General features: G+C 39.0%; 1 protein-coding gene, 1 non-coding gene and 1 pseudogene across 2 annotated transcripts; all 3 read right to left on the minus strand.

The window, feature by feature from the left end:
* Positions 1 to 30,813: 30,813 nt before the first annotated feature.
* On the minus strand, positions 30,814 to 32,363 carry LOC118624116 (mortality factor 4-like protein 2). Its single transcript, XM_036252122.1, is given in 2 exon segments — positions 30,814 to 31,942; positions 31,944 to 32,363. Coding segments are annotated over 2 exon segments (867 nt in total). The 5' UTR covers positions 32,121 to 32,363; the 3' UTR covers positions 30,814 to 31,252.
* Positions 32,364 to 57,756: 25,393 nt separating this feature from the next.
* LOC118624832 lies at positions 57,757 to 57,860 on the minus strand. Its single transcript, XR_004958497.1, has one exon. It is a non-coding gene; the product is annotated as a U6 spliceosomal RNA (small nuclear RNA).
* An 11,893-nt stretch (positions 57,861 to 69,753) lies between these two features.
* LOC118623371 lies at positions 69,754 to 70,268 on the minus strand (annotated as a pseudogene).
* Between the last annotated feature and the right edge of the window lie 1,821 nt (positions 70,269 to 72,089).

Raw genomic sequence — 72,089 nt, forward strand, 5'->3', positions numbered from 1 at the left:
TTTAACCTCAGAAATGCATACCAAAAGAAATCTCTTCTGAAATTATAATTAAAAACATTATCATCACCTGACAGTTATTTGGGTGAATGTTTTTAAATGGATGTTTTTTTAATTTACACTTTAGTTATTAGTTTCTACTTTTATTGTATTAGAAAACAAACGTGGCCTGTTTTTGAATTTGCACTTTATGAGGCTTTTAAAAAAATTTCATTACTTTATAGTTGAATTTTATAAGTCCTTCTATTTTGTAAGTCCTTCTTGATGACTTGAAAAATGGAATATTATATCTTTTTAGTAAATATAGTTATATTTGCTGTGTATTTGTGTGGAATACTGTATGTGTATATTTCTAGGAATCTCTCCATATATTTCCAGAAGTTGTTGCTTTATTTATTTACATGCTTGGTAAATCTGGATGTAAATAGTGACTTTGATAAAAATAAAAAGATCCTTTATTTGAAAAAATATTTTCTTTATTGATTTGTGTGTGTGTGTGTGTGTGTGTGTGAGAGAGAGAGAGAGAGAGAGAGAGAGAGAGAGAAACATCAATTTGTTGGTCCACTTATTTATGCATTCATTGGTTGCTTCTTGTATGTGCTTTGACTAGAGAGTGAACTGGCAACCTGGGTGCCTCTTGCACACCCCCTACTGGGGATTGAGCTGGAAACCCAGGCATATGCCCTGACCAGAAATCACCAGATGATGCCTAACCAACTGAGCCACACTGGCTGGGTTTCTATAAATACTTGCTAATTTTTTTCTTCTAATAAAACACATTTTTGATACATACTGGCCACTGTGGTCAATATTTAGGAAAGTGATTTCATATTAGAGCCTCTCAGTGTTAACATTTTCCTGTGATTTCTAAGAGGGCTTCCTCGGACAAATAAAATATGAAGTCTCCTTAAAATAAAATCACTTTTTGCCCTGGCCGGTTTGGCTCAACGGTGAGAGCATCAGCCCACAGACCAAGGAGTCTTGGGTTTGATTCCAGTCAAGGGCACATACCCTGGTTGTGGTTCGGTCCCCAGCCCTGGTCGGTGTCGTGTAGGAGGCAACCAATTGATATGTCTCTCTCACATCGATGTTTTGCTTTCTTGTTTCTCCCTCTCACTCTGCCTGAAGATAAATGGAAAAATATCCTTGGGTGAAGATTTAAAATAAAATCACTTTTGCCTCTTTGACAGACTAGCCATTCTGTTCTTGATTTTTTTTTTTTTTTTTTGTAGCACTGACATTTTTCTTGTCTTTGAAGTCCGAACGTCTCTTTGTACCTTTAAAGTGTAAAATGGCATATCTGTCATCTAAAGAATTCCACCTGTGGACTTACTCACTGCATTTAAAATTTAGGGCTCTCAGATTAATCCAGCTTTATTTAAGCCTGACCACATAAGTATTGAAATCTTAATGAATGAAAGCTTTATGTTATTGGCTTATTTCCTACCTTATTGAATTTCTATCACAGTTGCCCGAACAGTGTTCGATGACTTAATTTACTTCCTTTCTGGGGGACAGGTGGCAAATAAATATACATAGATATAGGAAGACCTGGCAGCTAAACAGACGTATATAGAAAATGAGAATGTCGAATGGGAAATTTAAAATAATTATGTGGAAATACTGATTAGACACCATGAAAGGTTTGAATCCTCTGATAAACTTACTTAAAATTATAAATACTTTAAAAAATTAGGTTGAAGAAAAGGTGATTTTGCAATCATGGTCTTTTATATAAGAAGATAATGTCAGCCAAGAACTAGAAGAACTAGTTTGCATTAGATTTTTTTTTTTTAAATTTATTTTTAGAGAGAGAGGAAAGGAGAGGGAGAGAGAGATAGAAGGATTGATGAGAGAGAACATCGATTGGCCACCTTTTGCATGCCCCCTACCGAGGGTTTGACCCAGAACCTGGGCATGTGCCCTGACCTGGAATTGAACCAGCGACCTCTTGATGCATGGGTTGATGCTCAACCACTGAGCCACACCAGCTGGGCATGGTTTTCATTTTTAAATGTCACTCCACCCACCCACTGCTCACTAATTTCACCTGTAATGTAGTGGTTAACTGCATGGTCTCTTAAGACAAGCTACTTAGATTCCAACCTTAAAGTGACCACTTCCCATCTGTGTGACCTTAAGGCAGGTTGCAGAATCTTTTTACAAAATGGTATGCTGATGGTAATCTACCAGATAGATTTGTTGTGAAGATGAAATGAGTAAATATACGTGAAATGCTGAGAAGAATGTCTGTAACATAGTAAATGCTCAGTAAATGTTAGAAATTATAATTTTCAAGTAATTTAATTTCTCTAGAGCTCAGATTTCTCGTTTGTATAAGATTACATTTTTTTCTGAACTTCTTGCTATGGATAGTAATAGGATCACACGCCCGAAGGAATTTTATTTCCACGAGGAGAGGTATATACTCAAATGGCAAAGACCTAAGGCAAAATAAACGACCATCAGACTTCACTTTGGGTCTGGGAGGATAAGGGAACACTTCCTGGCAAAGTTGTTATGCGTTAAAGTAGCGGTTGCCAGATTTGGGAATATTAAAAAGTGACAACATCTCGAAAACAACTTTGGAAGCAAAATACATATGTCAAAGTTAATCATTGCCAAACAGTGGGAGGAGGAAGAGGAACTCCTTCTGCCATCGAATACCACTATTATTTTATAAAGGAAGGTACTTGAAGAGGAAAGGAGTCATCTCGGCCTAAGGACAGTGCTTTAAATTCACATATTTGCTTTCATAGAATCTTACGACGTTATCATTTGCCTCCCCTCCCCCGATGTAAGTATAATTTCATCACCAACCAGGCAATTTGCATGGCGGTGTTTGAGAAGTACTACCTTTAAGAAAGAAAAGATTTCAATAGCAAAGGATTTTAGTAAAGGCCCCCTGTATCGGGAAAGGCACAGGTAGAGCATCCAGATAATGAGTGCTGGCTGTCTCATTAGGCAAATCCCAAATCCTAATGGCATAACAAATTGTATTTATTTCTCACTCACATAACATCTGATATGGCTCAGGCAGTCTTCCGTCACCTTGTAACTATGCCATTTGGAACATGTCTCCTCCAAGATGACTGGCAGGGGAGGGAAGAGAGAGGGGAGGCACTTGGCTTTCGACTACCTCAGTCTAGAAGCGATGGTACATTTCACGGGCAGGATCGGTCATTTGGCCCTGGTCTTACTGAAGCGGGGCTGGGGACCGTAGATGCTCCCTTATATATCGGAAAGGGTCTGAGTGTCACCACTGGAAGACAGTAGGAGGAGGCAGTACTCAGTTTGGTATCATATACGACCATGGGAGGAGTGAGGGAGCAGTAAGACCTGGAAAAATCTGTGACGAACTGAATATGAATTCTGGGCTTTGTTAGGGATACATTTAAGTTTTGAGCAGGGACTAAGATTAGACCCTCCTTAAAGAAAATAATAGTTACTGTAGAAAATAGATTTAAGAAGAAACAACAGCCTAAATAAGGGCAGCGATTCTGAAGTTCAGTTCGAAAGACAGTAAGAAAGTAGAATCGATAGACATTCTTGGCAATTGCTTAGATAGAGGGGAGCCAAGAAAACGAAGAAGAGAAAGGCACTGAATGTAACTCTACCTCCTGCCTTGGAGATTAGGTGGACAACAGTGAACGAAATAGAACATTTTATGACGCGCAGGCTGGAGGAGCTGCAGGCAACTCACTGTTGAGCTTGCCGAGCTGTAGGAGGCGGCGGAAGATCGAGGGGGAGATGCCCAAGAGACAAACCTTTCGGGCTGCAGAGAAGGTGGATCTGAGGGAAGACAGCCGAAGTCAGGGAATGAATGCTATCCCTGAGAGGGGTGTGCCTGCTGTAAGAGAAGGTGGCAGAGAACGAGCCTTGAAACACTGCATTTTGACCATCGTGTTAGTGGGGAGGAGAGAGAAAGGAGAGGAAGTGAAGAAGCCAGGGGAGTGGTAAGAGACCTGGGGAGAACGGTGGGGGCTTCCTGCTCCATCTTCATGTGAGCAGAGTTAAAACCCAAACATGCTGACAGGTAGCATTTGCAATCTGTGACCTTCAACCTCAGGTAAACTTATGGAACTTCCCAGAAACCCTATTGTATTCTCCCGAATGCATTCACCTTCCCATTCCAAAGAGGAATGTTTTACACTTTCTCCTCATTAAAACCTTCAACACTCCCTGCCCCTCCTTTCTTGGATCACTTTGTTACTTGTTTCATTGAGAAAATGAAGACCATCTGAAGACGACCTCATCTCCCACCACCAATCTGTGCGGAGTCCAGCCTCTGTTCTGTGGACTGTGCTTCTCTCTGAGGCCCTTCCCTCCCCCCGTGCAGTGGCTTTCTTCCTCACTTGGTTCTGCTCCTGCAATTATTCTTCCTGTTCCTCCAGCATCATCTTTCCTTCTCTCTCCTGGATCGACTCTATCAGCACATACATGTGCTGAAATGTCTCCCATCTTTAAAAGCTCTTCCTAGAACCCCTGTCTTCCTCTAGTTTCTGCCTCATGTCTCTGTTCCTCTTTATAGCAAACTCCTCAACAGGATTTCTCTGTGTTCTTCGCATAGTATCCTCTCTTGCAGTCTAATCAGTCTTTTCCAGCATTTGCTGAGAGTGAGTGCCCTTGTCAGCATCGGCAGTGACTTTCATTGTGCTAAATGCAGTGGTCAGTTCTTGATATTCATTTGCTTGGACTCTCTGAAGCTTTGGACAAAGTTGATCACTTCTTCCCTATTGAAATAACAACCCCCGGAACACCTAATTGCTGTGATTTTCTTCCTAGTTTACTGGTCCCTCCAAATGTTGGAGTGCCCCAGGACTCAGCCCCTAGATCTTTATCCACACTTGTTTTCCATGTTATCTTATTCAGCGAATTGGTTACAAATACAACCTACATGCCTAGGACCCCCACGTTTTCTCCAGTTCTGACCTTTCCTTTGAGCGTTAGGTTTGTATATCCATTTGCCTATTTAACATCTGCGATAGAACAACTGAAACCTAACTGCCCAGAGCCAAACTATTGGCCCCTCCTGGCCACACCCCTTCCTAGTCTAGCAGCAAACAAACCCTCCCTCAGTCTTCTGCTCTCCGTCCCGTCTTCCGCCTCCTGACTGACCTCTCTGCTTCCACTACTGTGTCCCCTAACTCCAAACCCAGGATGTACTCTATACAGCAGTCAGAGTGATTCCTTTAAAATTGAAATTAGACCATATTACTATTCTGTTCAAAACCTTTACAATAGAACCTGGCACCTTTCCAATGGCCTAGAAGACCCTGTAAGGCCCCATCTTTTTGGCTACTTCTTGCTTCGCTTACCCTGTTCCAGCCACACCAGCTTCTTCCTTTTCATCAAACAAGCCAAGACTGTGAGAGTATGATGGCCTTTGCCTTACTTTCCCCAGATATTTGAATAACTCTCTTGCTTTTTTCATTAGGTCTTTGCTCAAATGTCACCTCTAGGAGAAACCTTCCATGACAATCCTGTCTCAAATGGCCGCTCCTTATACCTCTTCTGATCCCTTTACCCTGTATTATTTTTCCTTATAGTCCTTATCACTACCTAAATTTATATTGTATACTTGTTTATGTTTTTATTGAGGTATGATTGACATATAACTTTATATTAGTTTCAGGTATATAAAATAATGATTCACTATTTGCATTTATTGTGAAACAATCATCACAATAAGTCTAGTTAATATTTGTCACCATACCTACAGTTACATACCTATAGTAACAGAAATTATTTTCTTGTTTATTTTTTGTCTGTCTCCTACACTAGAATATAAGATCAATGAGGGCAGAATAAGTAAATGAGAATGACACGTTTAAAAAAAAAATTTTTTTTCTTCATTGATTTTTAGAGAGAGAGGAAGGGAGAAGAAGAGATGGAAACATCGATTGGCCGCCTCCTGCATGCCCCCAACTGGGGATAGGATCCATAACCACGGCATGTGCCCTGACCAGGAATTGAACCAGTGACCTCTTGGTACATGGGTGGATGCTCAACCACTGAGCCACACCAGCCGGGCTATTTTTTTTTTTTTTTTCATCCTCACCTGAGGACATTCTTGCATTTATCTTCAGATAGAGTGGGAGGGAGAGAGGGAGGAAGAGAGAGAGAGAAACATCGATGTGAGAGAGACACATCGACTGGTTGCCACCCACACAACCCCAACCAGGGCTGGGGACAAACTGAAACCAAGGTACGTGCCCTTAGTGAGAACTGAACCCGGACTCTCTGGTCCACAGGCCGATGCTCCAACTGCTGAGCCAAATTGGCCAGGGCTGTTTTTTTTTTTTAAAACTCTGTATCCCATTATCTATTGTCTGTTACACTACTGCTGGGCAGTACTCCTGTCTAGTACTGTCTACTACCCTGTGGTATCTGACACACAGTAGGAAGTCTATACATATGTTTTGAATGGATAATTAATGAATAAACACACTTTGTTTAGAATCTTGCAAGTAACAGTTAATGGGATTTGGCAACTCTAACCTACATGTATACTGTCTTTGGAATAGATGTTGTAGCTGGAAACATTCTGATTCCACAGACAACTTCTAGCTTCTCCATCACCTCATCTTTACCACAGCCCTCCCCTCTCAGCTTCTCCAAGTTTTCAGCACTCCCTCAGATAATTCAACCTTCAACTTATTTTTGATCGTGAGAATTATAGAAACATGGGAAAAGGCAGTAAAGTGCTAGAGGTCATGCTGCCATCTAAAGGACAAAAATGGTAGGGAGCCTTTCTTGTTAGCAAAAGTGCGGGACCAGACTGGAAATTTCATTAGCAGTGGGGCAGGTGAAACCCACTCAGCCTTCTCAGAAAACCTCTTGTTCTCTTTGGTGACTTAAGGACATGGAGGTGGTTGGGTATTAGCACGAATGTCTGCAAAAGATTTAATGTCAGAAAGTCACATTTGGATCTTTCTCTTCCCTCCTACTGTGTGTGTGTGTGTGTGTGTGTGTAATGGGGGGAGGGGGGAATAGAATTTTTTTTTCTTAGAGGAAAGATCCAAAAATATTAACAATGGTTGTCTCTGGGTGATGGAAAGGTGGTATTTTTTTCTCCCTTTCCCCATTTCTCTGAAGTGTCTTCAAAGTGCATTATTACTTAACTAAATTTTACAAAATGATTTAATCTTAACATTTTAATGGGAAACAAGCAAGGTTGATCAGGAAAATCTACACCTGTTGAAGGTCAAATTGAAAAAAAAAACTTAGATCAAATAAAAATGTATTATGCTGAAGGAGTGCTATATTTTGTGTTTTCTTTCTTTGAAGAGGCCTATTTTCTAAGCTCCTGTTGACAAAAATGCAAAAGCTTAAATTTGGAGACATATTTTTATGTGATTAAAGGTGTCCATTGGGATGAATAAGCAAAATTCCAGAAAATAGTTGGATAGTTGGATAATTTCCGAGTTTTACAGGTAGGAGGCTTGAGAGAGACCATCTGGCCTGTGGGGGAGAAGCAGCCCAGGCAGCCGACAGAACTGCACGTAGGCCGATGAAGTGGAGAGTGTGGAAAAGAACATCACTCATGTTAAAGGCCAGGAAAATCCTCCAAAATACATGCCCAGCCTGCAAGGATTACAGTGGGCATGGAGTGATGGTTAGCCTCACATTGCCTCAAAGCATTAACAGCTCCTGTAGACAAACAAAATCATTTGACCTAGAAAAAAATGTTTTAAACTGTAAAAGCTATCTCATAATTGGGCAGAGCAGCAAAGGGACTTTGAGATCACTAGGGATCTATTAAGGAACAAAAGCAACCATTAGGAAGAAGCCTGGCGGGGACACGTGTCCAGTACAAGAGAGAAAACTCATATCCGATGTATGCTTAAGAAATGTGAGATTCTAGTGCTAGAGCACCAAACACTATGAGCTGAGGTTGGGATGAAGAACCAGTCCGTCAGTGTCTACCCATCGAACGCTGGGCACCGACCCGGAAGGAGGAGTAGAGAAAGGTGAGTCTGGCAAATGAGACTTGTTGAATGATAATAATGATGATAGCATTTGTCAAGTTACTCTTTGTCAGGAACCATGCTAAGTGCTTTGCTAATATTATCTCAGTTAATCTTCTCTCAAACCGGATGAAGTAAGTATGACTAATAGGACATTCAAACAACAACCCCTGGTGGGAAAATTTCCTGAGGTATACTGGAATCAATCTCCAAAGAAGGATGGGTGAGACATCACAGAAAGAGGCTGACGACTCAGAATTAAACAAAAAGTGTAAGGGAATTTACAGACAGAAACAGAGTCTTGGGTGGTAGCAAGACACTGGATCTCTGTGTCCAAAAGGTAATGAGGGCTAAATCTGAAAATAGGTTTACAGTTGATTGTATGGAAAATAATACAATAATGAATCAATAATAATACAACAATCAGCTGAATACACTCTGTTTGCATACGCACAACTGTCCTCTCACCTTTGCCCCACCCTGCGTATGGTTTGTGGAAACACAGTGCTTACGGACAGCTGTAGATTCCACAGCAGTAAACAACCGAATGGGCCCACTTACCTGTGTAAGAACATTTCCTTTCAGGTGACATGGACCTATCCCTCCCCAGTTCACTGACAGCAACGTGCTTCTTCACATCAAACACTAGAAACCATGTTGCCTCACACCCCCAACACAAGGCAATCCATTTAAGTAACTGTCCTAAATTCACATAGACAATGTATGTGTTTAATAAGTCTGACTGACTTCATAATTTTAGTAGCTACACTCTATTGCCCTAGAGTTTGTCTTCAACATTTTAGCTGCCATGACCCCTACAGGAATATTGATACTCAATACTTATACAAGTTTGTATACCTTTATGTTGACATCTAATTTTTTCAATGTGTTAAACATTTTAGCCTATATAATATATTTAAAAATATTCTTTTAAAAAGATTTGATGTTAAAAATGGCACTATTTCTTTAATTTTTTGACATTGTGTTTTCATTCCACTCCTCTTAGAGAATTGTATCCCAATGTAACATATTTTTGCATTCTGTCATTCACTGTGATGGTTAGTTTACCATCAACTCAGCTAGGCTATAGTACCCACTTAATTAAACACTGATCTTGATGTTGGTGTGAAGGATTTTTACAGATGTGGTTAACATCTTTAAAGGAGATTACTCTTGATAATGTTGCGAGTCATCCAATCAGTTGAAGGCCCTAAAAGTGATAATTGAGGTTTGCTGAAGACGGAATTCTGCCTCAAGACTGCAGCATTTCTCCTACCTGAGTTTCTAGCCATCAGACGGCCCTACAATCACACAGCCAGTTCCTCAGAACAAATCTATCTCCTACTGGCCCCGTTTCTCTCAAGAACCCTGAGTGATACATTCACCCCAGTAAAACCTTAACTGAAATAGCAATAAAAAATGCGTACATTGAAGTTAAACATTACATTTATTTTTCTGTGACATTAAGGCTATTATCTTAAAATATTTCTTTGATAATTGAATCATCACCATGATTATTAATAGTCTGCTTTTGCTTAAAATAGTATAGATATATTAAAACATTAGATAATTATTTTTAAAAAGTAAAAATATACAGGAAATGCATCTCTGAATTAGATCCATTGAGAAGTATATATGTGAAACCGTTCATGAGGCCTTGACTAAAGAAATGATCAGATTGCCTCTTTGGTCTTGGACCATTTTAAGGATCGAGGTGGGTGAAAGGTAGATCATTCTTTTGTAATTGAGAGAAAAATTTCTAGAGAAGAATGCATTATCAGTCATACCAGCTATAGGAAAAAGTACCTCTAAAAGTAATGGATCTGGTCCGGCCAGTGTGGCTCAGTGGTTGAGTGCCGACCCATGCAAGAGGTTCATCAGTTCGATTCCCGGTCAGAACACATGCCCGGGTTGTGGGCCAGGTCTTCAGTGGGGAGCATGCAGGAGGCAGCCAATCAATGTTCTCTTTCATCGATGTTTCTATCTCTCTCTTCCTCTCACTTCCTCTCTCTCTAAAATCAATAAAGGGAAAAAAAAGTTGTGGATCTAAAAATTGCTTTAAAACCTTCTGTGACTTTGTACCCATTCTAAAATCTTTACACACCTCTAGGTCAGTGTACCTACCTTGGAAGACTGCTGCTTATTTGTCTGGGTTTCAAAGTTATCTTGGAGGCTGATCTGTTTGGACTTAGTGAATCTGACAAATTTCTGATTTCTGCTTGTTTCTGGCTTCTGTTAATGTAGCCCCATTACTTCACTGCGATCTTTGCATTCAAGGTCCATTGTGCGTCTGACTACCTTTCTGATGTTTTTCGAGGCTCCCGTCCCAGCAGTTTCTTTGGCTTTCTAGCTTTTTAACTTGAGAGCTGGATTTTCCTTACACACAGTCCAGAAAGGCACAAGCTTCTGGTCGCCTCAGTGGTGCTGGGTAGATGCCGGAGGCAGTGACGTGGTCCACCTGCCAGCCGGCTTGCTTTCATTGGCTTTATCATGAGGAATCAATTAAGTAAAAGAATTCTGGGTTGTCCTTCTTGGAAATCTGGCCCCTTTGTCTGCTTCAATCTGTTTCCATTTATCCTGTTTTATTCCTCTTTACCTTGTGGTCTTCTTTGTCTTGTTAGGCTTAATTGCTTTTTATATTTCCGTTGTAGGTTTTTAATTTACCCAATTTTTATGAGTTTCTAAATGTTAGTAAAGATCAATACATAGAAGATAATGGTCAAAATTTACCAAATGTTAGAGATTGAAGGAACATTATAAATTGTAGTTTCTCTGTGTGTGCATGTGTGCACATGTGAAATAGATTTTGGGCTTGTGCAGAAGCCATTTAAGCATGGGGCAGGGGCTGAAATTATGAGAGAAAGTTTGGGGACCAACATTCCTTTAGGACTTTCCAGTCCCTCTGTGGTGCACATCACCCGTGTGCGTCCTTCACTCTTCTCATCTTGACCATCAGTGTTGCTGACCCTGGCAGCGGAAAGGGGAAGAAGGGAAGCGGGCAGGGGAAGGCGATGGGGACGTTTCTTGCTTGACATCTGCTCTTGCAGAAAGGGATTTGCCAGTGTTCAGAGTGAACTGCTTCTCTCCTGGAATGCTCTCTCTCGTTCTGTGGACACGCTTTTCCTTTCATGGTCGAGGTTCTTCATCTGCAGGTCTCGTGTTCCAGTTGACCGATGCGGCTCATGCCGTGTGCAGCTGCAGGCTGGTGGTCCGCCTCTGGCTTCTGTTTGCGGAGGAGCCACGGTCTTCTCCAGGAAGCCACAGGAAATGGGATTAAGAGCATCTCTGTGCTCACGAAGCCCACACCGTGCCACTGCTTGCCCACGTGGCGCTTTTGGGTTTCCAGAAAGAAGCGCACATTCACGAAGACACGTTGTTTCGGCCTGTTGGGAAAGTGTAATCGTTTATACTAGTTCTGTTAGAACAGGACCCTCTACTGCCGTGTGCCTTGAGAATAACTTATGATGGACGGAATTCATCTTCACTGGAAAGTCAAAATTTACTAATGAATCATCTTGATGGTTTTGGTGTAGGAACAACAGGGTACATTTCTTTTAGAACAATTTATTAGGAAAGAGTGTCATGAGCGGCTTTTATTTTTGTCCCTTCTGGACAAAGAATCGTGTGAAAGAGATAGATCCCTGAGGACATTTTAGGAGGAGATGGGTTAGAGCTGCAAATAACAAGATTTAAGGTTAAGTATGGAGAATTTCCTGACGTGGAGACCTCTTTAATACTGAGATGATCTATAAAAGGACCCTCTCTCCAGTGCTGGTCGCCAAACCAACTTTGTGGGGTTACTTAAACTGCGGTGTTTTTTGTAAGTGTTCAATGGTCTCTGCAAGTTGATGATCGTTGATTAAATCTTAGTCCCTGATTAAACAAGGAAACTTCTGCTAAAAAGATCTAGTTATTTCAGTTTCCACAGGGACGTGGAATTCTCTAGCATTTTAACCCTATAAGTCAATGTGATTCTGTCAGGGGTCTTATTTAAGAGCAAAATAAAACAGACACAACAGTAGGAGAGAAAATATATAATTTAAAGCAATTGAAAGTCTTTACTCAGTTTTATGCAAATATATAAGGGTAGGAGGTTGTGATAGGTGTTGGGGGACAATTGTCCACGGGGGTCTCATATTCCCGCCTGTCTTGTGAAGGAAAGCATGGACTGCCCCTTGTTCTGGAACATCTTCTCAAGGACGTTTGCATGGCTACAGCCTTGGAAGGTAGATTGTCTCCCTCGAGCCAAGAATAGGTTTTCCATCAGTTTGGTGAGGAAGGCAGAATAATGGCCACTATACAGATGTACATGTCTTAATTCCAGGAATCTTTGAATATGCTACCTCAGGGTAAGTGGGAATTAATGCAGATGGAATGAAGAATGCTAAAGGACCTTAAAATAAGGAAGTTATCCTGGATTATCTGGTCGGATCTAATGCAATCACAGGAGTCTTTTAAAGTGGAAGAGAGAGGCAGGAAAAGAGATCATAGTGAACTGATGTGAGGACTCAGCTTGATCTTGATAGTTTTTTTTAAAATTTTATTTCTTTTTCCTTTATTGATTTTAGAGAGAGAGGAAGAGAGAGATAGAAACACTGATGAGAGAGAACATCGATTGGCTGCCTCCTGCATGTCCCCCACTGGGGATTTGGCCCAAAACCTGGGCATGTGCCCTGACTGGGAATTGAACTGGTGACCTCTTGGTGCATGGGTTGATGCTCAACCCCTGAGCCACATGGGCTGGACTGATCTTGATAGTTTTATTTATTTATTTTTTTTAATTTTTTTTTTTTTTTATCCTCACCCGAGGACATTTTTCCATTTTTTGTTCAGGTAGAGTGGGAGGGAGAGAGAGGAACAGAGAGAGAGAGAGAAACATCGACGTGAAAGGAACACATCGAGTGGCTGCCACCCGCACAACCGACCAGGGTCGGGGACAAACTGCAGCCGAGGCACGCGCCCTTAGTGGGAACCGAACCCGGGTCTCTCAGGACCTCAGGTGGACGCTCTAACCGCTGAGCCAAACAGGCCAGAGCTGATCTTGATAGTTTTTTTTTTTTTTGAAGATTATTTGAATGCTATTCTTTTTTTTTGAATTTTTTTTATTTATTTATTTTTTTGTTACAGATATTTTACCTTTTTACCCCATTGGCACCCCCCACCCCACCCCCCTCCACCCTGTCCCCGGCTTAGTTGTCCATGTCCATTGGTCATGCATACATGCATATATGATCTTGATAGTTTTAAAGGTGGAAGGAAGGGGTAATGAATCCAGGAATTCTGGTGGCCCCTAGAAGCCGGAAAACGGAAGGAAATGGATTGTCCTAGAAGGAAAGCAGCTAACACCTTGATTTTAGTCCATTTGAACTTCTGACCTCCAGAACTGTACGATAATAAACTTGTGTTGGTTAAGCCACTGATTTTGTGGTAATTTGTTTCATCAGCAATAGGGACCTAATAATATTCCCTGGCAGACAAGGCTATTGTTACCCTCTGGAGCAAAGAGTAAATATGCTTACTATACAATATATTAAGGATAATGTCTCTTTCCAGGGCAAAGGCAAGCATGCTTATTTCCCGTTATAAAATATGCAAGTTTCCTAAATTCAAGTTTTCTCTGCTGAAACGCTACCCAGTATGGATGCAGGTATCATCTGGCTTTCTTTGCATTGTTCTGTGGGTATTGGGGCTTGGAGGAGCTGGCTCAAATGTGGGTACTCTGGCTCCTGCTGGCTATTGTAGTGAGTAATAACTTGTCCTTTTTCTCTGACTCAGGAAGCTCATGTCTTCTGCCAGCATCTATAAAACTTGTGCAGGCTAACTTGTTAGTTTGTAAGTAAGTAGGCTTTTCCCTCTGTGTTCACTGATAATGGGCTTTTGCAAAATTTCTTTAAAAATCCTCTAGACCAGGGTCCAGAAACTAATGTTTCATACAAGAAACATTTTACTTTCTTCCAATACTGTAGGAATGACATGTCATAATGTCTCTCTTTACCTTTGCAAAGACCAGAGATCAGTGAGCAACAGATGGGAAATAAAATAAAAAATAAACCTGACTGCTTACCACAGACAGTTTGAGAAACATTTCTGTCTTCTGAAAATTTACTGCTATGGCAACAACTAAAAAGCCCCTTGTCTTTTTTTTTCACCTACAGAATTCCCTTACTGCCACACTTCTCTGCTTAACTCTCTTCCTCCGTGCCATGCTGCAGAGGGAAAATCCTCGGGAATTAGTCTCTGAGTTCCCTTCCCATGAGAAGCGTTCCCACGCTGAATGTTTGGTGAGTTAGATTTCCGTGGTTATACTGTAAATCTTCCTGGCTTCCACGACCACTTGTTTCTATCCTATTCTTGGTGGAAAAGTCATGTCAGTGTTTTAGAAGTCATCGAGACCGAGGGTTTTGTTTCATGGTTGTGAAAACAAAGGCCTCTTATGACCAGGCAAGATATTGCTTTGTTTAATTCTTTTCTGATTTAACGAGGTAGTGTCTTAGGAGAAAGTGTCATAATTACTCTCATTTCCCTTTTCTCTGACCTGAGGCCTGGCTCAGTTGTTAGTTTGGTTAAACAGTATTGCTTCTCTCCACATCTCCAGAAACAGAACAGTGAAATGAAAGTACTTTATTTACAGGCTGACTGTGGCTCGAGACATTGACCTGTGAAAGAAACTTACAATTCTGCTTAAAATCAATTAACTCAAGAAACATTTATTGAAGGCCTACTATATGCAGGACAGTCTTTTTAAAAAAAATCCTGATTTGAGGATATGTTTTTGTAAAATTGATATTTAGAGAGAGAGAGGAAGGGAGAGAAAGAGAGAGAAGCATTAGTGTGAGAAAGAAACATTGACCAGTTGCCTCCCATATGCACCCTGACGTGGGACTGAACTGGCGACCTTTTGGTGTACAGAATGCTACTCCAACCAACTGAGCCAGCTGGACAGGGCGAGACACTCTTTCAGATACTACTGGAATAACGCTTGAAGGCTGGGAGATGGAGCTTTTAGAGGAAGGGTGAAGAGAACCTTATTTGGGAAGAAATTGAGAGATATATTCCAGGGTCTGGAATTGTGAAGAAGTTTGGGGAATCTAGGGAGGGGGATTTTTGTAAGGTTCATCATGGATTTTTTTTATTTTTTTTATTTTGCCAGGAGTGTGCCATTTTTTTCCAATCAGAAGCTTAACTGAAACATTTATTTTTTTTAAAAAAATTTATTTATTTTTTATCCTCACCCAAGTACATTTTTGCATTTATCTTCGGATAGAGCCGGAGGGAGAGAGGGAGGAAGAGAGAGAGAGAAACACTGACATGAGACACATCGAGTGGCCACCAACCACACAACCCCATCCAGGGCCGGGGACAGACTGCAACTGAGGTACGTGCTCCTAGCGGGAACTGAACCCGAGCCTCTCTGGTCCATGGGCTGACGCTCTAACCACTGAGCAACCGGCCAGGGCGGAAACATTTCTTTTTAACAGGTCTACAAGAGAAGCTACTAATACCCCTTTTCTCTCCCAGTTCTTCTTCTTTGAGAGAAATAATTAAAGAATCGTCCTGTTCATGCACTCAGAAGTCACTAATAAACAATATGAGTCAGAGCTTTGTCTATTCAGCAGTGAACCCATTGAACTCTCCATGCTGCTTCTGTGTTATATGTCTAAAATATGTGCTCCTTTCTTCTAAGGACCACCAAGTGACCAGCTTCTTGGAGAGATTTGCAAGGAGCTGGGGATTACCTGGTTGGTTAATGGATGGTTTTAACATATTCTGTGAAAAATACATTATGCATAAAATACTCAGTGTTTAAGGAAAGGCAATTGGGTCATGTAGCATTTTGACTCCTAAAAGAATCTTTTCTTGATTGGAAAAATATCAGCAAGGGTTTTGTGCATTTTGGTAAAGTTATGTAATCTATGTTTTTCAGTTCTAACCACTACAAAAAAGAGATAAAGCTTTCACATGTGGCAAAGATACATTAAAAAACCAGGGGCCCTGGCCGGTTTGGCTCAGCGGTTAGAGCCTTGGCCTGCGGTCCAGAGAGACCCAGGTTCGGTTCCCGCTGGGGGCACGTACCTCGGTTGCGGTTTGTCCCCGGCCCTGGTTGGTCGTGCGGGTGGCAGCCACTCGATGTGTCCCTTTCACCTCGATGTTTCTCTCTCTCTCTCTCTCTCTCTCTCTCTCTCTCTTTCTCTTCCTCTCTCCCCCTCCCACTCTATCTGTACAAAAAATGGAAAAATGTCCTCGGGTGAGGATAAAAACAAAAAACAAAAAACAAAACAAAACAAAAAACCCAGGGGACCAGTCCTGGCCAGTTTGGCTCAGCGGTTAGAGCGTCGGCTCGCGGACCAGAGAGACCAGGATTCAGTTCCCTCTAGGGGCGCGTACTTCGGTTGCAGTTTGTTCCTGGCCCTCGTCTCTCCCTCCCGCTCTATCTGAAGATAAATGCAAAAATGTTCTTGGGTGAGGATAAAAAAAAACCCCAAAAAACAAACAAAAAAACCCCAGGGAACCAGTCATGGCCAATTGATATCTATACAGCCTTTTGGTGTGAGAATGGTATACATAACTACAAAGATGCTTCAGAACAAATTATGAGTCCTTAAGAGATAAATTAATGTTTTTTTTTTATTTGTTGCAAAGTAATGGTTACTACCAAAAAAAAATATCCTGTAATGAGCTTATATCCTGAAGCTGTCTCTCAAATTGAATTTATGTATAGGCTAGAGACCACATGTAATTCATTGACTGATAAAACTCTAGGGAGGACAAATATAATACCTACTATTTTTATGAGAAATAAAACTGCATTTGGATTTAGGAACAGTTTATATTTGTTGGATGATATTTAGCTAGTTAAGGTGATTAACACATATTTCAAAAATTTCCCTTTAGTAGGCAAAATAGAACATTGCCTACAGTCGAATTTTCATATGAAGACATTTTGTTGTAGAATAAACATTTATTGTCAATCATATATGCATTCTTGACATTGGCTTGGCTCTTTGCCCACAAAGCCAAGTACTTACCAATCATCTGGCAAATGTTTCTAGAATTGGAGGACTGATGTTTGGGAAGAGATAAACTTTTTTGGGACTATACCTTTAAGCCTATAAAGTACTGGTAAAAATTCAGTGATGGAATTAAGAAGTTTGGAAAAAATACTTTCCACAGATGAGCAAGATAAGAAAGCAAAGAAGGAAAAGAAAGAATAAAAAATAAATAAAAACACTGCATTTCCTCTCATGGGATAGATTTTTCAGCAACTCCTGAGGACCAAAATATAAACTTTGACGTCTCAAGTTTTTCTGTGATTTTCTTCTAGGAAGTAATTAAATTCATTTAGCATTCTTGTCTTTGAACAACATTAATTTATTCTTACTTTGACCTTAAGGATTCAAACAGAATTTATGGTTTATTCATTTGCGTCAATGTTGTAGACTGTGTAAAGAAATCTTTAAATGAGTTAATATATATGAGGCACTTAGAAGAGAGTCTGGTACATGTTTGTAGTACATACTTGTTTATTATTATTTTTCACAAGAGGAAAAAAAAATCTTATGAGGAGTCTAAAAGCATTTAAGCTGTTTATGGTTAATCTTTGGAATGCCTTTTGGTCAAACTCCGCAGCTCAGCACATTAGATTGAATGCACTGAGCTCATTTCCCAGATGACTAGATGACATTTTCGGCTTTTCAGGATGACTTTTGAGGCTGCCTTTGTCTCATGGTTTATGTCAAAGTCTCTTTTCTAGTCCCTTGAGAGCAACTGGATTTGTTTTGAAGTAACTAACCATTAGATGTCGCTTTCTTCTCATTACTTTTGGTTTAGGAAATATGTCCTGGGTTTAAGCTTTTTAATTTTCTTTTCTTCTTCTTCTTTTTTTTTTTGTTAAAAAAATGCCTATAAATAGTCTTTATGTCAAAGTTAAACAGGGAATTCAATTTCAGATTAGTAGATAAGAGACACAATACTCAACTCCTTGGAATGATGAAACTTGGTGCCTGTTTAAAGTGGCCTGACTCAATGTCCCTGGCTGACTAAATTTGGAAATGTAGTTTTTGTGTTTTTGTTTCTTGCTGAAGTTAGCATAGCACAATTTTTACACCAGCTACGTTGCTTGGCTATACCTTTTTGAGGTCAAAGTTCATGGGTTTTATCTATTGATCACTGGGTGCAAAGTCTGTTCTTCAGATCTTTATTTAGAGGTGCCTCCAGAAAACCTCCGTGATCCCTTCCCTTCCACCAAAATTGCTTAGGAAAAACCCTGTGCTTACCTCTGTCTCAGAATTTATAACAATATATTACATTTATTTTCTCATTTTTTTTAAGCTGCATTGAACCTTAAGTAACCTTGGGAATGTGGACTCTCTCTCTCTTTTTAAGAAAAAAAGTGTTTATATTGAGTTTTTAGAGAGAGAGGAAGAAAGAAAGAAATAGAAACAACGATGTGAGAGAAACATCGCTTGGCTGCCTCCTGCACACCCCTACTAGAGACTGAGCCTACAACCTGGGCATGTGCCTTGTCCAGGAATTGAACCAGGACCTCTCAGTCCATGGGATGATGTCAATCCATTGAGCCACACTGGCCTGGCTCTCTCTCTCTCTCTCTCTTTTAAAACTCTTATTACATGCCCAATTGTTGGAGGAGGTCGTTGAGTGGATGTGACTGCTGGTTGACCCTTGAGCTGAGTCTGGGCAATCAGAGGCTCCTCACGCCCTCCCCTGACCTTGGAATATACATTCTACCCACTGTTCCCACAGTAGGAGCACTTTTCAAGATCATAGCTTTGAGAGAGTGATATGTTGTTGAGACCGCCTAGACTGTATGACTGAACCCCGTTAAGTCCTCTATATGCATTTTTTAAGTGCAGAGATCTACTCATCTTGCGGCCACCCAGAACACAAGGCACATAAGTAAATTCCTTCACTTACTTGCTGCTACTGATCTGGAGTGATCTGCCCCTTTCTTCCATTTCTCCTTGCCTGCTGGGTAGGGCAATTTCGAATTTTACTGGGGGATCTTCTGAAGTTTTCAACCAATACCTTTCTTATATCAGGTACATCATCAATAAGTATTTTTAAAAAATGAAGGAGTAAATAATTAAGTGGGGGCAGAAAACGATTTGGGAATGCTTTGATCTTGTTGCTGGCTACATATCTAGTAGTTCTTTCTCTTTCCCTAATTCTGGATCTAATCATGCACAGCTTTGTTTTGAAGTATTAAGTCATGGTTTAGATGGCATGAAGCTAATAGGAGCTTTCTACAGCGAGAGGCAGGCTGGGCACGGCCGGCTGCCCGCGGCGTAGGCTTTCGTCTGGGCATTTCCTTTTATGCACAGTACTAGCTTCTAGATGTTTTATTTTTTCAGGAATTGCTCACAAACATAGTGCTTTGCAACTTTGAAAAACAGAACCTTAACAGACAGAAAGATGAAGGTAATTATAAATTAAAGTGATTTTTTACTTGCAGTTTAAATAATTGTTTTGTTGCTCCAATTGGCTGTGACGGGGAGGCCTGGCCTGATGCCTCTGCTGGCTTTATTTCCTGGAAGGGAAGAGTTAAACTTGAAAAGCTCATAAAAAATATGGAGATTATTTTCCAACATTTAAAAGAACATGTCCCAAACCTTTCTGTAAACCTTGAGTTTAGAAATACTGCTAGATAATATAATTTCCCTCATGGACTTTAATAAATGAAAACAAAATATATCCCAGCTGGTGTGGCTCAGTGGTTGAGCATCAACCCATGCAGCAAGAGGTCACTAGTTCGATTCCCAGTCAGGGCACATGCCCAGGTTGTGGGTCAAATCCCCAGTAGGGGCATGCAGGAGGCGGCCAATCTATGTTTGGTGTCATCAATGTTTCTATCTCTCTCTCCCTCTCCCTTCCTCTCTCTCTCTCAAAAAAACAAAAAACAAAAAAAAACAAAACAAAAAACAAAAAACAATAAAGAAAAAAATTAAAAAAAGAAAACTTTATTAAAAAACCAAAAATAACAAAAGAAAATGTAAGTGAACTTAGATCTCCAATGCTGGTTTAAATAGCAAACTACAGTCATTTATAAAGCTATCAAAATAAACTCTGCCACATTGAATAAAGGCCATGGCATGGGCATGTTATAGGACCTTGTTGCTGTGACACCTTAACTGTGCTCTATTACCTGACTCTTTAGTCCTAAAGTGAATCGTGCTTATTTCTCTGGTATATTTTACATTGAGAGCAAATCCGGTTAAAGTAGTTAAAACAATGACCTCCTGACCTGGAGCTTTCTCAGGATCATGCTTCCGCAGGGGCAATTTCAATAGCAAAGCTGGAGATGAGGAGGGAGACAGTTAGCAAGCAGCAGGGGTATGATGGGAGAGAAAATGTTTTTGAATCAGATTCTTTCTTGAAATCATAATTGACATTGTTTTTTCTCTTTTGCAAATTTTTGTGTTTCTGATATGGAGTTCTTTGAGACTTCTTTCTTTGATGGTCACGAGGCTTTGCTCCATTGAAAAATTTGTAACTAGTCAAGATTGTTAGCAATTTTGGGTATGAGGATGTGTCCCAAAGTTTTGAAAAACTCAGTCACTATGACAGGATTAAAATTTACACAGATGTCCAAAACAAAAAAGTAACTTTTTTGGTAAGTGACCTCATACTGCTTTGGCTCCGACTGGGAAAAAAAAGTAAACCAAGTTTTTTTTGGTGTGTTTTGTTTTAAGACAATCTCTTTCTATTATGATATTCATTAAAAGGTTGACATTTCCAGCTTTTTCTCCCTCTTAGGGGGTCATTCCTCATTCCTTCTTCCCAAGATGGTGTCTGGATTCAAGCTGATGCTTAATATCTTGATAAGCTTGGTGCTCCTCGTGGTGGGCTGGTTGGGTCCTGTTCATGGGCATCTTTTAGACTTCCCCTGCTAATGACCTCTGGAGCTGAGGTCTCTGCAGGCTCTTGCCTCCTCCTCCAGATCTCGGGCCTCTTCCAGTCATTGCGAAAGACTTTAAGTTGAACCAAAAGATTATTGGGTTTCTTTAATGAAAAACAAGGCATAGTCTAGTATACTCTAATGGTTATCTGATTCCATGGGGGCTCTGTCTCTTTCATTGTCTGTGAGTTATTTTACAGTTCTCTAAATTATAGGAAACTAATAATGATGCAAATGATCCTTGCCTATAGAAATGCAAATTAATTGAAATAAGTGGAATGCAATACTTTATTGGCCTCTGGACAGATCGATTTTACATCTGTTTCTTAATTTATTGTAGCATCCTCCTTTGAATGAGTTGTATAATTTTTTTGGTTTCCTCATTAATTAGTGCATTAAGTACAATCTTTGAGTGTTCACTTGTTATTTGTAGAAGAGTCATTATTATATATATAAAAAAATTATCTTTTAGTCCATTGTTCTTCTCAGAATTTCTATGCTTTCCCACCAAAACATATGCAACTTTTAGGCTTCCCTGCATGCCATGCACAGCTCACCGTGGGCCACCAGAAGTGCTGTCTTTTCTTCATCAGGCACTGGGGCAAGAGAGCTGTCGTCTGGATGTTCTTGGATTTTTCTTTACTATTTGGGTCCTGTCCCTTCAGGATTTCTATCAAGGTGTGGCCCAGGAGGGTGGTATGTGGGCCCTGATTTCTTTCTTGGGTTCCCAACCAACACAGTTTCCTAGTCCTTAACTTTCCAATTATTTCTACCTTCTTCTGGTTCCTGGAACTTTTATTACCTTCTCTTTGTACAGGAAAGCTGCTTTGATATCACAACCTGCATCCTTTCTATCTTTTTTTTTTTTTTTTTAAGTTCCCACCAGAGGATAGGTTTTTCCATTTTTATCTTCAGATAGAGAGGGAGAGAGAGAGAGAAACATCGATGTGAGAGAGACATGTTAATTGGTTGCCTCCCACATGACCCCGACCAGGGTTAGGACCTAACTGCAACCGAGGTAAGTGCACTTGATCGGAATCGAACCTGTGACTCTTCAGTCCGTGGGCCGACTCTCTACTGCTGAGCCAAACTGGCCAGGGCTCTATCTTATGTGTTATAGTAATATTTTATACTCTTATCTTTTTAAAAAAATGTTTTCATTGAATTTTTAGAGAGAGAGGAAAGGAGAGAGAGAGATAGAAACATAGATGTGAAAGAGAAACATTAATTGGCTGCCTCCTGCACACCCCCTACTGGGGATTGGGCATGTGCTCTGACCAAGAATTGAACTGGGACGTCTCAGTCCATAGGACTGACACTCAATCCATGAGCCACACGGGCTGGGCTACACTCATATCTTAAATTCTATGTTACTAGGAAAAAGAAATATTTTAGAATTAAAAAAATTTACTTCCCTGAAAGTAAAACTGATTATCTTAATTGTATTCATATATAATCTAAAACTTAAAAGTGACTCCTTTAAAGTAATTAATACCATTGATTCAATATGAGGGAGAGCTTTGGGGAAACTGGGAACTAGATAATGATACGAAAATATATTGTTTTTTGTCTTCCTCTCTTTTTCTGCCTTTTGTGATTATAATTGAACATTTTATATGATTCCATTTTCTATCATTTCTTAGTATTACAGTTATATTTCTTTTCTTACTTAAAAAAAAAGTGGTTGCCCTAGAATTTGCAGTATATATTTATAACTAATCAAAGTTCACTTTCAGATAACTATACCAATTCAAGTGTAGTGTGATTACCTAATAATAAGAAAAGAATCCTAATTTCTTCCTACACCCCCTGTATCATTGCTGTTATTCATTTCACTTATATATAATCATACATAAACATATATATTATAATATATATATACCTATATAATTGAATACCTCATTGCAATTATTAGTTTGAACAAATGATTTTAGATCAATTAAGAATAAGAAAAATAAGTTTTTAAAACTATGTTTTTATTGATTTTTTAGAGAGAGAAGAAGGAAGAAAGAGAAACACTGATGTGAGAGAGAAACTTCCATCAGCTGCCTCCTGCATGGCCCCCTACTGGGGATTAAGCCAGAAACCTGGGCTTGTGACCTGGCCAGGAATCGAACCAGGACCTCTCAGTCCATGGGATGAGATTGAATCCACTGAGTCACACTGGCCAGGCAAAAAATAAGTTTTTATTTTACTTTCATTTATTCCTTCTTCAGTGTTCTTCCTTTATGTAGATCTGAACTTTGAACTTAAATTATTTTTCTTCTTCCCAAAGAACTTGTTTTAACATTTCTTGCAAGGCAAGTCTACTGGCAAAAAATTCCCTCAATATTTGTTTGTCTGAAAAGTCTTTATTTCTCCTTCACTTTTGAGGCATAATTTCACAGGTTATAAAATTGGAGGTTGTCTTCTCTCTCTCTCTCTCTCTCTCTCTCTCAACACTGTAAATATTTCACTTGACTCTTCTTGCTTGCATGTTTTTTGAGGAGAAGGCGAATGTAATACTTATATTTGTTCCTCTATAAGCAAGATGTTTCCTCCCCCAGGCTTCTTTTAAAATTTTTTTATTTATTGATTTTCTGTAATTTGAAAATGATATGCCTATGTATAGTTTTTATGTTTTTGATTTTGTTTTTGGCATTTATCCTGTTCTTGGTGTGTTCTGTGCTTCCTACTATGTGCTTGGTGACTGACATTGATTTTGGGAAATTCTCATTCATTATTATTTCAAGTATTTCTTCTGTTCCTTGTTTTCTTTCTGGTATAACCATTATGTGCATGGTAAAACTTTTGTAGCTGCCCCACAGACCTTGGATAGTCTGTTCTGTTTTTGTTTCAGTTTTCTCTCTCTTTGCTTTTTGGTTTTCCAGGGTTCTATTAATATATCCTCTAGCACAGATTCTTTCCTCAACTGAGTGAAGTCTAGTAATAAGCCCATCAAAGGCATTCTTCATTTCTGTTACAGTGTTCTTGTTGTTGTTTTAACATTTTATTTATTTTTTGTAAGATTTCCATTTTTCCCCATACATTGCCCATCTGTTCTTGCATGCTGTCTACTTTATCCATGAGGACACTTAGAATATTAATCATAGTTGTTTTAAGTTCCCAGTCTGATATTTCCAACACCCCTGCCATGTATGGTTCTGATGATGGTTCTGTTTCTTCAAATTGTGTTTTTTGTTTTTTGGCATGTCTTCTAATTTTTTTTTTTTTTTTGGATAGGGGTACATGATGTACCGGGTAAAAAAAACTGTTATACATAGGCCTTTAGTAATGTGGTGGTGAAGTGGGGGGCAGGGATCTCAGTTTTTTAGTGCCTGTGCCTCTGGACTGTGAATCTCACAGGTGTTTCTCAGTCCCTCACCCCTTTTAGGTGAGACAGAATGGCTAGCATGGGCTGTAATTGGGTATTTTCCTTCTCCTATGTGGAAGCTAGAACCAGCCTCAGTTGAGTGGTATCTCCCTTCCCCAGGTCAGTTAGGTTCTGGTCATTCCCCATCAGGTTAGGCTCTGGTTAACTATTCCCCTGAGGACAGGCCTTATTAAGAAGAAAAGAATGCTCTCATGTATTTAAAAATGGTTCTTCTTCCTCTCCACCATGAAGGAAGCAGGAGGCTTTTCTCCTATATTTATTGTGGGATTCCAGTTGAGTTTACAGTTCCAGTTTTTCTACCCTGCACCCATTCCCACAGCGATTTCTTTGCATGGGTCTCTGCTCTGGTGGGACATGACCCCTGCATTTGCCTAATCTTGGAACACAGGTTTGCCCTGAATCCTCCCCTCTCTTATGGATCTAAGAAGAGTGGTTGATTCTTCAGTTTGTTTAGCTTTTACTTGATATTAAAATCAAGTGATGACTTCAAGCTCTTTAAACATGGAATTAGAAACCCACTATCATTATTTTACTTTATTTTTTATTTTTGGTTAATCCTCACCTGAGGATACTTTTTCATTTATTTTTAGATAGAGAAGAAGGAAGGGAGGAAGGAAGAGGGAGAGAGAGAGAAGAGAGAAAGAGAGAGAGAGCGACAGAGAGAGCGACAGAGAGAGAGAGAGAGAGAGAGAGAGAGAGAGAGAGAGAGAGAAACATTGATGTGAGAGAGACACATTGATTGTTTGCCTCCTGCAAACCCTGACTGAGGCTGGGGATCAAACCTGCATACCAGGCATGTGCCCTCGACTGGGAATTCAACCTGAGACCCTTCGATCCGCAGACTACTGCTGTAACTGTTGAGCCAAACCAGCCAGGAATCATTCTTATTTCATGATTACATATATGTTTTTGTCTGCCATGAGTAAATGTAAGTTAATGTGTTCTTTGCTTCTGGAGAAAATGCTTCCATAGCAACATGTTCAATTAATGCTGTATCTCATGTTTACTTCATATTCTGGGGAAAATACTTTGTTAACACTTTAAATCTACCTTTATTCATAGCAAAGGTCAGTCTGGTTTTCTTGACCTTTATTGCTTTATTGAACACTCTCTCTCTCTCTCCTCTTTTATAAGCATCTGGCTCTTTTCTTTAATCTCATGTATTCCAAGGTCACCTGTTTTTGTGCATCGCTTTATTTTATAAATTGACTCCTCTTTATTTTCAGCACAGATTTCTCATATATGAACAGTTTTTGTTTTTTTGCTCTTGTATTGGTTGGAAAGCTTCTCGGAATGGTCTAAAGAACTGCTTTTTCTTGTTTTTGTTTGGAGCATATGGTGAACTTTACATCATATATTCTGGCTTTTGCTGAATTCAACTTTTTTACCATTTATTTTATCCAAAACTTACATTTTCTGGCTTCCAACCATCTTTATTTTCTAGAGTTGTTTATCTTATCTTACATGATCAGTCAACTTTGTTGGGAGGGAGGGCATTTTCCACACAGAATCAAAGTTTTATTATTTAACAAGAATAACTACAGAGATCAGACTATAGAGAGCCACGTAGAACTATAGATTTTGGGCCATTGCCCAGGGCCAATCAATAAAATCATACTCACCTTGCACTCACTTTAATTTCTTCCTTTGCAAATTTAGACATTACTAAGATGCTATGAAATTTCAGCGTTTTTCACATGTAGTTAAACCCACGATGCTAAGTTCTTGAATGTTAAAACTAAAAGTAATCTAGAGTTTAGAAAATATACTGGTTTAGAATGCTACTTTTAGAATCAATCATTTTCATCACTTAGCATTCATCACAGTAATAATAGCTAACAACCATTAAATGGAGTACTGGTCTCAGTGTTTTATATGTATTAATACTCAAATATTGTAACAGTTTTTTGAGGCAGGTAGTATTACTTTTATTGTAAACACGAGGAGCCTGAGTCATGAGGAGGTTTAGAAACTCCCCGAAGCTCACAGTTTTAAAATGTACCCGGGATTTGTTTTAATCAGGTGTGCAGACATGGAAATGACTATCATGAAAAGAAAGATTTTACTTACGGTTCCCTAGAAACAGGAGACTCTTCACATCACACAGGGCCATGTGGGGAGGCAGAAAGAGCAGAGGAAACACGGACAAGAGCCTCTATCGCAGTGTCTGTGGGAAGAAATGGGAGAGGCGGGGCAAGCAGGTTTGGGAATGGGGAGTTTGAATAATTTCAGTGGGCTGTTGGGCACAGGGACTGCCCCCCATTTTCTGGTACCTGGTTCTGGGATGATTAGGGCAGAGGATTATTGCCTCCTGGAGAGAAAGAGCCTGATAAGCACTCTGGATTAGTTGGTTTACTTAGGAAAGGTGCACTTGAACTGGCTAGCCCTGGGAGGGGAGGCCTCTCTCTGTTCAGTGGGGCCTTACATGCTGGAGCATCAGGAATGCAGAAAATAAGAAAATAAAGTTAATACAGTCACACAGTTAGTAAATAGTGGAGCAAGGATTCCTCAGCAGTATTTTAATCTAGGACCTGAGGCCCTCCTGCTGATACTAATGGATTTTAGATAATTCTCAAATATGACAAGTGGATGAAAATGCCTTCCAGTGTCATTACTGTGCTCCCACATAATTGGATGATGAGCTTCGAAAGAGATGTAATAATGCCGCTCTAACACTATTATTTGACATTTACTCGTCCCAGCAGTGCACTCAGTACATCCTCATCCACTGAGGTGGAAAGTCAGGACGGCCATACCAACCGTCCAAAGTAACCAACAAGACTTCAGATCTACAACAACTCAGAATAGCTACTGTCTAGGTAGGTAAGTCCTGACTTTCTCTCTTGTCAAGAGAGGACCTTCAAAGTCAAGTATCACTGCATTAGGGCAGGTCTAACCCTAAACAAACTTGGGATAAAGTAAACTTGCCTTTGTCTCTGTGTTTGGGTCTACAGTCGTCCTTCACTACTTCACGCTTCGACTTTTGCGGCCTCACTCTATCGCGATTTTTTCAAATATATTCATTAAAAAGTTGATAGAGACAGTGCAAATGATACAGCATGCACTCGTTTGTCTGAGTCAAATATACACCCCTGTATTACAATTAAAATTAAAATTACTGTACGTATGGACTGTAGGCCTATGTATTTGAGCACCCCAGGAATCCTTCAACACCAGGTGCAACCACTTGACCACTCCTTGTGTGTGGGCAATAACTTTTTCCCAAAAAATTGGGTGTGGTGAAACCAAGCCAATCAGAGCGTGCTGTTCACTGATTGGCTATCCTATCCTTTTCCTATCCTGGCCACTGATTGGCTCAGCCTCATGCAAGTTCGTTCCTCTCATACATGCTTCTACATCACTACCCATCAGAAGCATCTTTGCTCTTGTAAGTGTTTGTAATTTTTGAGAACTTTTATCTAAGCCCCATGATGGCTCCTAAATGTGCTGCTTCTATGCCTTCTGATGATGAATCTAAGCACCAGAGGAAGATGCTTACCATCCAGAAGGTGAAACTCTTGGATATGATAAAAAATGGCAAGAAAATTGTGGAGGTTGCCCGCCATTACGACTTGGATGAGTCTACTGTTCGCTCCATCCATAAAGATGAAAAGAACATCTGTGCAACGGCTACTGTCTCTTTCAACAAGGAAGCAAAGTGAATCGTGACAAGTCATAAGTTCACAGTGAAAATGGAGTCTGCCCTAGCCATTTGGATCAGCGACAGTTGCAAGTAAAACAATCTGTTGGATTTGCTGGTCATCCTGGGGAAGGTGAGGCAGCTCTATCAGTGCTTTACGGCGGGTGAACCTCAACCAGGACCCTCTTCTGCAACATTCATGGGTTTCACGGCGAGCAAGGGTTGGTTCAAGAAGTTCCAGAAGAGGCCATCTGAAGTGTCATTCTCCACGGAGAAGCTGCTTCTGCTGACCAGCCTGCAGCAGAGGATACGTGAACAACACCTTCCAGAAGATTCTTGAGGAGGATGAGTATCATCCAGGTCTGGTGGAGATGACTAAGTCTGTGAGTGAGGAAGAGGAAGAGCAGCCAGACGTTCTTGGTCTGTCGTTGCTCATTCCAGTCTGCTCTTCCTAGAGACCCCATAGGGATACCATTCTGTCCTTGGAAAACACACTTGTCCCATTTTCTCAGAGCACTACTCTGCTGGAGAAATGAAAAGGAACTGAGCCCAGATGTCATGGTTTGCCTTTATCAGGTGTGAGTATTTCCCCAGGGAATTTCCATGACTGAAGCCAAAGAAAACAGTGAAGATCTGGGGCAGAATTGCAAACTAGAGGGGGGAAGGGATTGTGACTGGGAAGGTCTTCTCAACTTTTTTTTTAGGGCATAGAACACATACCTAATGTCTTGTCCATAGTCAAGACAGACCGGTCTACTGAAAAAAAAAAAAGGAAATAAATCTATTTAGCAATGTCATCTAAAATTTATCTTGTACATTCAAGAAGGTCTTAAAATTAATGTTTTGTGTGTGTGTGTGTGTGTGTAGGAAATATATTCATTAATATAGATGCTTTTCTTAGCACCAAAGTTTCAGGGGTTATGAGTTAAACTGGTTTCTATTGCTTTTTTCTCTATGTAAAAGCTTGTGGCCAGAGATTTCTGTCACATATGACTGAAAAATAAATCTCAGGTGAATTTTATTTTTTAAACACTTCTTATAAACCACATTCTCTCCAAAACAGTTCTCCAGTAACGCGACAAGGATTTGGTAGTAGGAAAAGAAGTTCCAAATTTGTTAGACTTATAGGTCCCAGTTGCCTTTTAATATCTTTGTTTTCTTAAGGAATACCTCACTTACCTCTTTTGCATGATCCTTAGTAAAATTTGTCTAATTCATGTAACAAAGAATGCTAATATAAAGTTACATTAATTATTAGCATTATTTTTGGTTAATCCTCACCTGAGGCTTTTTTTCATTGATTTTTAGATAGAGTGGAAGGGAGGGAGGAAGAGATGAATGAAGGGAGGGTGGGAGAGAGAAAGAAACATCAATGTGAGAGAAACACATTGAATGGTTGCTTTCCTCATGACCCCAACCAGGGCCAAAGATCAAACCTGCAACCCAGGTACGTGCCCTTGACTGGAATCAAACTGGAGACTCTTCGGACTGTGGGCCAAAGCTATAATCGCTGAGCTAAATCAGCCAGGACATAAAGCTACATCGAAAATCTTGTGTAGCCCTGGCTTGTTTGGCTCAGCGCTTAGAGCATCAGCCTGCGGTCCAGAGAGACCTGGGTTTGGTCCCAGCTAAGGGCACGTACCTTGGTTGCAGTTTGTCCCCGGCCCTGGTTGGGTCGTGTGGGAGGCAGCCACTCGATGTGTCCCTTTCATGTCGATGTCTCTCTCTCTCTCTCTCTCTCTTCCTCTCTTTCCCTCCCACTCTATCTGAACAAAACAAAACAAAACAAAACAAAACAAAAAAAAGAGAGAAAATCTTGTGTACTTCCTGCAGCTTTTAAGTATTGGATAAACTCAAATATGTTCTGCATAGAATACTTTTTGCTAATTTAATTTACTTTCTGATATAGAAACTAAAGAGAAGTCTATAGTCTTTGGCTTAAGGATTGATTGTGAACAAATTTGGAGAAAGAGTGCTTCCTATCCCAACTTCATTTTGATTTCACACCATTTTTTTTTCTTACAAAACAGACATGACATTTAAATATTTCTCTAATATTATTGGCATAACCAACTTTGTCAAAGAGCCATATGGTTTATGCAAACACAATGATAATCTTGGAAACATTGACATATGTAAATTTAATTTTAAAAGCCTTTGAAAATATTGGGAAGCAGATGGAGAGTTGTCATGGAAATCACTAACACATAGAGAAAGAAAGATGTTACTTTAGGGTCATCATCATTTCCAAAGGAATGGCCATATTTGTGAGCGTTTTTTTCCCCACCCAATTGTCAGTAGTAAAAACAATTGTTGGTATGTCATTATATATTTTTATTTATCTATAATTTTATAATGCTTTTATTGTATTCTCAATACATTACAACTTGCATATTAAAAATTTTTGTTTTCTTTATTGATTTTAGAGAGAGAGGAAGGGAGAGGGAGATAGAAACATCGATGAGAGAGAACATCAATTGGCTGTCTCCTGCATGCCCCGCGCTGGGGATCAGGCCTTCAACCTGGGCATGTACTCTGACTGGGAATTGAACCAGTGACCTCTTAACGCATGGGTTGACACTCAACCACTGAGCCACCCTGGCTGGGCGACAACTTGCATGTTTTTATTGGTAAAGATTGTTTTAGTAGTGGGAAAGAATTAAACCAAGTATTCATCATTATTTTATTTTATTTTATTTTTTGCTTTGAAATTTAGAAACAAATTTTATTTAAGATCTGAAATACAGTTCCTAAATATCAACTTCTCCAGAAAACCGTGGTTATACAATAATGCATTGCCTCTATCATGTTAGAACGTGCATTAGACTCAAATACAAAAACCATGAGACAAACCACCATCCTTCAACAATTTGAGCAAAGATAGAATGCCTAAGGAACAACACAGATGGATGTGCAGAGGATGGGCTGTTTTACTTCAAGCACCATTAAAAAAAGAGCACAAATGCATGGGTTTTCAGGTATATACATTAAGTTGAACCTTTGGCACTAGGAATCAGGGCATTTTTATCACGTAGCATTAACACATAATTAGAAAATTGTGTAGTGTCAAAGGGATAGAACCACCAGCATTCAAGCAATGTTGTCAACTATGCAAGAAAATGTTCTACTGAATGTTTCTTCTTTGTCTAATTACTGCATACACTGGTAGCAACTTTGAAATGAGAAAAGGAGCTTGCACTCCTCCTTTTATTTTCTGTTTAAAACAAAACAGAAAAACTGAAATATAAGCCCTGTTATACATTAACGATTTTAAAGGACATCAATTATACAAGAAAGAGACTAAAAACAAAAAGAGTGTTTATAGATACCAGACATAACAGTGAGTGGTCAGTAGACCCTCACAGGGCTTTGCGGTGGTACTCAGCCGAAGCCACTTTATAATCACTGGCAGTAAACAGAGATGCAGCATTCTTTGCCAGATATTTTAGAAAATCATGCAAATAGCCCAACAACAATGCAAGGCTCTTCTCATCAAGGGGCGTATATGCCAGCATTGCTCCGATTCTTACAAATAATCTCAGTAGGTGTGGCGCTCCGTAAACCTGGGACATCGGTGCATCAGGGTGAGCCAACAGGATTTCGGCATACTGGGGCCTCTCAAATTTGTAGAGCAGGTGAGTGCCCAACATCACATTGAAGCATTCTTTTATTCCTGCGACGACTTCATTCACTGCATCTTCTTTATTGTCGACATTTCTCTGCGATTTCTCGCAGCTTGCATACTCTTCTAGAATGGCATCTACATTTTTCTTAGCAGGGAGCTGGAACAGCTGCTTCTGCCTGGTAACTAAGTCTCAGTCCTCAACAAGCCATGGTTTTAATTCTTCAGGAATCTTCACTTTAACTTCCATTCTATTCTTAAATGCATCCTCGCTTTCAACAGTGGGGTCAGCCCGGGCCCTTTTCTTCCGAGGTGGCTGAGGGACTTCACTGGTACTGCCGCCATCTCCATTTCCAGGAGTCTTCTGCTTGTTCTTTCTTGTCTTCCTCACAGACCCAGAAGGGGGATTCTCTGCAGAGCGACCCCCCCCATCTGCCTGGGAGGGCTGGTTCCAGATTCTTCTGCTGTGGACCAGCTGTCCTCTTTCCTGAAGAAGCCCCTCTCATCTTACTTCTTTGCATATTGCTTCTAGTTGGTTTTTTGAAGTTGTCTTCTTCTGCAGATTGTTGTCCACGAGTTTGAGAACCCTGCTTTCTGGAACTCATTCAACCCTGTTTTTATTTTAACCAATAATCTTTTTCCTTCTTGCTCTTCCAAGAACTCCTAGTGTTTTCCCAGATGGACTTTTATATATCTTCTGGGATGGTCTGGGAAGGACGAGGTGGGAGATAACCCAAGATTCTGTAATCAGGATTAGACCTTTCGATCCTTACTATGCAGAAAACTTAGCTTTTCTGATAATGGCCTGAAACGGGAATCCAGTTCTTCCCAGCAGCAGACGTGTGATCACTGCCATCCCTCCAACAGCCATAGTCTCATCATTATTTTAAATTAGAACATTCTTTTCCATTTTTCTAAAAAATATTCGTTTTTGTTAAGTTCTTTATCTTGGTATAACAGAAAATTTAGTCTCAGAATGGCATAATCTTTATTTTTTTTAATCTTTTTTTTATTAATTAATTTTTGTTACAGATGTTTCTCCTTTTTCCCCCACTGATTCCCCCCTTCCCCTCCCTCCCCTCCCTGTCTCCAGTTTGTTGTCCATGTCCACTGTTCATGCATACATGCATATAAATTCTGTGGTTTATCTCTCCCCCACCATCCCCTCTTCTGGGGATTGTCAGTCTGCACCCCACCTCCACGTCTCTGGGACTATCCCATTTCTCAGACTGTTATGTTCATCATATTCCACAAGTAAGTGAGATCATATGATACTTGTCCTTCTCTGTTTGGTTTGCCTCACTCAGGATGATACTCTCCAGGTCCCTCCATGTAGTCTCAAAGGACAAGAGATCTTTCTTTCTTACAGCTGTGTAGTACTCCATTGTGTATGTGTACCACTGCTTTTTTATCCATTCGTCTACTGATGGACACTTGGGCTGTTTCCAGATCTTAGCTATTGTAAATAGTGCTGCTACAAACATGGGGGTACATATATTCTTTCTGATTGGTGTTTCAGGCTTCTTAGGGTATATTCCTAGAAGTGGGATCACTGGGTCAAATGGAAGTTCAATTTTTAATTTTTTGAGGAAACACCGTATTGTTTTTCATAGTGGCTGCACCAGTCTGCATTCCCACCAGCAGTGTACTAGAGTCCCTTTTTCTCCACACCCTCGCCAACACTTGTTGTTTGATAATTTGTTGATGGCGGCCATTCAGAATGGCATAATCTTTAAAAGAAGATGACTCAAATGTGCACTTATGAGTTAATTGTATTAACTGTCAAAAAAATAGAGACTTAAATCTAGATAGCTCAATGAAAGTAATAAAAAGTTTCTTAGGCCAGATTTTTTATTAGAAATTATAATGCTAGGCATTGTTCTTTACTACAGCTTAATGACAGAGAAAGTTAAAAAAAACCCAATAGGGCTCTGGCTGGTGTGGCTCAGTTGATTGGAGTGTTGTCCCATGCACCGAAGGGTTGTGGGTTTGATTCCTGGTCAGGGCACATACCCAGGTTTTGGGTTCTATCCCTGGTTGAGGTGTGTACAGGAGGCAGCTGATTAATGTTTCTCTCTCACATCGATGCTTCTCTTTCTCTTTCTCCCTTCCTCTTTCTCTAAAATCAGCAAAAACACATTCTCAAATAAACAAATGAACAAACCCAATGGAATGTTATTTGCATTGCTTATTTTGTACCAGTGATTGTTTACCACCTGATTGTTTTATATATTCATTACCATGCCCTTTGGAAAGTCAATAACTAAATTGGAACTCTTTCTTTTTTGTTCTGAGGCAATTTTAGTTGCTGTGGTTCTGATGAAATAGACTAATCAAAAGTGGGGAAAGAATTAGAGTTGGGCCATGGGAGATTTGGAACATCAACATAACATTTAATACAATGTGAAGTTGAATTAATACTGTTTTTGACCTTAAAATGGAATATGAAGCATAAAGGAGTAAGTATATAACAATTATTCCAATGTGCAATAGCAACATTTTTATTTTTTATTTTTGTTATTTTATTTTTGCAGAACACTAAAATTACACAGTGAACATCAATAAGAATTCAAAATGAGAATGCAGGAGTCAAAGTAATCCATGCTATACTTTTAAAAGAATACAGATGGGTTAGCACCTAAATACTTAGTTTTTGTGCTTTTTTTGGTAGATTAGGATGGAAAATTGCCTTTCTGTAATTGTGTCATGGCTACCATTGCAATTAAAAATTGAAAAGTGAATTTCTGAGACCCATCAAAGCCTGGTCTCATCAGCATCAGAACCATGTAAGGAAAGCAAAAACAAAGCACAGACTTAAGAAGATGGCAAAAGAGAAAAACCAGAAAGAATGGGAAAAATCTCATAAATAGTGCAGTTGAATCTTGCAAATAAATCAGCCTTAGGAAAATTGCAGCCTGAGACATCTATTTGTGAATGGGCAATGGTTAAGTTGGCTTCATACCTGAGCTAAAAGTTCTTGAGATTCCCCATTTGTTGTGGGCAAAAAAAAAAAAAAAAAAAAAAAAAAAAATGAATGATTCTATTTTTGTGAAGTGCTTTGGGAATTTTTTAAAAAAATAAATGTTTTATTGAAGTATAACATACCTATAGAAAAGTGCACAGACCATAATTCAGAGCTCAATTTCCACAAAGTGAAGGCAGTTGTACCCAGAACTTGGAATAGACTTTTTCCAGGAAATCATACGCCTCCCTGGTATAACTTCCCAGGCACAATAGTCCCAGATGTAACCACCACCCTGACTTCTAGGCTGTTTTGTCTGCTTCTGAAATTTATGTCAATGTACTCATACAAAATGTACTTTCTCTGTCTTTCTTATTAGCTGAACATTGTTTGTGAGATTTATCCCTGTTGTTGTATGTAACAATACTTTGTACATTCTCCATACTCTATTGTATTCTGTTGTATGAAAAGTCCATAATACTAACAATGCTACTATGAACATTCTTGCAAGTGTCTTACAGAGAAAGAATTGCACATTTCTTTTTGTACATACCTCGGAGTAGAACTTCTGGGGCATATGGTAATCATCTTTGGTGGAAACTGCTGACTAGTTTTTCCAAAGTGGTTTTATGTGAGTTCTGTTCCACTTGCTTCTCTTCCTTGCCAATTCTTGGTATTCTCATTCATTTCTATTTCTAGCCATAATGGCAGGTGGTAGAGGTATCTCACAGTGGCTTTAAATTTGTGTTACAGCTAGAAGTTGAGCACCTTTAAATATGTTTATTGACTCTTCAGATATCCTCTTTTGCAAAGTGCTGGTTCAAATTTCTTGCCCAGTTTTTCTATTGGATTGTCTATCTTTTTATTATTGACTGTGGAATTTATCTTGCTTCTGAATATGAGCCTGATGTCAGTAAGGTATACTGCAAATAACTTCTTCCCCTATGGGGCTTTATTTTTTACTTCTTTTTATAAAATTTTATTTTATTGTTGAGAGTATTACAGATGTTCCTCATTTTCCTCCCTTTGCCCCCCTCCACCTGGCTTCCATCGCATCCCAGGCCTGCATCTGTCTATTGTCCGTGTTCATGGGCTATGCATAAATGCATATACGTTTTTTGATTAATGTCTTCCTGCCCTCCTTCTCACCTTCCCTCTGAGATCTGTCAGTCTGTGCCATGTTTCCATGTCTATGGTCCTATTTTGTTCGTCAGTTTATTTTGTTCATTAGATTCCATATATAAGCGAGATCATGTGATATTTCTTTTTCTCTGACTGACATATTTTGCTTAGCATAATAATCTCCGGGTCCCTCCATGCTGTTTCAAAGGGTAAGAGATCCTCCTTTTTAATAGTTGCATAGTTAAGTATTCCATTGTGTATATGTACCACAGCTTTTATATCCACCCATTTACTGATGAGCACTTGGTCTGTTTCCAGATCTTAGTTATTGTAAATAATGCTGACCATAGGGGTGTATATATTCCTTCTGATTGGTGTTTGGGGATTCTTAGGATACATTCTTAGCAGTGGGATTGCTGGGTCAAATGGCAGTTCCATTTTTAATTTTTTAGGAAACACCATACTGTTTTCCATGGTGGCTGCACCAGGCTGCATTCCCACCAGCAGTGTACTAGGGTGCCCTTTTCTCCACACCCTCACCAGTACTTGTTGTTTGTTGTATGTTTTGCTTCTTAATGATGTCTTGATGAGTAGACAGCACAAGCTACAGAGTGATCTGCAGATGCTGCTACTTGTGCTGGGCTTGGAGGTGCTCAGGAGAGGCCAACCTGCGAACCAAGGCCGGCTGCTGCTAGTGCCAGTCCTGGGGCCACTTAGTAAGAGGTACTGGGTATGCAGAGGCCAGTTGTTGCTTGTTTGAGAGATTTTAGGGGAGTCCAAAGCATGAGGCAAGACCGGCCAATTGTATAGAAAAGCTACTGGAAACAGCGTGGGTGGGCCCAAAGTTTGGGTGGGGTGGGGTCTCAGGGAATCATCAGGGCGGAGCCAGGTTGATGGAGAATCAGATGTGGTTCTGTTGAGGGGAGAGTCTCAGAAAATGAACAATGGCCTCTGCCAGCACTTCTATCTGTCAGAAAGCTGCCCCTCAGCTCTTGCCCTGATACCAGACAATTCTGCTTCTCCCTGTATGTCCCTGGTTCCTTTCAAGCGGCTGCCTGACCACTGGAGCTCAGAGCCAGTGAATCCGAGTGTCTGTGCATGGGCCCTTTAAGAAGAACACCTGGGATTCTAGAAGCCTCAGCCTCCCTCAGCCTCAATCCCTGTTGATTTTCACAGCCAGAAGTTATGGGGACTTCTCGTCCTGGCACTGGAACCCTGGGTTGGGGGGTTTATTGTGGTGCCAGGACCCCTCACTCCTTAGGGGGAACCCCTGCAGCTAAGATATCCCTCCCAATTTTGAACCACCACACCGTGGGTGTGAGGTCAGCCCATTGGAGCCTCCGCCCCTCCTACCAGTCTCGATGTGGCTTCTTTAAATTTGTAGTTGTAGGTCTTCCATTCAGCTTGATTTCAGGTAGTTTTGAATGATGGTTGCTCTGTAATTTAGCTGTAATTTTGATGTGGTTATGGGAGGAGGTGAGTACCACATTTACCTATGCTGCTGTCTTGACCAGAAGTCCCAATGATGCTTTTTAAAATGCTGCTTTAAAAATTTAATTTTATTTGTTTGACTCCAGCATATACAATTACAATTGATTTTTGTATATTGACTTTGTATCTAAGGACTTTGTTAAATTCCAGTAGTTTGTCTATTATCTTTTGGATTCTCTGCATAAACAATCATGTTATTGGTCAGTAATGAAAGATTTGCAGTTTTATTTTTTCCTTTCTAATTCTCAGATCTTTTATTTTATGCCTGTTATTGTTTAATTGCCCTTTTTGCACTTCCCAGGATCAAGATCCCCCAGAACAATGTTGAATAGAAGTAGTGATAACAGGTTTCTTATCTCCTCTACCTCAAAGAGAAAGCTTTCAATTTTTAATTAAACATGTTTTCTATAAATCTAGAAAGGTTTTATGTAAAAAAATGTTAAAATTATTATCTAAGCTTTTTATTTTTATGTGACCTGAAAATTTGATGATTTCTTCTCTTTGTTAATCAGGGAACATTCACTATTCTATCTGCACATGAAGAAAAAAGAATTGTTTCTTCAACCCACACCATTATGGTCAATTGATATTTGACAAAGGAGGCAAAAACATACAGTAGGGTAAAGATAGTCTCTTCAATAAATGGTGTTGGGAAAATTGGACAGGTGCATGCAAAAAAATGAAACCACCAATTTACATTGTACACGAGAATAAACTCAAAATTGATTAAAGACTCTCAAAACCATAGAAATCCTAGAAGAAAACATAGGCAATAACATTTTGAACATTTCTTGCAGCAATATATTTTCTGATATGTCTCCTAAATCAAGGGAAACAAAAGAAAAATAAAATAAACAAGTGGAACTACATCAAACTAAAAAAGTTCTTGCACGGCAAAGGAAACCATCAACAAAATGAGAAGACAACCCTCTGATTGGAGAACATATTTTCCAATAATATATCTGATTAAAGGGTTAATATCCAAAATTTATTAAAAAAACTTATAAAACTCAACACCAAGAAAATCTAATTAAAAATGGGCAAAGGACCTGAATAGACACTTCTCCAAAGAGGAAATACAGATGGCCAATAGACATATGAAAAGATGTTCAGTGCCACTAATCATCAGAGAAATGCAAATGAAAACTGCAATGAGATATCACCTCACACCTGTCAGAATAGCTGTCATCAATAAGTCAACAAACAAGTGTTGGTGAGCATGTGGAGAAAAGGGACCCCCTGTGCACTCTTAGTGAGAATGCAGATTGGTGCAGCCACTGTGGAAAGCACTATGAAGTTACCTCAAAAAATTAAAAATGGAACTGCCTTATGACCCATTGATTCCACTTCTGAGAATATATCTGAAGAAACCTAAAACACTAATTTGAATAAATATAGGCACCCCTATGTTCTTTGTAGAGTTATTTATAATAGCCAAGATTTGGAAGTAGCCCAAGTGCCTGTCAACAGACGAGTGGATAAAAAAGCTGTGGTACAGCCTGGCTGGTGTGGCTCAATGGTTGAACATCGACCCATGCACCAAGAGGTCACTGGTTTGATTCTTGGTCAGGGCACATGCCCAGGCTGTGGGCCGTGGTACATTTACACAATGGAATACTACTGGGTTGTAAAAAAGAAGAAATCTTTACTTTTTGCCACAGCATGGATGAAACTGTAGAGTATTACATTAAGTGAAATAAGCCAGTCAGTGAAAGACAAATACCATATGATGTCACTTACATGTGGAATCTAATAAACAAACAAACGAAATAGAAACAGAGTCATAGATACAGAGAACAGACTGACAGCTGTTGGAGGGGAGGGAGGTTGGGGAGCTGGGTGAAAAAGGTGAAGGGATTAAGCAAAAAGACAATAAAAAACCCCTGTAGACACAAACAACAGTAGGGTGTTTATCAGAGGAAAAGGTAGTGGGGGAAGCAGAAGAGCGTAAAGCGGGGATGAATGGTGATGGAAGGAGACCTGACTTTGGGTGGTGAACACACAATACAATATACAGATGATGGGTTATAGAATTGTACACCTGAACCTATATAATTTTATTAACGATAGTCACTGCAATAAATTCAATAAAAAATTTTAAAACAACCTAAATGCTCAATACATTTTTGAATAATACTAAACAAACAGACAAACAAAACACAAGAAGGGGAGCAGAGGGATGGGCGGTAAAGGCTTTGCTTTTACTCACCGTATGGTGGTAGGACTGTCTCATACCTCCTAAGCTTCAGTTTCTTCATTTGTAAAACAAAAATAATATAAGAATCCACTTTAGAGAGTTGTTTGAAGAACTGAATTGGGTAATGCATGCATAGTTGTTTTTATTATCCTATGCAAGATTTATCATGTGTCTAAATCAGAGATTTAAGAAAATACCTGTCTCAAGTTGCTTATGTGCTGGTTATGAAGACAATGTAGAGAAATAAAACAATGGAGGACTTCATGACAAAGGGTGATGACTTTTCATGTGTGTACAAAGTCCTTCAGTTATATCTTTCTGATTAATCATTATGACACCTTCAACGGAGTTGATGTCACTGGTATTTTATGAGTCAAGCAAACTGGAACTCAGACCTAGTGAAATGTTCAATATCAGAAGCTAAGAGCAGCAGAGGCAGAATTCAGGCCAAGGATATTTGACTCTCAGTGTGGCATTTACCATCCAATCTACAGCCCCATCTACTTCTTATAGCCAGTTACGAAACATCTGAAGGATACCGTGTCTGATTTGGAGGTGCAGAGATATGATCTCACCTATTCGACTCGTCTAATATTCCTATTGAATCAGACAAGTTAGGGGAAAGGGCTATTTCCTGGAGCCCGAGAAATTGCAATGATTTCTCATTACAACCCTTTCAGAAAGGTCTATAGTGTGTGATTTTCATAAAACTCAGTAATTCTCCTTTCTCTTTCCAAAGAAACATTATTAAAGGAGAAATACATGTGTGAATTACAAAATCTCTTAAATGACCAGTTTGGAGAAAGTTTATGCTATTGATCAAAACTATAAACACAAAGAGGCCGTAGAAGTGCCATTTAAGGCATTAGAAATAATTCCACAGAGAAATTCATGCTTCTTTTAGTAGTGAAATCATTCCAGAAATATCCAGTGCTTGAAATGGGAGGAAGTGAGAGATAATAATATGTTCTTTTTGGCAACTTAAAATCTGCTGGTTCTCTACTAAGAAATGCTCTGGCTTAACTCTTTCCATCTTATTTTCCTGTGAACGTAGGTGAACTGGATTTTGTGATGGGTGCCTAGGACCCCTTTAGGACCGAGTAACTTATTCAGCTATCAGCTGTCTTGGACTGAAAAAAGCTACCTCTCCAAGTTCAAGATCCCTTTCTGGGCGTAGCATCCAATGACAAGTCGGTGCCAGGTATAAAGACCCAACCTTCCTCATCCCTACTCACAACAACTCTGAAGAGCTTCCAGCCTCAGCGCCCTGTGAGTCAGCCGAAGTCTTTCTTGAGATCGTATCTCAGCCCAATTTCTCACTCTCCCAGTTACCACTTCCCAGGAAACTTCTGAATGCTACTCTCTGACTTAAAACCTGCTTCCCACGGGATACACCCCCTGCAACAGTGGGGAAGTGAGAATTTCTCACAGACACAGGGTGGTAGTCACTATAGCTGTACACGGTGGGTGTAAATACTGATAAGCATAGTAGTAATTCTGAGTTGTAGAATGCTAAAGAGAATCCAGAGATTCCAGAGGTTATTTAGACCAGTGGTTCCTAAACTTGAGATGTGTATTAGAATCTTTTGAAATTTTTCAAAATTTGATTTTCCAGATTTTCTGAATAATACCCTTTTAGGGGTGGGACCCAGGATTAAAAAGAAATACTTTCCTAGTAATTTAGATGAAACCAATCTGTAGATCAACACTTGAAAATGACTGAGAGAAAATACTTTATAGATTACAAAAATATTATAATCTCAAATGCCTATGCCCTAGTTTATGCTGTATGCATTTATTTTTATTTATTTTTGTTACTGATGTTTCTCCTTTTCCCCCCATTCACAACCTCCTCCCCCTCCCTCCCTGCCCTGTCCCCAGCTTTGTTGTCCATGTCCATTGGTTATGCATACATGCATATAAATTCTGTGGTGTCGGAGCATTTAAATCATTTACATTTAAGGTGATTATTAATATGTACTTATTTATTGCCATTTTTGTTTATTGTGGTTATATTTTTCTTCCTATTTTTTCTACTAATTACAGCAGTCCTTTTAACATTTCTTGCCGTGCTGGTTTGGTGCTAATATATTCCTTTAGCCGTTGTTTTTTTTTTTTTTTTTGGTCTGGGAAGCTCTTTACTTGACCTTCTATTCTGAATGATAGCCTTGCTAGATAGAGTAGTCTTGGATTCAGATCTTTTTTTCCATGACCTTGCTTACTTCATGCCATTTCCTTCTGGTCTGTAGTATTTCTTTTTCTTTAAAAAAATTTCTTTTTAGCCCTGGCCGGTTTGGCTCAGCGGTTAGAGCGCCCGCCTGCGGTCCGGAGAGACCCGGGTTCGGTTCCCGCTAAGGGCATGTACCTTGGTTGCAGTTTGTCCCCGGCCCTGGTTGGTCGTGCGGGTGGCAGCCACTCGATGTGTCCCTTTCACATCAATGTTTCTCTCTCTCTCTCTTCCTCTCTCTCCCTCCCACTCTGTCTGTACAAAAAATGGAAAAATGTCCTCGGGTGAGGATAAAAAAAAAAAAAATTTCTTTTTAAATTTAATTAATTTTGTTACAGATGTTTCTCCTTTTTCTCCCACTGATTCCCTCCTCCTCCTCCCTCCCCGCCCTGTCCCCAGCTTTGTTGTCCATGTCCATTATTCATGCACACATGCATTTAAGTTCTGTGGCCTATCTCTCCCCCACCACCCCTTCTTCTGGGGATTGTCAGTCTGTACCCCACTTCCACCTCTCTGGGACTACTCCATTCCTCAGACTGTTATGTTCATTATATTCCACAAATAAGTGAGATCATATGATACTTGTCTTTCTCTGCTTGGCTTCTTTCACTTAGGATGATACTTTCCAGGTCCTTCCATGTCGTCTCAAAGGATAAGAGATCTTTCTTTCTTACAGCTGCATAGTACTCCATTGTGTATATGTACCACCGCTGTTTTATCCATTTGTCTACTGATAGACATTTGGGCTGTTTCCAGATCTTAGCTATTGTAAATAGTGCTGCTACAAACATGGGAGTACATATATTCTTTCTGATTGGTGTTTCAGGCTTCTTAGGGTATATTCCTAGAAGTGGAATCACTGGGTCAAATGGAAGTTCAATTTTTAACTTTTTGAGGTAACATCATAGTGTTTTCCATAGTGGCTGCACCAGTCTGCATTCCCATCAGCAGTGTACTAGAGTCCCCTTTTCTCCACACCCTCGCCAACACTTGTTCTTTGATGATTTGTTGATGATGGCCATTCTGACAGGTGTGTGGTGATACCTCATTGTTGTTTTAATTTGCATTTCTCTGATGATTAATGATGTTGAGCATTTCTTCATATATCTCTTAGCCATTTGTATGATCTGTTTGGAGAGGTGTCTATTTAGTTCCTCTGCCCATCTTTTAATTGGTCTGTAGTGTTTCTGTTGAGAAGTCAGATGATAGCTTTATTGGGGTTCCTTTGTAGGTAACCTGTTGCTTATCTCTTGCTGCCTTTAGGATTCTCTCTTTGTCTTCAATTTTTGGCATTTTAATTATTATGTGTCTTGGTGTGGGCCTGTTTGGGTTCTTCTTACATGGGGCTCTCTGTGCTTCTTGAACTTGAATGCCTTGTTCCTTCACCAAGTTAGAAAAGTTTTCTGTCACTATTTCTTCAAACATATTCTCTAACCCTTGCTCATTTTCTTCTTTTTCAGGGACTCCTATAATGTGAATGTTATTACATTTCCAGTTCTCTTCCTGTTTCTTAATTGTTTTTTTCCTTTTGATTTTCTGATTGGTTGATTTTTTTCTACCCTGTCTTCGAATTCACTGATCTGGTCCTCAGCTTCCTCTACTCTGCTGGTTAGTCCTTCCAATATGTTCTTTATTTCTGCTATGTCATTCTTCATTTCCACTTGGTTGGTTTTCAATGTTTCTATATCTTTACTCATGGTATTGATGTCCTTACTCATGCAGTGGCGTTTCCTCAGGATCATGGCACTGAACTCTATCTCTGATAACTTGCTTAACTGCATTTAATTTATCTCATCTTTGGTAGAGTTCTCTTGTTCTTTCATTTAGGATTTTTTTTTGTTTCACCATTTTGGCTCTTTCAGTGTGTTTTGGAGCCTGCCAAATTTCCCCTGTGGGTGTTAGTGTTCTGCTGTTTGTGGCTTCCTCTACTGGGTTTGGATGAGTGTGGGAAGGCCCATGTTAAACTCCACTGTCAAGTCTTACTTTCCTGGGTAGATTTGAAAGCCCAGGAAAGGTTCAGTTATCCTCTAGCCTTTTGCTTGGAGGCACTTAGTTTCAGTTACTCAGGGCCTTGGAATGTAGCCCTCTGGTATTCTGCATAAGAGGGTGGGACAGACGCTGGTTGTTAATGATCCTCAATTTGCGTTTTTTGGGCTCATCTGAAAGAGGCTGAATCTTTCAGAAAGGGGCTGTTGCTTTTCCCCACAGCTCTTGAAAGGAGCAAGTTGGCCACTGTCCTGTGTGGCTGGGAAGGAGCAAGCTGGCCACTGTCCTGTGTGGCTGGGAAGGAGCAAGCTGGCCACTGTCCCGTGTGGCTGGGAAGGAGCAAGCTGGCCATTGTCCTTTGTGGCTGCTATGCAGCAAAAACTCCGAGTGCCCTCCAAATCCTGGGTGTCCCCATAGAGTTCTAGTCCAGTCTGCCCTCCCTCTGCTGGAGCCCTAGGTGAGTGGCTGTAGCCAATTCAGTTCTCAGTTCCGGCCTTCTGCGCTGTGGAGCAGGCTTGGGATTTTAACCCCGAGGGTGCTGCTCACAGCTAAGGCTGCTGCTGTCTGTGGGCTCCCAGCCTGCCATCCTCTTGTGCTTCCACAGATCCTGCCAGTGTCCTTGGTTATATGGTCCTTTCCTGCTGCCTTTTTTTTTTTTTTTTTTTTTTCTGATGATTTGTCTTTATTTTAGTTGTAATTCCCATTTGGTCCTTGGAGATTGTCTGTGCAGCTTCCATTCACTCCAATGCCATTTTTTCTCTCTGTATGCATTTTTAATGATGGAAGATCAAGGTTCTACAGAGTATGATAGCATGTAGAAAGAGCCAGGTAAATAGAATGAATGAGAGAACAAAAGCCATGTACATGGAGGTTAATGATTACTATGCTGTGGAGGTGAACATGTCTAATAACCCATGCGACATTAAACAAACATTACCAGACTCTCTGTGACCAACACAGAGAGACATTCCTACCACAGCTGCCCACGCAAAACATAGATTGCCACAGGAAGTAATACTGAATTTTCCATCATTTGAGGCAAGTCAAGCAGAATATGGATGGCCTATTGTTCCTGCAGTGGGGTTTTCTGCACAGAGAGGGAAGTTTAGCTAGTTAGTCTGGAGGAATCTATGATTCAAGAGGTGGATGAGAAATTTATATCTTCAGAGGAAGAGAGGACAGTTATTTCAGTGGGATTGCTTAAGTAATGCTTGAAAGAATTTAGCTGTGATTTTCAGCAGATGAACCTTGGATAGAGCATAACCTTTGCTGGGTCTCTAGTAAAAAATAAACAAATGCTGTGCTATTTTCCCTATGTGTTAAAATAAATTAACTATGGCAAATCTCAAATGAAAAGGATTCTACAGGAATGCTCTCTCTCTCTCTCTGCTCTCTGACAGCATAAGTGGTCTTTCTCTCTCTCACTTTATGCCCTAGACAGTCCACACAGTCAGATTCCTCTGGGACTCTAATTGGGAGAATAGAGCTGTTTTTTCTTAATGATATTTAATCTTTTTCTCTAGAGATGAGCTCAGAACAAAAATAAAATTATATTTTCTCATAGAACAATTTAGTATAGGTCACAGTGGGATAACTTTCATATACTTAATTGAATCTTTCTATGAATGGCATTTCTTAATGAATTTTTTATAGAAGATATAGTGTTTCCATTTATTAGCAACAAAAGAGAGAACCGCTTCATAAACATTTATATAGAGAACTTGTATGTTGAAAGCTGTGCTGCCTATTCAAGTGATTGTTCTGTGGATGTTCCCAGGAAGCAGAGGATCTATCAGCATGTGGCCTCAAGGTATCCTTAAAGGAATTGTTCAGAATTATGTAAATGGACATGTAAGCCTATATATATTTAAATTTTTTTCTCCCAGAAAAGAAACCATTTGGAAAGGAGCATATTATCAGGGTAATTTAAAAAATATATTTTTATTGATTTTTTAGAGAGAGAGGAAGGGAGAGAGAGAGAGAAACATCAATTAGCTTCCTCCTGCACACCCCCTACTGGGTATGGAGCCCTAAACTCAGGCATGTGCGCTGACCAGGAATTGAACCAGGGCCTCTCAGTCCATGGGACAATGCTCAATCCACTGAGTCACATTGGCTAGGCTATCAGGGTAATTTTTATTTTTATTTATTTTTTTATTAATTTATTTTTGTTATAGATGTTTCTCCTTTTTTTCCCATTGACACCCTCCCCCCCACCCCATTTCCAGCTTTGTTGTTCATGTCCATCGGTTATGCATACATGCATATAAGTTCTGTGGTTTATCTCTTCCCTTCCCCCACACCCCCTCTTCTGAGGATTGTCAGTCTGTACCCTACTTCCACATCTCTGGGTCTACCCTATTCCTCAGACTGTTATGTTCGTTATATTCCACAAATAAGTAAGATCATGTGATATTTGTCTTTCTCTACTTGGCTTGTTTCACTTAGGATAATATTCTCCAGGTCCTTCCATGTGGTCTCAAAGGATAAGAAATCTTTCTTTCTTACAGCTGCATAGTACTCCATTGTGTGTATGTACCACTGCTTTTTTAACCATTCGTCTACTGATGGACACTTGGGCAGTTTCCTGATCTTAGCTATTGTAAATAGTGCTGCTACAAACATGGAGGTACATATATTGTTTCTGATTGGTGTTTCAGGTAACACCATATTGTTCTCCATAGTGGCTGTACCAGTCTGCAGTCCCATTGGCAGTGTACTAGAGTCTCAGTGTAATTTTTTAAGGCAATTATTTTTATTTGAGTTCTGTGATTAGGAATTCAAGTGTAGTATAGTGAAAATAATGATGAAACAATAAATCTGGTATTGATGTTATTCCCATTATTTAGATGTGTGATCATCAACAAATCTTTTTCTCTGAAAAAAAGTACTGAAATTTTTTCATCCCTAAAGTGTTGGGAAAGGTGATCTTCAGGGACACTTCCAGTTGTAAAATAGAAGCTCATGTTATCCGAGTGCATTAGGTCCTTGAATAATGTCGTTTCTTTCAATGTCATTTCATTATACCATTGATGAGATGCCTATGGTAAAATTAGTTTCATTATATGTTGTTTTGCTTAAAGTTGCAGAACCTGTTGTTGACATTAAGTGAGGACTTACTATATTTATTTTAGGTCTTAGATTTTTAGTCTGACTTCATGTAGAAAAAAGCCATGGATTCATGCTCTTAACCACTACTGCAGATAATTATATCTAAGTTGTAGAGTACTTTGAGGGTTAAAATGAGATAATGTATTTGAAGTAATGAGCATAGTGCCTTACTAAAGCATAGAAAATGTACAATACATGTTATTTTATTTCGTCTTAAAAATGTCCCTCTAATTATTCTTATTATGTAAGCTCGTTAATCTTAGTGACAGTGAGCATATGTGTTTTCTAGGCATAAATGAAGGTTCTTGGGCAGATGTTTCAATTTTTTTGTAGTTATGACTGATGTAAAATTATAGCTATGTTTCCTAATTTTCCAGCCCTTATTTGAAATTTAGTGAACCTTTTCTGATCAGGAATAAGATGTATTAGCATTTTTGTGGAAACAGAAAATATTTTTATTTAAAATTTTGTATTATACAACTAACTTATACATATAAAATAAAACATGGGATATAGGAAAAATTTTGATCATCAAAACATAATGACCATTACCATTTGGGTATACTTCTTAAATAATTTATTCTATATTTAATTTTTAAACTTATATTAAACAATGTGGTAGGTACAATGTGGTAAGGTACAATTTGGAACTCTGTTTTTATCAGTTAATATTATATTATAAGCCTGTCTTATGTAATTTGGTATCTTTACAAACATCAGTTTAATGGATGAAAATATTTTAGCGATTCTAAGTTCTTATTAATTTTGTTTTTCAAATGATTTAAATTTTTTTTCTAGGTATGCAGTTATATGATCCACAAATCCTGATTTCACCTTTTAATAATTGCACATTTCCCTTTTATTTCTGTTGCATATCATATTGCATTGTGAGAGCTCAAGAATTGCAAGCAGGTTAGTATAGTTGAACTGAGACTGTACAGGATGGCAGTGAGCGATAACAAAAAGAAAGTTGATCTAGATCATGAAGGGCGTTGAGTGTTATGCTAACATTTTTGGATTTTATTCTGTAGAAATGAAGCGATATGTGAATAATAAAATTAGATCCTTACTTTATATTATTCATTTCTATATGGATTATGGAGTAGACATGAAAGCTAAATATGTAATACACTTAGAAGAAAAAAGAAAACCTCGACATATGGAAGAATTTCTAAAATCAATATAAAAAGCATAATTCATAGATTTTTATTAATAAATATTAATTTAATGCTTACTGAGCCAGGTGCTATTCTGTGTACTTGTGATGATCGGGGGACAGAACGGGAAAGACAAAAATCCCTCCCCTTATGGAATTTTACAGTCTTAGAGTTTACTAAAAATAAACACAACATATAGTAAATTAGATAGTATATAAGAAAGTGAAAAGGGCTGTCATCTCCTGTATCATTCTCCAAGACTCAGCCCTAGTTGTCTTTGTTTTTCTATCAATTTCCTTCTTTTAGTGCGATTCCCTGGCTGTAAATACCATCTATATGCTAATGGTTCCCACATTTTTGTTTCCGGCCCAGAATTCCAGGTTCATGTCTAGTTGTCTACACAACAACTTCATTTGGGTGGTTATAAACATCTTAAACTTATATTCAAAACTAAACTCCTGATTTCACCTACCAAAACTACTCCACCAGTTTTCCCCCACTCATAATTTGGCTCCCTGATCCCATCTGGTTTCATTTTCTGCTAAATTTCCACCTTCACTGGGCTTCGTTTTGTGCTTCTTAACAAAGTGTCTGGCTCCCACTGAAGGACCTTGACACTGGCCTCTGCCTGGACCATCCCTCCCCCAGTTACCCACATGGTGAACTTCCTCGCCTTTTCTAAATCTTTGCTCATATGCTATTTTCTTAATGCCACTCATGCTGACAATATTATGAAATTATGTAGCCATTAGTCATTATTGCCTAGATTCATTATTTCATTAATGGTTTCAAATGGTGATATTTTAATTCTATAAATTCTTTCTTGTTTACCAACTGGAATAGTTTTACAAAAAGGAATGGGCTGTCACTAATTTGGTTTTCTGAGGTATGATTATACCACAAAGGTAGGATAAATGCTTGATTCTTTTTGTGAGAAAGACTATTGATTGAATGACTTTAATGATTACAGGATCATTCATGTTTTCTATCAATATTCCAAATTACATTCTAATTTGTTATAATTTTGTTTATTAATTTTTAATGCCATAAACTAGTTACTTTTAATATTACCATTAAAATAAGTTTAATGTAAATAGTTTAGACAAAGAAAAAAGGGTTCTAAGGATAGTAACCTCACAGGGTGATCTGATGATAAATTCCTAACTGGGCAGGTCATGGTGGGTAGTCATTCCCCAGGCTTGTAATTTCTTTAGTGAAAGATTTTAAACCAGCCCTGTCCATTGTTCTTATGCAATCTAGGTTAACACACCTTTAAAATGCCAGAAGTAATAACCCTTGTAGGGGGGTATTAATCCTTAAGGGAACACGTAATCTTAACTCGTCTGTAGTCCAACCCCACCTTGCTTTCTCTTGCCTCTATGTAAGGTTCCTCCTTAATTTCAAATGCATAAAAGAAGCTGCAAAACTTATTCAGGGAACATTTGAGATTTTGCTCCCTGGTACATGTTGTCAGTTTGGTTAAAATAAACTCTTAAAAACTCTCTACAGGTTTGGACAGTCATATATCTAAAATAGTAAATGGCTGATTTTACCTTTTAACAGAATAGTTCATTCCATTTACATTTATTATAATTACTGATATGTTTAAATTCATTTCTAGCATCTTATTTTTAGCCTTTTATTTAGTCTGCTTTATTTTTTCTTCTTTGTTCCTGTTTTTGTTTACTTTTGGATTAAATTGTTTTTCTTTATTTTTATTCCCCCCTACTAATAAGGTTATACACTAATTTTTTTTGTAGTTATCCACCATCTGGACAATATAAGGACTTAGACTGCTCAAATTTTTATTAGCATTTTAATATTTTAACTGCTACATTTGATGTTATTGTTATTAATTTATACAATGTTTTTTTCAGATTCATCTCATGTTTATCATTTTCTTTTGATTGCTGGAATATCTTGCACCTTAGCCCTTCACTAAGAAGACTTTTTTCTTTTTTTATGAAGTACTTACTTTGCACATTGCTATAGTGATGGCTGTTGGTAATAAACTGAGTTTTTATTCTTTTGTAAATGTCCTTATTTTAACTTTATCCTTGGAAGGTAATGTTGATGAGAATACAATTCTATCTGAAAATTTCCCATTAGCACTTAGAAGATATTCCACAATTCTTACAGCTTTCATTGTTACTTTTGAGAGATTAGTCTGTCATTCTGTTGTAGGAAATCTGTTTTTCTTCCTAGTAGCACATAAGATCTTCTTTTTGTCTTTAGTCTTCTATAATTTCATAACAATGTGTTTGAGTGTGGATTTCTTTTGAATCACCTTTCTTGGGTTTGTTGCCTCCTGATTGTGAGGGTGTATATATTTTTTTACTTAAAAAATTCTGGAAAATTAGCAGCTCTCCTCCAGTAAAATATTGCTTTCCCCATTCTTTTTAATCTCTCTTGAAACTCTATTTCATTTTATATACCCTACCTCTTAAACTCTCTTTCTCCATCTCATGGTCTTTCTGTGATGCAGTCTGTGTATATTCTCACTATATTTCAGTTTTCCTTTCTTTTCTTTTTTTTTATCCTCACCTGAGGACATTTTTTGTTCAGATAGAGTGGGAAGGAGAGAGAGAGAGAGAAACATCAACGTAAAAGGGACACATCGAGTGGCTGCCTCCCGCATGACCCAACCAGGGCCAGGGACAAACTGCAACCGAGGTACATGCCCTTAGCAGGCACCAAACCCGGGCCTCTCTGGACTACAGGCCGACGCTCTAACCACTGAGCCAAACCAGCTAGGGTTGTTTTCAATCATCATTTTTTTTCTTGTTTTCCATCTGAGAAATCTTTTGAAAAATTTCTTCAAAAATATTTTCCAACTTTGTAATTCTCTCTTCAACTTTGTTTAGTCATATGTTTAAACCAACATTACATTTCCAATTTCAATTATGTTTTTATTTTTAAAAATTATATTTGGTTGTATCTTCAAATCTTCATGATCAATTTTGATAGTTTATGTTCCTTCATTTATACTTTCAATACACTATTTTATTTCTTATTCACATTATTATATACATATATTTGTAAATATTTTATTATATTCTTATTATATAATTACTTTTAATTTAGTATTTGATCATATATGTAATTCTTGCTTGTATGATTTTAAAAAATATTTTTTCTTTATTGATTTTAGAGAGGGAGGAAGGGGGAGAGAGAGAAGAGAGAGAGAGAGAGAGAGAGAGACAGAAATATCAATGAGAGGGAACATCAATTGGCCGCCTCCTGCATGCACCATGCTGGAAATTTGGCCCACAACCTGGGCATGTTCCCTGACCTGGAATTGAACCGGTGACATCTTGGTGCATGGGTTGACACTCAACCACTGAGCCACACCAGCTGGGCCATATATGATTCTTTATCTTCTAATTTTGCTGATTTGTTATTCATAATTGCATGTTCCTCTTTTACTTTGATTGTTTTAATTGTTGAGCTCCTAACCTTGAAATTTAAGATTTGGAAATTGTGATATGGATTTAAATATGTTTCTCCAGAGATAATATGTGTTTACTTTTGCCAAATGCCTGGTGGCACAGTGTCATGCTGGTGGCACAGTGACCTAGGACTACTTTATTTATTTATTTATTTAATCCTCACCCAAGGACATTTTTCCATATTTTGTTCAGATAGAGGAAGAGGGAGAGAGAGAGAGAGAGAGAGAGAGAGAGAGAGAGAGATAAAGAGAGAGAGAAACATCGATGTGAAAGGGACACATCGAGTGGTTGCCACCCACATGACCAAACAGGACCGGGGACAAACTGCAACTGAGGTACATGCTCTTAGTGGGAATTGAACCTGGGTCTCTCTGAACCGCAGGCTGACGCTCTAACCCCTGAGCCAAACTGGCCAGGGCAACCTAGGACTTCTTTAAATTTAATTTTAGTTTGGAGTTTTTCTAATAATAGAGGTAATATAAGTTCCATTCCTGAATCTACCCAAGGGAAGACCTATGAGGAGAATTATGATTTCTTTTTCCCTTCTCCCATAGCCAAGGCTATAGTACTATACCTAATGTACCTTCCTGTAATGCTTTCCCCGTACTGTACTCACTTATGCCTTTATGTAGGATTCTTTGTTCTGGTTCTCTGCTTTGTAAAGAATCCAGGCCTTTCTCTGTGTGTGAGTCCCATTAAAACCCATTTCCCAGGCCACCTGGGAACAGTCTAGTGGATTCCAACTTTCACGTGAATTTTAGCCTCCTATAATTTCATTTTTAAAAATTTTGATAGCTCAATCATGTATTTTAAAAGATGTTTTTGCATTTTATCTAACTAAAATTGACATGAAAGATATATGACATGATTACCAGAGGGGAAGGGGGTGGGAGGGAGGAGGTAGTAGATGTATAGGGGGATAAAAAAAAAACATTAACACAGAAGAAATAAAAAAAATTGAATAGATGAGAATGTCATGTTTTTAAAAACTATCTTATAAAATGAATTCTAGACTCAGAAGTCAGAATTTCATGGGCAAGTGCTTGGAACTGTTATGAAATTGTTGCTTCTCATGTTCTATAAAAATTTCCAGAGCATTGGAAAAGAATACTTCAATGCAAAATCCAATGAAGATAGTTTCAATAAATATCGTGAATAAATCTCATTTGTGCATATAGATTTTGGAACCTTGAACAAAATATAATAAAGCAGTGTGTTTATAAAAAACTCAACATTTTAAAGCAGGATTTGTTTCAGAACATAAAGATAGTTGACTTTCAGGGAATCTAATGTTATAGTACAGTATGTCAAAGCATAAAATCTATGTTATCATCTCAATGAGTCCTGAAAAGGTATTGATTATATTCAACACTCATTCAGCATAAATGCTTGGTAAGCTGGGACTAGAAATATTCACAACATAATAAAGTATAATTATTTTGAAATCGATAATTTATATATTGTTTCATGGTAAAAACTTGGGTTTGGAGTCCAAGAGAAAGTGTCAAATTGGTGACTTCACCTTGAGAGACATATTTAAAAAAATTTTTTTTCTTTAAATTCTCACCTGAGGATATTTTTCTATTTATCATCAGACAGAGTAGGAGGGAGGGAGAGAGAGGTAGAGAGAAGAAAGGAGAGAATCATCAATGTGAGAGAGACACACTGACTGGTTGCCTCCCGCACAACCCATCCAGGGCCAGGGATGAACCGCAACCGAGGTACACGCTTTTGACTGGAATCGAACCCGTGACTCATTAGTCTGTGGGCCAACACTCTAACTGCTGAGCCAAACCACCCAGGGCGAGAGACATATTTTTTATAGTTCAAGATGGGGGAAAAATGGGATCATTAAAGGAGAGGAAAATTGAGTTGGAAGAGACGAGAATCAAGAACAGAACTTTTGGAGTGCTCATAGAAGCTGAGAAAATGTGGTTAAAGGGTTTGTTTGAGAACCTGGGCGGTAAAGCTTCTTGGTAAATGTAATGAGGAAAGAATTTTAAGACTAAGACAAGGCCAAGTGCACTAAAATAACTGTACAATGGTTGAGAAAGAGAAGGACTAGGGCAAAGTCATCGGATCTGACTATTAGGAAGTCAGTGGTAACTTTTCAGAGAGGCATTACAGTAGTGTTGTGGATAGAATACAGATTATAGATTATTAGAGCATAGACTAAAAATGGAGTAGATACAGTAATTATACATTTTTCAACCTTGTTTGTTGGTAAAGAATAGAAGAGAAACAAGATGGCATGTTAAAAAAGATAGACCTCAAGATTTTGTTTTTAAATAAGCAATGGTATTTGTAGACTAAAAGGAAAGAAACTGTTGTGTGAAGAGATTAAATACTTTGACGGAATAATGTTTTGGATATTAATCAACTCAAAGGAAGGAAACTTTCAGATGGAGAGATTAAAGACTTCGATGAAATGTTGTTTTGGAGAAATCAGGAAGCCATGGGATAAAGAACTAAGTAGTAAGATTTAAGCTTGGTATGGAAAGAGATACTTCTTAACTGAGAAGGGACGAAGAGAAAAAAGTATTATGTGAACACACAAAGAAATTTAGAAGTGAGCGGAAGGAGGTTAAGGAGAATAATGTTTAGCTTGATTTCAGTGAAGTGAGGTCATTTATTGAGACAAAAGCTGGTATGAGTAGGCTTTTGGAACCTTGAAAAATGTAGAAAAAGTTTTTGAACTTTGGGGATGTTTGATAATAAGTTAATTAGGGATGATTAAAAGATTTGTGAGATGAGCTGAAATAACATTAATTTACGAACAAAAAGCTTAAAATGCAGTGTTGTCTGAAATTTATTTCCATTATAGTATAATTATAAATGTTGCAGGTCAGGATTCCCAGAGAGCAAACTCTGAGACAGAAATTTGCAAGCTGGAAGTTTATTGGGTGAGTGCTCTTTAGCTCAATACCTGTGTGGGAAGAGAAGAAAGCAGGATCCTACGGAAAGAGCTAGTGATGCAATCTCAACAAAGACCACTGCTAACCCCACAGGGTTTGTGCCCTGCAGAGCCCCTTGCATTGAGGTGAGAGGGCCAGGCTGTTATGACCCCATGCAGATCTATCACTGATTCAGGCAGCTGCTGGTAAGAGGATGTGACCCTAGGCAAGGAGACTCTCTTCAGTTGAGGGCAATTTCTAGAAAGGCCTGACAGCGGAAGGCTATTTGTTGACAACACTTCTGTAACAGGGGAAATAAGTCTTCAGTCCTGAAGGGACTGGACTCCACATTACATTATCCACTTAAGTTTATCCTTTCTGCTACTCAAATCCACTTTTTCATGAAACTTCTGGGAGTTGGTCCTCTAGGATTCTGTTGGGCCATGTTTTAGGGGGGAAGCTTACAAAAGGAAAGTTAGCAGAATAAACAATAGTTGCTATTACTGAGCTGGGCTCGAGTGGCAACTGAACTATCAGTAATTAACTCTACCTTCTTTATCCATATGTGTTCCCCTCCCTGTCAGCGTGCATCTCTTCTGGTCTAGGTAGCTTATCTTATGAGGTACCCAGACCCTCATCTCTGAGATATTTGTACCCCTGGTCACCACACTCTCTTCATTCTATAGCTGCTACATTTGGCAGTTTACCTTTAATGTGGACAAAAGAACACTCAGAGATTCCCAAATGGGTCACCTGGGTGCCAAATACATTCCTCCCTGTCCTACCTCCTCTTGATGATTAGGGTTAATTATTCTTGACAAGAGGAGGTTTGCTCTTCTTGCATACTGCTTCCTTGGCAAAATGACCTCAAAGTGCTTGGGTATCAACCATAGATTAAACTTTTCTGGGTCTCTTTTAGGAGCCAGGACCTCCAAATTAACAAAAACAATAGTAGCAAGGATAGGAACTGCGAATTCCATAAGTGGAACACTGGGAGTGAGGATAAGTGGAGACATTTATGTTTCAACCCCTTGGTTCCTAGACCCATGGGTTCTTCCTTTTGGAGACACATCACCTTATAATAATGGTCATTAATTTGGAACACATATGTCCTCACCCCACTCTCATAAGTTGTTGTCTGTAAACTGGAAGCTCCGCTGTGACTTTTACAACCTCTGTGGTTCCTTTATTAGGTTGGCAGCTTCCAGGTGGTATGATGGATCCCACTGTCACCTCCTGCGCTATAAAATGGGCCTTTGGTCTGTTGCAAGTTATGTGGGATTGATTCTGTGTTGGGGGAATCACATACTCTGAGAATCCTCATATAGTAGTACTGGCTGATGCCATATAGGCAGAGAAGACAAACCCTTTCTTTCTTTCTTTCTTTCTTTCTTTCTTTCTTTCTTTCTTTCTTTCTTTCTTTCTTTCTTTCTTTCTTTCTTTCATTTTATTAATTTATTTTTGTTACAGATGTTTCTCCTTTTTTCCCCATTGACACCCTCCTCCCCATCCCCCCCCAATCCCCAGCTTTGTTGTCCACGTCCATCAGTTATGCATACATGCATATAAGTTCTGTGGACAAACCCATTCTTATAGTATGTATCTATCCTAGTCAAGATGAATCACTGCTCCTTCCAACGTGGAAAGGCTTCAATGTAGTCAACTTTCTATCAAATGCCTGGGTGGTTTCTTTGAAGAATAGGATTTAGTATTAGTGGAAGGTTTCACATTCTGCTGTGTCAGTGGGTATGTGAGTCTTGGCAATTGAGATGCCTTATTTGGGATCTTCATAGTTTCATCTCTGCTGCCGTGGCTACTTCATTCATAGTTCACTCATAATTCAGTACTCAGCTGGCCAGTGACAGAGGCTAGCTGACATTAGCTGATTGATTAATTCTCTCTACTTGGTTGTTGAATGATCTCTTCCTTGTTGGATGCTCTCTGGAGGGCATTACATAAAATGAAAATATATTCATACCTCATGTTCATTCCCATAAGTAAATCCACATGCTTCCTCCCCACCCCGATATCCTGATCCTCGATCCTTCAATTTTTTTTGCTTTCATTTTACCAACTGGCCAAGCCATTTGCCACTGCCCACTTCTCTTTCCATACAAAATATATGACCAGGCACACTGCCCACAGCTCAGCTCATTGGGTTTCCCTTCACTTGTGTCTTTTAAGATCATTCTGTTGTGCAACTGTAATCTATTTTTACTTGCTTCCACCAGCCCACAGCCCACAGCTCTGTAAAAGAACTTGCTTTTACAGCTCACAGATAGTGAGCTGACCATCTGTGAACCAACTCAAGTTTTATTCCTCCCTCAGTGGTCACAAGGGACAACCTTATATGCAGCCATATGGTAAACTGAAGCTTCAGTAAAGTGTTGAATAATAGGTGGATCTGGGACACAAGTAATGTGTCCCCTGGCCCTGGTTGTATCCAATCCTGGATGTATCATTTTCATCTACCTCAGGGAGAAGGCAATAAATGAATACTGTTGTCTATTCTATGTGAATGAGAAGTTTTTCTGATTCTCTTTTCAGAAGAAGATGAAAAGAACACATTTACTTCATCAATGGCTGCATTCCAGGTACTTGAGGCATATTGATGAGCTCTAGCAGATATTATATGTGGCATAACAACTGCAATCAGGACTATTTGATTTTGTCAGCCTTCACTTTCTCTCTGGCATTTGTAGGACCTAGACTGGTGAACTAAAGGGACCATCACCCTGGCAGATCTTTAAGAGTGAACCAATCTCGCCCTGGCCAGTTTGGCTCAGTGATTGAGCATCGGCCTGTGGACCAGAGAGTCCTGGGTTCAGTTCCCACTAGGGGCATGTACGACAAAAATAAATAAAGAAAGAAAGAAAGAAAGAAAGAAAGAAAGAAAGAAAGAAAGAAAGAAAGAAAGAAAGAAAGAAAGAAAGAACCATTCTCTATCGTTGTCCTAGGGGTGTGAGATTCACAAACACATATTTTATTTCTTAGGCAGATAAAGGAACACTTGGTCCCTTCTATGAAAAATAGTTATCTGGTGGGTTTTATGACTCAGTTTATCTGTTGTAGCATCCTCACCTTCTCTGTGCCATGTGATCCCATCTTCCATTGGCTACTATGAAAATTCCGACATGTCTACTTCACTAAGTATGGGCCATCACTTTCTATAAGATTCTAAGAACCATCCTGGCAGCATGTCAAAATCATGTTCAAGGTCACTGCCAGGATATTAAACCTTATATCCTAAACAAAGACAAATCATATTGATATTGATGAAATCTCCCGTATGTTCTGGCCCTACCCCCTTAGATTTTTATATTTATTCTCCTAGCTCCTGTCAGTACATGTAGACTAGGTCCTATATTTCCTTTGGGATATAGTATCTTTCCTCCTTAGTAGGCCTAGCTATTCCCTGAAGGTTAACGTTATGAACGAATCCTAATCATTGACTTTGTAGCCAGAGAAAGTAGGAAGAGATCCTGGAACAAGGCCACTTGTTTTCTTTCAGGTAGGAAGCCTCCACATGGGTTTTGAACAAGGACAAAGCCTTTGTCCTTAACAGGGTGGAGTGGGTCACTGCTGTAGGCTTAGAGGACTTGGAGGAAACCACTGATTCTGAATTTATTTTTATCTATCAATAATCACTTTTCTTTACGCTTCACAAATTTGTGTGTCACCCTTGTTCAGGGGCCATTTTATCTTCTCTGTATGGTTCCAATTTTTTATATGTGCTGCCTAAGCAAGCAATCAATAATCACATTTTTTAAGAAAATTGAATTTATTGGGGTGATAATGATTAATACAATTATATAGGTTTCAAGTGTGACAACATAAATGTAGCTTGAGAATATCATGCTATGCAAAACAAGTCAGACAGAAACAGTTACGAACCCCGTGGTTTCACTCAGCTTTCTCTACTGTCCAGCTATAGGAGACAAGGTTATCTTTAAGAGATTACAAGGAGATCCTTTAGCTTTCACACTTAGCTGTTTATTTTTTCCCCTTAAACCTTAGATAAAAAAAATTGAGATATAATTTATATACCATAAAATTCACCCTTTAAAATATACAATTCAGTGGTTTTAGTATATTCACAAAATTGTATAACCATTACCGCTATGTAATTCCAAAACTTTTTCATCACCCTAGAAAGAAACCCTGAGCCCATTAATAGTCTCTCCTCATTCTCTTCTCCTTCCAGCTTCTGCAAAGCACTAATAAACTTCGTGTCTTTATAGATTTGTCTATTCTGGGCATTTCAGATAAATGTTTTCATAAAATATGTGGCCTTTGTGTCTGATTTCTTTCACTCAGGATAATGTTTTCATTATTCATATAACACGTATCAGTATTTCATTCCTTTTTATGAATGCATATATTCCACTTTATGGAAATACTATATTTAATTATATATTCATCAGTTGATGGGCATTTGGGTTGTTTCCACCTTTTGGCTATTATAAATAATGCTTTGTGAACATTGGTGAGCAAGTTTATTGTGGACATAAGTTTTTTAATTCTTCCGGATTTATACATAGGAGTAGAATTGCTGAATCATATGATAACTCTATGTTTAACTTTTGAGGAACTGTTAGACTTCTCAAAGCAGCTGCATGATTGTACATTCCCAACAGCAATGTAGGTTGGTTCATATTTTTCCACATCTTGGCTAACACTTATTGTTGTCTACAGTCATCCTAGTAGGTGTAAAGTAGCATCACATTGTGGTTTTGATTTTCATTTCCCTGAAGACTCATGATAATGAGCTAATTGTCCACTTGTATATCTTATTTGGAGAACTGTCTATTCAAGTCTTTTTCTCCCTTTTTATTTGGGTCGTCTTTTTGTTGTTGAATTGCAAGTGTTCTTTGGATATTAAACCCTGATTAAATGTTATTTGTAAATATTTTCTTCTGTTCAATGGGTTGTCTTTTCCCATACTCTTGATAGTGTACTTTGATTCATAAGCATTTTTAATTTTAATGAATTTCAATTTATTTATTTTTTTCATCATCTCTTCTTTTGAGTTCACTTTTAAGAAATCACTGCCAAATCCAAGGTGATGAATTGATTTTATATTTTCTTCTGTGAGTTTTATCTCTTAAATTTCAATATTTGATGCAGGCCTCACCCCTTATGTCTATGTTCTTGTGTGGGTTGCACTTCTGTCCTTTTAGCTTTGTGAGCAGCACCATTGCCAAATAAGTGCCTTATAAAAGGTGACAAAAAGAGAGTCAAGAAGAAACTAGTTGATCGATTTTCTAATAAAGATTGGTATGTTGCAATTGTACCAGCTATGTTCAATATAAAAAGTATTGAGAAGCCCAGCCAGTGTGGCTCAGTGGATGAGTGTCAACCCATGCACCAAGAGGTCACCAGTTTGATTCCTGGTCAGGGCACATGCCCAGGTTGTGGGCCTGATCCCCAGTGGGATGCATGCAGGAGGTGGCCAATCGATGTCCTCTCTCATTGATGTTTCTATCTCTCCCTACTTCCCCCTTCCTCTCTCTCTAAAGTCAATAAAGGGAAAAAAAGTATTGGGAAAATACTAGTCATAAGAACTCAAGGAACCAAAATAACATCTGATGATCTCAAGGGTCATGTTTTTGAAGTGAACCTAGCTGATCTGTAGAATGATGAAGTTGCATTTATAAAATGCAAGCTAATTACTGAGGATGTTCAGGACTAATTTCTATGGCATGGATCTTGCCTGTGACAAAATGTGTTCCATGGTTAAAAGATGGCAGACCAGATTGAAGCTCATGTTGATGTCAAGGCTACTGATGGTTATTTGCTTCATCTATTCTATGTTGGCTTTACTAAAAAACACAATAATCAAATCTGATTTGAAGACATCTTATGCTCAGCATCAGTAGGTCCACCAAATGTGGAAGAAGATTATGAAAGTCATGATCCAAGAAGTGCAGACAAATGACTTTAAAAAAAGTGGTTGATAAATTAATTCCATATAGTATTGGAAAAGACATAGAAAAGGCTTGCCAATCTATTTATCCACTCCATGATGTCTTTGTTAGAAAAGTCAAAATACTGAAGAAGCCTAAGCCTGGACTGGGAAAACTCATGTTTCATGGTGAAGATAGTAGTTCTGGAAAAGTTTCTGGGGATAAAACAGGTGCTAAAGTTGAATGAGCAGATGGATATGAGTCCCCAGTCTAAGAATCTATTTAAAATTCAGATATTTAATGGTGACAAATAAAACATTCTATTTGTGATATTTTTTAAAAGTTGATTCATTTTTGTTAATTTTTGTATATGATGTGAGTTAGGAGTTCAACTTTATTCTTTGGCATATAGATATCCAGTTGTCCCAACATCATTTGTTGAAGAGACTGTTTTTTTCCTTATTGAACGGACTTGGCACCATTGTTAAAAACCAAGTGGATTAAATGTAGAGGCTTTTTTTCTGGACTCTATTGATTTATATGTTTCTCTTTATGCCAGTATTACCTTGTCTTGATTATTATGGCCTTGTAGTAAGTTTTGAAACTGGGAACTGTGAGCCTTCCAAATTCATTTCACATTTAGTTTTTAATTAATCATTTAAAATCATCAGGCTTTTATTATATTTTTTTCCCTCAGAAACTGCCATCTAATTCTATTCTTTTTAGAATTTCTATTGCCTCAAATTCTTTAAGTCCTGATACATTGCACATATTAGTACATTTCTTTCCCATGGTGTATCATTATCCCAGTTCACTACTAGTGAAAGTAACAGTTGCATTGTCCACTTGACTCATCTTCCCTAGAATCCAGTTTCATACATTTTCTTTTGACTCCTTCTGGTACATGCTGGGTATGTTGCAGTTATGAAGGACCTGCAGTTATCTGGATCTGCTACTAGTGATGGTGTTCTCATTGCCTGTCATTTAGAGAACATTCAAACATCAAAATCTCATCTTAGTATCTTCATTTTGTTTTTTGTATTGAGACATGATCTTTACGGAGAGCTTAAAAAAAAATCTCATGAAGTGAAAAAAAGTGTTCTGAATTCAGGCTATGTCTACATCATAGTTAGTATTATTTACTACCAACATTCTTTTCTGAAACTCTGTTTCGATAATACAGAAAAACAATTTTCTTTTCTTTCTCTCTCTCTCTTTTTTTTAACCAACAGGACACAAAAATTGCTTTATTGGAGCAAAACATAAGGGATCTTGAGGATGAGATCCAGATGTTAAAAGCTAATGGTGTTCTGAACACTGAGGACCATGAAGAAGAGATCAAACAAATAGAGTTTTACAAAAATCACTCTAAATTCATGAAAACCAAGGTATAGTCCAGAGTTATAAACTTTTATACTCTTAGTGTTACTGGAAAGTTACAGCTTACACACATACTTTTTCCAAATACCCACATAATCTTCTTTATACGATATCATGAAATATATGAACAATAAAGAGGAATGCGAAGATTGTAGTTCAGGTGCATAGATTCCAAAAAGAAATCAGGGAAAACCTTTGGTAGAATTTCTACTTACAGTGGGGTTCAGGACTTTCTCATGAGTTCCTTTTGTGTTGCTGTTTTGGGAATTAATATTTACTTTTTATTAAACTTTGTTTTTATTGTTGACACTATTACAGATGCCTCATTTCCTCCCTCTTTGCCCACTTCCACCAGTCCCTGTTTCCCTCTTCCCTCTGGCTGCCACAACACTGTTGTCTGTGTCTATGGGTTATATATGTCCTTTGGCTAATCCCTTCAACCTTCTTTCATGCAGCCCTCCCCTCCCCCTCCACTCTGAGAGCTGTCGGTCTGTTCCATGTTTCTATGTCGCTAGACCTATTTTGTTCATCAGATTCTACGTATGAGATCACATGGTATTTGTCTTTCTCTGACTGGCTTATTTTACTTAGTATATTAATGTTCAGGTCCATCCATGTTGTCATAATAGGAATGATTTCCTTCTTTTTTATGGCTAAGTAGTATTAATTGTGTAAAAGTATCACAGGTTTTTTTTTATCCATTCATCTACTGATGGGCACTTGGTTTTTCCCCCCCCAGATCTTGGCTATTGTAAATAATGCTGTTATGAACATAGGTGTGTATACTTCTTTTGAATGGTGTTTTGAAATTCTTAGGATATATTCCCAGAAGTGGAATCCCTGGATCAAAGGTAGTTCCATTTTTAATTTTTGAGGAAACTCCGTTGTGTTTTACACAGTGGCTGCACCAGTCTGCATTCCCACCAACAGTGCATGAGGGTTCTCCCTTTTCTCTACTTCCTTGCCAGCATTTGTTGTTGTTTTATCAATGGTAACAATTCTGGCAGGTGTGAGGTGACATCTCCTTGTGGTTTTCACATTGAGCACATGCAGGCTACCATTGGAAAGGTATGGATGAAGGTGTTCTCTGTGGCCGAGGTGGAGGCAATCCCCAAAGGAGCTGACAGGGAAGGCCACACAGTCCACCACTGGAGCCATAAGAGCTTCCTAGTGACTTTCTCAAAGTCACATGGCTCATAAGTTGCAAGGAATCTAGATTTTCTGACTCCTACTTAGGAGATTTTTCCTTTCACGTGCTGCCTGTCACCTCATGTGACAACATAGTACACCAGCACCACACCTCCCAGAGTCCTCTCTAGGCCTTGTTCTTGGCAGCAGTGGGTGAGTTGTATGGACTTCCTGTGAAAGTAATATTTCTGAAAAACCTCAGGTGGCCTAGGTTCACAGAGTAAGCTCCAGGATTGGCTGAGGAAAAGTATTTTTGGCATGCAGGCATTGTTAATTTACTAAGTTCTCTCAGATAATTTATTATAAATCTGAAGGGACAGTCAACCAGCCAGCTTACTTCCCATTTTAGTTCATTTCCAGGGTGGATACTGAATTTGGCATCTTACTGGCTCTTTTTGCTGCCTGAATATATCAGTCTTGATATAAAAATAGCCTGAATTCTATTGGGGTCAATGTGGGTTGACTAGGGCTCAGTTGTTTGCAACTCTGAAGAGGTTGGAGAGGAAGATGAAGGTAATCATTAAAAAAAGAAGAAATTTTATTTAGTGGCTAACATAGATGGTTTTGTATGAACTTTAGAAAAAGAGTGACTGCTTCAGAAGGTCTAGGTTAACATAAAACAGGTTATTGATTAATCTTAAGAGGCAAGGAATTGTTGTGTAGCTGTGTAGACATAATAGGAGAAAGACAACGCTGATGGCTGAAGAGACCACATAGAAGTAAAGGACGCATTCCAGGAGTCAAAAGTTCTGGATTCTTGTTCTGACTTTAATACTTACTAGCACATACCTTTAGGTAAAAGCCTTAGTCTTTCTTGGTTTTAGTTTATTCATCTTATTAAAAAAATATTTTTATTGATTTTTTTTTAGAGAGAGAGGAAGGGAGAGAGAGAGAAATAGAAATATCCATGAGAAAGAAACATCAACATCGATCAGCTGCTTCCTGCTGGGGATGAAGTCTGCAACCCAGGCTTGTGCCCTGACTGGGAATCGAACTGGGACCTCTGAGTTCATCGGGTGGCACTCAATCCACTGAGCCACACTGGCTGGGCTAGTTTCTTCATCTTTAAAATGGATTCAATGATATATGCTTTGCCTTATTCTATTGCTTGTTACTGGGAATATGTGAAATAATAGAGGTAAAATGTGTGAAGTTTTGTATAAAAAGAATACATTTCTAGGGCCCTCTCACATGAATTTCAAGGCTTTGGGCCATTCTTGAGACTCTGGGATGTGTAAGAAGTGAGCATGAGAGTTTGGAAGATCGTAGATCCTGGAGGTCCTAATTATCCTGGGAAGGATGGAGTAGAGGAGGAAAACCAGTTTAACCTATTTCCTTTTTTCTAGCTTCAAGAAATCTTGGCTCATCTATTCTTTTGGAAGTCCTCTGGAAATTGAGAATTCACTGGGCCCATATAGGTGGCTTTTGTCTCTTTGGCTCTGTCTCAACTCTTTTGGACAAAATGGGTTCTTTTGGAGCAACTGCAAGTTCAGGAAATGAGTCAGAATGACTGAGAGTAGTGAGTGGTGCAATATGACGTGGATCCAACAAAAATAAGTTCTTGGTGTAGAAATTTGTTATGGTTAGGGAACAAGCTCACATCTTTTGTAAGAACTCACTTAATTAAGTAATAATGATATTTTGGAATGAATATTCTCTATAATTGTCAATAAAGATACATGTACGAGAAGACCATATTTCATGAAAGACATAGCAGAAACAGGAATCATCTGGTCTACTGAAGTTATATTCTGACTCAATTTACTGTCTAGTTTCTTCTGTTCATATTGTCCAAGAGTTGCCTTTCTAAATCTGCTCGGGCTACTTTTCCTGCTTAACTCTGTGGCTTTTAGATTAAAGTCCAAACTGCTTACCTGTCATACTGTAATCTAGGGCAGGGATCTTGTCTGCCATGCTTACTGCTATGCCTGTGTTACCTGAGATAATTGTAGTCACATAGTTAAGTTCCTTCAAAATATTTCTTATGAATTAATTACTAAAGGATGTTAATAATTTGGCCTTAATTCACCTTTCCAGTTACTTCTGCTGTCTGTCCTGGCTCTACCTACTGGGCACAGGTTGCTCACTATTCCTAAAGTTAGTTTGCTTATCTCAGTTCATGTCTTTGAAATACTTTTCTTGCTGATTCAATAACTTCTCTTATCACTGGTCTGTTTGAAAGACATTCAGTTGATTCTTTCATATTCAGCTCAATTGTCAATGCTTCTGCAATGACTTTCCTGACCCTCATGATTGCTCTACATTTACATTCTATTCCCCCCCCCCCCCGCCACAGTGGTCACACTTTGAATGCTATAGAGCAATTAATTGCTTCCCTGTCTGTGTCTCTCACAGGATCTTATCTTATTCATTTTTGTATTCTAGTTCCTGGACATAATAGGTACTTAATTAATGTGTGTTGAGTGATCAAATGGATGTATTTTATAATGAACCAGATAGCTTAATGATTTGTGTACCATATTCTCTCCATGAGCGTTAATGAAAGAACTGGAAGAAAGACTGAAAGGTCAAACAGGTGGGTACTGTGCCAAAAATAGTCCTCTGTTCTCAGTTTTCAAGATAAGAACTAGCAACATATTTCTTTGTCACAGATACGATGGCCTCAACCACTAATCAAAAGTTTAAACTCTGGTGCTAATAAGATTTGTTCATCCCATGACATGTCCTCTGTCATTTGGGAGAAAAGTTTCTTTGGAGGGCATTGACTACACCACCAAGTTCTGGCTCAATATTTCACACATTCACAAATGGTAACAAATTGAAAGAAGAACAACTCAGAACAAATTGTTTACTCCTATTGGAAAAACAATTTAAAATATTTGTACATTGGATGGTAGGACTTTGCACCAAGGAGGAGATAATGACTCAAACAAAATAACATGCTTTAGTATCTGACACAGTATCTTATAAAACAATATTTCAAATAACAATTAAATTGCCTTGAAAATGAATTCTTCCTTGTTTGCATCTTTATTGGAGAGGAGTCCTTATGGCATATGGTACAAATGGAGGCATATTTCAAAGTTAGGCAAAACCCTAGAGAATATGTTTTATTTTGTTTCTGTTTTTCATGTTTCACAATTATAGTCTTAAATAACTTTAGTTGGTCAGAACCACTTTAATGGTAACCAGGGCACAACACTGATTAATGGCTTGTCACAGTGTAAGAGCTGGGGACAAAACGGAATGTTCAGGGTCCTTAGCAATATTGTTATCAAATACCACATGTGATGCCAAATCACCAAATTGTGATTATTGTGGGATATTTGGAGTTAGTTGAGGACCAAGTCCTTTATCTTCTCAGCACCACCCTGGTTAGCAAGACAGTGAATGTCTAGTTAATTCCTAATTCTCTGAAAGTAGGTTGTTCCAACTCTGCCTTTTCTCTCTCGGTTTCCCTCCCTCATCTGTGTACTGGTTGGTATACAGCGTCTGGATTATCTATGTGCTGTGAGCTGTCTGTGCCAAAGAAACCCTTCTCTGTTACGCGTGCCTGAAGGCTGATGTATTCTTCCTCTGTTACATCTTTTGTTCCTGACATCACAATTAATACAGTCTACTTAACTTAAAAAAAAAGGCACTTACTGTTTCCTAAAGATTTGTTAGGAGCTTCTGCATAAGTCATCTAATTTAACCCACATAAAAGTCGTAGGAAGTTGTCCTGGCTGGTTTGGCTCCGTGGTTAAAACATCGGCCTGCGGACCAAAGAATCTCAGGTTTGATCCTGGTCAAGGGCACATATCTCAGTTGTGGTTCGGTCCCTGGCCCTGGTCAAGGTCATGCAGAGGCAACCAATCAATCTGTCTCTCTCACATTGATGTCTCTCTCTCTCTCTCTCTCTCTCTCTCTCTCTCTCTTTCTCCCTCCCACTCCACCTGAAGATAAATGGAAAAATATCCTCTGATGAGGATTAAAAAAAAAAAATCATAGGTAGTTGAACATTGTCATTCTTATTTTGTTGAAGAGCTAAAACAGATTTTGTTATTTGCAAGAACATACTACTAATATTTATTCATTCACCCAATATTTATTGAGCTCAGTGCAAGACACTGAGTTTATAGTGGCCCAAAAGTGGTCTTTGCCCTCATGGAGCTTATATTCTAGTGGATATAAGTTATAGAGCCTTGTTTTATTTAAATTGTGGAAAGGTTTATGTTTATCTGTGTCTTAAATTAACTAGCTTTTGGAAAAAATGTATTTTTACTTACACTTAGTTCATTTCTGAATGAGTTATAGAGCCTTCGGCTTCAGCGTGTAGGTGAGTACCCCAGACTATGAGCTTCTTGGAAGCAGGGGCCAGAGCCATTAAATTAGTGAATCAAATGAATTCTGACAACTAGGATTTGTTCTTATTTGCCATTCCTTGTTTTTCCTTTAGTGGATGTTTGGTGAACGCATATGTGGGGGTAGACTAGATGGCTAGCCAACTCCTAAACTGATTTCTTCAGTGGCTTCTTTCTCCGCCCTGTTCCCACCAGTGCACTTAGACAAAGGCACTGTTATTTCTGCTCCTCCCCACCCAAATAAGCTTCAAATGCATATGATATGAAAATTAATATCTCAGTACAAACTTGTTTGTCAGATAAATAAAAGTAACTCATTTTGGCTAGAGGGGTCCAGGTCTGAAGTATATGCCAAGAAAGCAGAAGCCTAGGTAGGTTGCTCTGACTGAGGCTATTTTTTCTTTAAGGGAAGCCAGTGTGCTCTAAGTAACTAGGGCAAATCACAAGGCCTGGGGCAGTGGAGCTAAAAATGTCTGTGAATGCCAAGAGTACTAAGGAGCCTTGGGTGATATATGAAAAGTGTGTGTGAGTGTTTCACAGCTTTGCCTAAACACAATCCATATCTAAAAGCTGTCATTTGTAACGACTGAAAAAACAGCACCTGAGTGAAACTCGTGTTTTTCTCTGGATTTGGCTGCTAAAAGACTGGACAATTTATGTAGTGCTTTCATTTTATGGGACACCATTATAGTTCTTCTGTTAGGTTGGGACAGCAATGCATTCAAAGGCCAGTGGTGTATGTTATTCATTATCTGAGAGGATGCTCCCAATCATGTGTAACCATGAAAGTACCTACCTTCCCACAGTGCCCCTCTTTCATTTACGAGGGAGCAAGGGAAGAAATGGAGCAAATGGTGTTTTATAGTTGTTGCTTCATCTAAGCTGTCAGAGTGGCTTTGTGGTCTTAATTTAAAACCTATTAAAAAGAAGGGGTATTTAGAGGTGGGATAAGAGATGTTCCACACAGCTCGCTAAACTAATGGAGAATGTGATTCTTAATGACTCTTCAGACAATGCTGAGGACAATGAGGATTGCAATATTTTTGAAAATCAGCCTGCAAATCCAATAAAAGAGGAGAGAAGATTTCTCATGTTCTTATTTTTGAAGCCAGCAGGATTTCCAGCTGCATGTAATTTCAGGAAGTGATATGACTATTTATGTAATAATACTTTGCAAGTTTCCTGGGAAATGATGGAATAATTCTGATGAAATTGCAGTGGCTATTGAAATATATGTCATACTACTTGCCAAGTGTTGTTTCTTGTCCGTTTAACCATATTAATTCATTTCAAAATGAAAGCAAACTCTTAGTAAAGATTTTACTGGGCATATTTTCCAGGAGTGAAAATATATAATCAAAATTCAGATTGTCAAAGCCACCTACATAAATAAATGCTTATTGAGTGCCTACTATGTGCCAGGCATGATGCTAGGCATTGGAAAAATAAAAGTAAACTTTGTTTCTTCTGTCACATGGAGTTTAGTGTCAGGTAGGAGAGATAGGGGTTGAAAAAGCAGGGTACATGGACACATGTAAAATTACATTGGTAAGAGCTATGCAGTAACATGGCTGTGATGACATCTGGATGTTCACGGAAGGCTTCCTGTGGACATGGCGTTAAAGCTGAGACCTAAAAGATGAGTAGTTGTTGGCTAGGTAAAGATGAATGGCAAGAGTCCTCAAGGATGACATCTTCAGAAGCCTGTGGTAAAGGGGAGCAGCACCGAAAATGGGCCTGGGTGGGGGGTTTTTGTGTGTGGGTACACTCTACAAAATATGCTGGAGAATCAGGGGTTAAACCCTATTATGTATGTAAAGGCATGTGAAAAAACTTGGTCTTTATTTTAAGTGCCATGAGAAGATATATAGGGGTTTAAATAGCAGGGGTTAAGGTGGGGGTGATACCATCACATCTCTGCTTTGTGAATATTGCTCTGGCTGCAGTGTGGAGGGTGGATTAAAGAAGGCAAGAGTTTAGGTGGCAGAGCAGTTATGAGGCTCCTGTAGAATCACAATGAGAAAGAAGGTTAGCTAAGACTATGATGGGGATATGCTGTGTGGTTTGGTTTAAAATAAATGCACATACTCTCATAATAGAGTCCTGTCTGTGCTCACACCAACACACACATGTGACGCTGGTGGCTTGTACGATGTGTAAGAACCAGGAATTCAGAGTCAAGTCCTTGGTTGTCTTCTCTTGCTCTACAGCAGGAAGACAAATGGGTTTTTAATCCAAGTGCCAACTCTGGTTGATTGGTAGTGGACGTGGGGAGAAGAATATAGAGGTTTCTGAAGTCATACTTGGGCTTACGAGCAAGAGTGTCCAATAGCTTTGTGATCCCTCCTCGAGCACAGAGCTGAGGAGCTCAGGCTTACTGTGCCTCAAACTGACTGCATTGTTTTCCTTTGTTAAAACGATTATTTCTTTAATGTTGCCTGTTTTAGTTAATATTCCCAGTTCTAAGCTGGGAACATAAAATGCATCCTTGCTTCTCTGTCTGACCGTTCTGCGTTGTGCTCTTTGGTGTATACTTATTTACCATTAACTGAGGAAATATGCGAACATCAGAAAACAACAGTGAGTAATTCACAGCACTTGTTTATTAGAGCAAGTGGCTTTTGGAATCCAGGCTTTGGCAGGTCTTTCCAGCTCCACTCACCACATCTCCACATGCACACTGCTGTCAATCACACCAACCTACCTGTAGCTTGCTGATTTTTTTTTCCTCTGGCAAAAAGTTTTATTGTTTCCATTTGGTCCAAGGCATGGGAGAGGGCTCCAGGGTGGTTAAAAGATGCCTAGTTGTTTCAGGGAGAGGCTCAGGCAAAAGCCAGACTCCAGGGGAATGCAAAGGGGGCCCCTTAAAGGCCTCTGGGCTCCAAAGGCTCCCTGTCATGCTTGAAGGTGAGCCTTTCAAAGAGATATACCCCTAGCTCGGACTGGGGGCCGGCCAGCCTGCAGAGGTGAGTCAGGTGGTTGCCCATCTTCTTGATGAGTTTCACCTGCTCACCCAGGAAATGGTTCTCGAGGAAGTCACAGAGATGAGGGTCTGCGTGAGTAGAACCCAGGGCATGCAGATCCACAAGGGCCTGGTTCAGGTTCTTCTCCAGGACCACTGTGGCCTCCTGAGTTCTACCCCACTCGTCTTGGGAAGGCTTCAGCACGTCCTAGAAGAGAACAAGGCCACTGCCCTGGTTTTGCATCTTGAAAGGGCCCACTCTGGGAAGAAGTGGCCACGGCCTCCAGAACCACACCATTGCCGTGGAGGCAGGAGCTCAGAGAGGTAGGTGTAGGAGGCCCGCAGATGCAGGCTGACCAGGTGGTTGATGGCAGCCTCTACCTCTATGGAATCATTGTGATGAATTTGGGAGCTCATGCTTGTTTGGCAGTAAGGAGTTAAACAACAAAAAAAGAAAAAGCGTTGGCTGGTCTCAGAGGCTGAGGAGGGCTGAGGTGGTTCTGAAGGCGGTGACTGGATAAGAGGTTGGAGAGTGGTCAGAGGCTGGAAGAAGGGGTGTCCCTGGGTCTGTTCCACCCAAACACTGTTGAAGAAAGAGACAGATCTGGGGAACCATTGAGGGCACTATCTAGCTAGCTGCTTTGATACAATTTTCTAAGGATGATTGCTAATTATGTTCTCTGGGCTTGGAATTCTCTTCACCCGAGCTAAAATCTCATAATGTTTTTGCCTTCTTGATTATAAGAGTTATCAGCGTATCAGAGTATTTGATGGTCTTGACTAGTCTATAAACTAGATGGGGCTCTTTAATTACAGGGTCTGTGTTTATTCCTACAGTATCTCTGGTACCTGTCCTACAAAGTAGCACTCAGTACCCATTTGTTGAATTAATGATGCCATGGAACCACACCCCTGGAAGTGGTCTGTTTTCTCTACTCTAGGAAGTCTGTATTACCAGGAGTGCTTTCTTCACAGAGGCAATCACTCTGTGGTCTCTTGTGATCAGGAAACAGTCTGCAGAAAACACATGTATATGTGGAACATGTGGTTGCTGAGGGTCAAGAGCATGTTGCTGATTGTGCCGCAGGGCAGCTTGATGAGTACTGCAATCACAATTCAGAAATTCTCAATTCTGTATATTGCAAGGGAAATATATAGGGTGTCCCCCCAAAATACATACAGGGTATCTGTAGATTCTATTACATTATTGAAAATTAAATGTATTTTAATAAACACTGGCTTTGTAATTATTCAAAGTTGTGTATACATTTTGGGGGGGGGGGCATTCCATATTTTATGTTAAAGTAAGTGGCTAATTATTGAGACTTGGTTGATTATTAGAGCCATGGCCTCTTGTTCAATCTAATGTGTTGATGATGCAACTGAAAAACACAGCTGAAAATATAAATGCTCTAAAAAATCAGTCCAAAGAAAAAGGAATTAGCTTGAACAGTTGGAAGTATATTTTGTCAGGATAGGTATTTATCAATATTTGAGTAATATTGGTTCACTACTGTTTTACTTAGGGTATTAACATCATTCAAATCCCAGAAGAGGAAAACTTTTTTATACTAGATATCTTAAAACTATCCCCCTTCTTTGACCCCACAGCTTCAATCAAACACTTAGAAATCTACAATACAGGGTGTCAAGTAATTGCAAGGATCCAGGATGGAAGAGAAGAGTCTCTGGGCTTAGGTGGCCTAAGTTTGAGTCTCAAGTTCAATGGTACGAACTGCGTGACCTTGGAGAAGTTACTTAACCTTTTTGTAACTCATTTGTAAAATGGAGTTATAAAGATACATCTTAGTGTTGTAGGATTAAATGAGATAACACTTAAAAACTTCTTAGAGAAATGCTTAGTGTGTCATTAGCAGTTAATTATTGCTTTTTTGCCCTTATAGTCTTGAGGCCAAATACCAGTATCAATCCTTTTTCCAAGAATGAAGCTAAATTTTTATTTTTTTTCCTCTTGTACTGCAGAAATCATACTGACCTATTCACACCAGTAACATAAAGAATTAGTGTCGCCAGTTTTGCTCAATGGTTAGAGTGTCGGCTGCCCCACTAAAGGGTCATGGGTTTGATTCCTGGTCAAGGGCATGTACCTGGGTTGCAGGTTTGATCCTCAGCCCCAGTTGGGGTAGTGCAGGAGGCAACCAATTGATGTGTCTCTTTCACATCAATGTTTCTTTCTCTCCCTCCCTCCTTTCCACTCTATCTTAAAAAAAAAAATCA

This window comes from Molossus molossus, unplaced genomic scaffold (assembly GCF_014108415.1).
Source record: "Molossus molossus isolate mMolMol1 unplaced genomic scaffold, mMolMol1.p scaffold_m16_p_10, whole genome shotgun sequence".
In the NCBI taxonomy this organism is placed as follows: domain Eukaryota; kingdom Metazoa; phylum Chordata; class Mammalia; order Chiroptera; family Molossidae; genus Molossus; species Molossus molossus.